General features: G+C 38.0%; 2 protein-coding genes across 2 annotated transcripts in view; both read right to left on the bottom strand.

Annotated features, from left to right (window-relative positions):
- The window catches only part of LOC117334593 (inactive polypeptide N-acetylgalactosaminyltransferase-like protein 5), an 11,652-nt gene extending 10,764 nt beyond the window's left edge, over positions 1 to 888 (bottom strand). The window contains exon 1 of the mRNA XM_033894287.1: positions 218 to 888. Within this exon, the coding sequence (XP_033750178.1) occupies positions 218 to 609 (392 nt within the window). The 5' untranslated portion in view covers positions 610 to 888. The remainder of the gene's footprint in view (positions 1 to 217) is intronic.
- Positions 889 to 17,117: 16,229 nt separating this feature from the next.
- Positions 17,118 to 69,454, bottom strand: LOC117333964 (polypeptide N-acetylgalactosaminyltransferase 13-like). The gene is made up of 12 exons (XM_033893384.1): positions 69,383 to 69,454; positions 60,466 to 60,903; positions 57,372 to 58,048; positions 49,347 to 49,513; positions 45,745 to 45,922; positions 43,970 to 44,170; positions 41,506 to 41,623; positions 32,267 to 32,455; positions 29,292 to 29,426; positions 28,145 to 28,249; positions 20,479 to 20,613; positions 17,118 to 17,243 (listed from the first exon to the last, which is right to left on the bottom strand). The coding sequence occupies exons 3-12, from the start codon at positions 57,869 to 57,871 to the stop codon at positions 17,118 to 17,120; spliced, it is 1,854 nt and encodes a 617-aa protein (XP_033749275.1). The 5' UTR covers positions 57,872 to 58,048; positions 60,466 to 60,903; positions 69,383 to 69,454.
- Positions 69,455 to 72,089: the final 2,635 nt, after the last annotated feature.

The following is a 72,089-nucleotide window of genomic DNA, read 5'->3' as shown; positions in this document are numbered from 1 at the left end:
AGGATTATGGAACCAGTTCAATTTGATTGACATAAGGTATACACGTGTATGCATCTGTAGATTATACAATATTACGCGTTACCATTTCCATGATTACTATTTGTATATTTAGATGAAAAGATTCCGCTCGACATCAGAAACGTATCAGTAATTCCCTGTTGACATTAAGTACAGAGACCTACAGCTGCGCCATAACCCGGATATATTCTGAACTTACCCCGGGGGTCTCGAGTCAGGTATCGCCCTGTTGATAGGAATAGAATCACTAAGATAGATGTTGATATTGTGCTTTTTACGTAGGTCGACCATCCACTGGTCTCCCGCCTCCTGAGGGTTAGGAGGGTGCATCCGGGAGTCGGACAGACTGGCTAGTGCAGATTTATTTCCAAAAGGGTTGTAGAATACGGCCCCTGGTCCCCAGTTACGGAGTCGGATAACCTCACTACTAGGGCTCCTTCTCCCATTATACTGTCTGTACACAATTAACACCACGAGAGCTAGAATAGCACAGGCGGCAATCACGTAACGGTATACAAGTCTCATCATGCCACTCCACTTTTCAATTTTTCTTCTTTCAAATTTGAAACAATAGTTTTGAGTTATTTGCATGACTTACACTACTGTTCCAATAAACCTCGTATCGAGCATAGCCCCAATCCGCTTAGTGTATATAATGTACACACACCTGGGCTACAATGGCGAGATCACAACAATGTTATGAATGACACAGGTAACTCATTCATGGCGGATTTAATTACCGCCGATGAAAAGTTTGTTCCTCGCACAAATTGCATATCCATCTGTTTACCAATATCGTCAACTAATCAATGCACAGGTGAGTGGCTGCATATGTACAGGTGTGCATTTTACCTGTACCGGATATTACTATTTTGGTGAAAGGGAAGTAACTCTCATTTACAACAACTTTTAACCTTAAACGATTTGACATTGAGTGCAATTCTTTTGCCATTAAGTAAAACGACATCTTTATTGTCACCTATAGTCAAGTGATTAGCCCCTAAGGGCAAAAAATGACTTTAAGGTAAAATCTTTTCCCCCTAAGTATCGTTTATTTAACACATTTGCATGTCATGCCTTCAATATTAGAGTGATCAATCATACAATGGAAAGAATAAACCAATATAATATAGTCCAACATGTATGTCAGTTACAGAATACAGGTAGCGATCTCATGTCAATAATAATGTATGTAATACATAAAATACAAGTGTGTGAACGTTTTTACCGGGAAACTGTAACAGGTATAACGGAAATATATAAAATATGTAAATATTGTGAACTTCTAAAGCCCACAAACTACACAAAAACATCAATAAAGACAAATGAAGAATAGGACGAAAAAGCAAAAAAAAAAAAAAAAAAATTGTTAAAGCCGAGACCAGGGGAGACAACGTAGGTTTATTTGAGATATCAACAATGTAGAGATGTAGAAGGTAATGTAAACTAGCCTAAAGATATAGAAAGGGAGGGATATGTCTCCGCTTTTCATACAAATTATGCAATTTGAACATTTTGGATGTTGGAGTGTAATTTTGGAACATTATAAATTATGAGTTTATATTTCAGTCCATACCAACAACCCATCAAAGTAGAAAAAATGTTCGGTATTGAAAAAAGTCTCTCACGGATAGTTTATGTAATAAAACACCCGCCACAGAATTTCCATATTATATCCTGTTTTACCTCTCCCTTTCCGAGTTGATTATGCTTGTCCTTCGCTAGTCCTAGATCTGTTGTCTTTCCTCCCAAACCGAATACAAAACGCAGTCATTATCTTTCAACAATTACCAAACAACAATTACCAAACAACAAATACCAAACAACAATTACCAAACAACAATTACCTGACCAAAAACCAAATACCAAACAACAATTACCAAACAACAATTACCAAACAAAAAATACCAAACAACAAATACATTTGTACCAAACAACAAATACCAAACAACAATTACCTGACCAAACAACAATTACCAAACAAAAAATACCAAACATCAATTACCAAACTAGTTATAACAATTGATAGTAAATCACTCTTGTTAGCCCGGATGGAAACACGTGTGTGGTCAGGCCGCTGACCCCATGCCGCGTCCAAACGGGGAATCGAACCCCTGAAAGACAAGTGTATAACCAATGTGTCACCTGACCACCCGTATACCACTATTTATGTTGTGTAGTTATGTTTGCACCAAAAATAATATCTTAACAGTTTAAACATTTGGTAGTTAAAGCTTGACACACAGGGCTTTTCTTATCTATATCATGATTAATTCAAACTCAATTCCTTCGTAACATCTCATTCGATAATGAATACTACCAAAAAACGTTCTCACAATGCAGCTTTAAAACGTAATTAATTTGGGACGTTTCGCTGGTCATAAAGTATATTTAGGTAGGTATATATTAGATATACATTGTACTTGGTGACACAGAGAACATCTTATACATGTGTGTGTGTATATATTAATTACCATTGTATAAATCTGGATGATGAATAAACATAATCCAAATGTCACAATGTGCACGACACTTTCGAAAAAAAGGAATCTTACTCCTTTAAGTTAGTGGGGGTAATATGAATAATCTCTAATTTCTACGGACTTACCGAAGATTAAAACCAAGAAGGAAATAGACCACAGAGCTTGCTATTGTATGAAACTGTTTTCCGAACAGGAGAACAACTTCAATTTAGCATATATTTTTAATGTCTGATAGCATGAATCATCTATACATTTCATATGCGATCCAAATGTATGCACAGAAGAATTTCAACTAAATTGGCTTTTTGACCTTGATGACGTCGACAATGGTACACAGACATCTTAAGAAACAAGATATATTTATGTATATTAAACAGGCTATTATGTTATGATACATATTGCTAGTCTTTAAAGCAGGCCATCATGTTAAAATACATATCGTCAGTCTTTTAAACAGAGCATAAGGTTAAAATACCTGTTGTCAGTCTTTAAAACAGACCCTTAGGTTGAAATACATATCGTCAGTCTTTAAAACAGGCACTAGTTAAAATACATATGAGAAACAGGACATATTTATGTATATTAAACAGACCATTAGGTTATAATAACTATCGCTAGTCTTTAAAGCAGGCCATTGGATTAAAATACCTGATTTCAGTCTTGAAAACATGCCATTATGTTATAATACCTATTGTCAACCTTTAAAACACAGACTTTGGCACGAGTATGACCTGAGAATTGCACGCCGTCCCGTCAATATCCAATAATTTTGATGTTTTCTTGAATAATAATCGGTTATTCACTATTATGAGCCTCTATGGACGGATACACTGATTTGTGGACAGGACGTTATAGGTTTATAGTACTATAGAGAAAACAAAACTCAAGTCGAACATGGTCATTTTTAATAACAATATCAACAGTTCAAAAATATTATTTCAAAGATTCATGCAATTATTATTTTACGTAATCACATTTTGTTTCTCATCACAAATACGACAATGCATATCATTTCCTAACTTATTCGTATTGATTTATGATTTCTATGTAAAGTCTGTATTACAGTACAGCTCACGACAGGGCGACGTCGTCTGTTATAACAACAAACCAAACAGCTCATTACATGGCGACGTCTGTAAACAGCTCACGACATGGTTTGGTTTGGTTTGGTTTGTTTAACATCCTATTAACAGCCAGGGTCACGAGGTGGCCACGCCTATAAACAGCTCATGACGTGACGACGCATGTAAACAGCTCACGACGTGGCCACGCCTGTAAACAGCTCACGACGTGGCCACGCCTGTAAACAGCTCACGACGTGGCCACGCCTGTAAACAGCTCACGACATGGCCACGCCTGTAAACAGATCACGACATGACCACGCCTGTAAACAGCTCAAGACATGACCACGCCTGTAAACAGCTCACGACATGACCACGCCTGTAAACAGATCACGCATGGCGACGCCTGTAAACAGCTCACGACATGTCGACGCCTGTAAACAGCTCATTACATGGCGACGCCTGTAAACAGCTCACGACATGGCCACGCCTGTAAACAGCTCACGACGTGACGACGTCTGTAAACAGCTCACGACATGACCACGCCTGTAAACAGCTCACGACATGACCACGCCTGTAAACAGATCACGACATGACCACGCCTGTAAACAGCTCACGACATGACGACGCCTGTAAACAGCTCATGATATGGCGACGTCTGTAAACAGCTCACGACGTGACGACGTCTGTTAAAAGCTCACGACATGACGACGCCTGTAAACAGCTCATGACATGACCACACCTGTAAACAGATCACGACATGACCACGCCTGTAAACAGCTCACGACATGACCACGCCTGTAAACAGCTCACGACATGGCCACGCCTGTAAACAGATCACGACATGACCACGCCTGTAAACAGCTCACGACATGACCACGCCTGTAAACAGCTCACGACATGGCCACGCCTGTAAACAGATCACGACATGACCACGCCTGTAAACAGCTCACGACATGACCACGCCTGTAAACAGATCACGACATGACCACGCCTGTAAACAGCTCACGACATGACCACGCCTGTAAACAGCTCACGACATGACCACGCCTGTAAACAGCTCACGACATGGCCACGCCTGTAAACAGATCACGACATGACCACGCCTGTAAACAGCTCACGACATGACCACGCCTGTAAACAGATCACGACATGACCACGCCTGTAAACAGCTCACGACATGGCCACGGCTGTAAACAGCTCACGACATGACGACGTCTGTAAACAGCTCACGACATGGCCACGCCTGTAAACAGCTCACGACGTGACCACGCCTGTAAACAGATCATGATATGGCGACGTCTGTTATAACAACGAACCAAACAGCTCATGACATGGCGACGCCTGTAAACAGCTCACGACATGGCGACGCCTGTAAACAGCTCACGACATGGCGACGTCTGTAAACAGCTCACGACATGGCCACGCCTGTAAACAGATCACGACATGACCACGCCTGTAAACAGCTCACGACATGACCACGCCTGTAAACAGATCACGACGTGGCGACGCCTGAAAACAGGTCACGACATGTCGACGCCTGTAAACAGCTCACGACATGACGACGCCTGTAAACAGCTCACGACATGTCGACGCCTGTAAAAAGCTCACGACATGACGACGCCTGGAAACAGCTCACGACATGACCACGTCTGTAAACAGCTCACGACGTGACGACGTCTGTAAACAGCTCACGACATGGCCACGCCTGTAAACAGCTCACGACATGGCCACGCCTGTAAACAGCTCACGACGTGACCACGCATGTAAACAGCTCACGACATGACCACGCCTGTAAACAGCTCACGACATGACCACGCCTGTAAACAGCTCACGACATGGCCACGCCTGTAAACAGATCACGACATGACCACGCCTGTAAACAGCTCACGACATGACCACGCCTGTAAACAGATCACGACATGACCACGCCTGTAAACAGCTCACGACATGGCCACGGCTGTAAACAGCTCACGACATGACGACGTCTGTAAACAGCTCACGACATGGCCACGCCTGTAAACAGCTCACGACGTGACCACGCCTGTAAACAGATCATGATATGGCGACGTCTGTTATAACAACGAACCAAACAGCTCATGACATGGCGACGCCTGTAAACAGCTCACGACATGGCGACGCCTGTAAACAGCTCACGACATGGCGACGTCTGTAAACAGCTCACGACATGGCCACGCCTGTAAACAGATCACGACATGACCACGCCTGTAAACAGCTCACGACATGACCACGCCTGTAAACAGATCACGACGTGGCGACGCCTGAAAACAGGTCACGACATGTCGACGCCTGTAAACAGCTCACGACATGACGACGCCTGTAAACAGCTCACGACATGTCGACGCCTGTAAAAAGCTCACGACATGACGACGCCTGTAAACAGCTCACGACATGACCACGTCTGTAAACAGCTCACGACGTGACGACGTCTGTAAACAGCTCACGACATGGCCACGCCTGTAAACAGCTCACGACATGGCCACGCCTGTAAACAGCTCACGACGTGACGACGTCTGTAAACAGCTCACGACGTGACGACGTCTGTAAACAGCTCATGACTTGACGACGCCTGTAATCAGCTCACGACATGACGACGTCTGTAAACAGCTCACGACATGGCCACGCCTGTAAACAGCTCACGACGTGACGACGTCTGTAAACAGCTCATGACTTGACGACGCCTGTAATCAGCTCACGACATGGCCACGCCTGTAAACAGCTCATGACGTGGCCACGCCTGTAAACAGATCACGACGTGACGACGCCTGTAAACAGCTCACGACGTGGCCACGCCTGTTACAACAGATCAGACGTCGACGCCATCACACACTTACACCAATGATAAAATTACTACATTGCATATTACATAAGCGTAACACCGATTTCATGTATTGCAATTAATTATGAAAAAACAATGTAGATGAACACAACATGAACAGTTCTTACAGAACAAGGGCACCGTCTAAAATATGGCACAAGCAAATGCATACGGACAAAAAATAGATTATTTTGAAATCAAAATAGAAATGCAAAATAAATCATGTTACATATATATCCTGATGTGGTCGAACAACGTGTATTATTAAACTCTCGTAATATATCTACCGAACATGATAGAAAAAACCTTCCTAAGTACCAAATGTCAGACATTCATGTTAAAATGTATTGAAAATATCGCCGTTTGATACCTAATAAAACATAGGCGTACCTTATAAAAACATGTCCATAGTGTCTACATATAACACTAAATATAATTTAATTTTATATCACTAAGTATGTATTTCTGCATTATTCAAAATCCACACAATTTAACTATCACTAAGTATGTATTTCTGCATTATTCAAAATCCACACAATTTAACTAAGTGGTCCTGAATCTTTCGACATATTGATATTTATCGATGATACAATACACGTCCGATAAACCAAGGGTGTATACCCATTAAGTCCATGTGTACAGTGACTATAGAGTTTTAGCGGTAATCATATTTTCGCGCTGAATGCCTTTCGCCGTTTCTTTCGCTGAAGATGACATTTTCTTTAAATCATTTTCTATGGCAAGCTTTTTAGGTGATCTAATCCCTCTTTATTCGGTTAAGCGCTGTTTTTTCTACCACAAAAAAAAATGATTTCACAAAAAAAAACATTGTAACTTTTTATAAAATACTCTAAATATAATTTGACCATTTTAGACTAAAGTGCATATCCAAAGGTTTACAAAATAAATAAGTGTCCTTGAAAACATGAGAAATTTTGTAAAATAATACAATAAAATATATTTCAATGTAGGTAACACTGGTTAGAAAACAATATTCAGTATCAATTTTCACATTCAGCTGTGACAGAACCATGTGATATACCACGTGATACACATGTGATATACCATGTGATATACCATACTCGGTATATAAAATAGATACAAGCATAAAGGTAAGGAAGACAGGTATGACGTCATTTTTGTTATGGAGCAGTTTTCATAGACAAAGGGAGGATCATTATTCAATTAAGAATTCAGAAAAAAAACTTACATTCACAGCAATATTATTTTACTATTTTAAAGCACCTTTTACAAATAGTCTATTTATAGCCACCAGTACCTAACGTTTTGATTAATTGTTATAGGCTTCATCGGAGAACAGTTACACTTTCAAATGACAAGTTTTTACATGTGTATACCTGTGGGTACAGCTCCCCATATAACCGACCATTTTGATTGTGATTACCTACCATATTACCAGTTATTCAATATGGACCCATGATTTCAATCAAAATTTAACTAACGCACAGTTTAACACCATACACACACAACACATTTGACATAATTAGGCGATACATACATTTCCTAACATGTTACGACATTACACTCGGTACGTATTGGGGAAAAAATCAAGATATTTATAAAATAGAACAAAACCCAGTTCTAAAACACTATCCTTACTATAGTTATATATATGTAACTACTGAAAAAACCCACCAAACACACGTGATAATACTGTACACGTAAATAAACAAAAATCAGGACATTGCTCACGGAAATGGAACTTTCGCTAAAAATTATATTATCACAATAATAAAAAAAACTGACAACATAATTATCGTGATGAATGACATTGTTACCGACATAACTGACATTAATTATCGTGATGAATGACATTTTAGTGATATAACTGACATCATAATTATCGAGATGAATGACAGTGTTACAGATATAACTGACATCATAATTATCGTGATGAATGATATTGTTACCGATATAATTGACAACATAATTATCGTGATGAATGACAGTGTTACTGATATAACTGACAACATAATTATCGTGATGAATGATATTGTTACCAATATAACTGACATCATAATTATCGTGATGAATGACATTTTAGTGATATAACTGACATCATAATTATCGTGATGAATGATATTGTTACAGATATAACTGACATCATAATTATCGTGATGAATGATATTTTAGTGATATAACTGACATCATAATTATCGTGATGAATGATATTTTAGTGATATAACTGACATCATAATTATCGTGATGAATGACATTTTAGTGATATAACTGACATCATAATTATCGTGATGAATGACAGTGTTACCAATATAACTGACAACATAATTATCGTGATGAATGACATTGTTACAGAGATAACTGACATCATAATTATCGTGATGAATGATATTGTTACTGATATAACTGACAGCATAATTATCGAGATGAATGACATTTTAGTGATATAACTGACATCATAATTATCGTGATGAATGTCAGTGTTACAGATATAACTGACATCATATAACTTTCTTGACAAAAAGGACATAACATAACTATAATTTCTGTCAACGATACAATAATTACCTGTACTTCTTTTCAGACTTTATTCGTACTTGTGCTTCAGACCAATTTATTAGAGTCCATACCAAAAATGAAAAAAAAATCCAACATCGTCTCTCATATTAAAAAGAAAAAAAATTCCGTACTTCTACACTAGCTATTAATTCGCTTTTGTAAAATCAATCAAATTAACAACGTAGATATAAATGAATCATGGTGAAAAATCTATTTGTAGATACAATTTCATAAAAAAATGATTACTTTTAAAAAGCACAATCCGTTAACTTTCCCACATTAAGTTGGCTAGTAACCTGTCACATTGCCCAGACATTGTACTATTGCCATGTCACATTTCCCAGTCATTGTACTATTGCCCTGTCACATTCCTCAGTCATTGTACTATTGCCCTGTCACATTCCTCAGCCATTGTACTATTGCCCTGTCACATTCCTCAGACATTGAACTACTGCCCGGTCACATTGCCCAGACATTGAACTATTGCCCTGTCACATATCCCAGTCATTGTACTATTTCCCCGTCACATTCCTCTGATATTGTACTATTGCCCTGTCACATTCCTCAGATATTGTACTATTGCCCTGTCACATTCCTCAGATATTGTACTATTGCCCTGTCACATTTCCCAGTCATTGTACTATTGCCCTGTCACATTCCTCTGATATTGTACTATTGCCCTATCACATTCCTCAGATATTGTACTAGTACCGTGTCACATTCCTCAACAATGTACTAGTAACCTGTCACATTCCTCAGACAAATGTATTTGCAAACGAAAATATATACATTTTTTTAGTTTCATCGAGCTTCATTATATAAGATGAAAAGAAAAAAAAGACATGTTACTTTGTTTAAATATAAAAGGGAGATAACTCTGGGTTGATACAATTTTCTCTAATTTAAAGTTTAACACTTCCCAGGGAAAAAACTAGATAGGAACCATTTACTTCAAATTTATTTAAAATGTGAAGCTTTAAAACATACGCAAAGTACACCAGTAACACGTGTCTGTTACACAGGATTATAAATGTATGACATAAATATGACCAACTTGACAAATCTAATCAAGGAACGTCAGCGTAGGTGAGATGACTAACGACCTACCTTGACATGCCTAACTAACAGTCTAATGATTTGATGATTTAATTAAAAATCCTATGTGAGTAATTTGCCACTTGCACGATGCAAGATGATATATAATTTTTTACAAAATGTAGGTCATAAATGAAACAATGCATTAATTGTGGGCAATTAAGCGGTTCTAACTGTTCATACAATGCATACATAAATGTAAATTGTGACACAATTATGGACAAAAATATACACATCGTCAGCATAGCATAGAAACACACGATGTCATTACAAAACAATGTAACTGAAATTGCTGTACTGCAGTATGGCTGTTGGTGTAGGAATCAGCAACAGAGGAAACTGCTCTAATAGAAAGGTTATTCTTCATTTCATCGCATCCCTTATAGTCGATCTTTTTTTTTATATCAAAGCATACTGGTTACAATGATATAACGAATAAAAGAAGTTTTATCAATACATTTAAATGTAACCCTTTTCACAGGAAAGTGTTCATAGTACACAAGAGTATAATAAGCATTGTATTCTCCTGTCGGTTGTTATCACAGAAAGTATACACGCGAATAGGAGTCCATGTTGACCAGGATATTGGGGGAAAAGCGCCAGAAAAATAGTGTCACAACCCCTCACTACAAACAGTGTCACAACCCTTCATCTATATTGACCAGGATATTGAGGGAAAAGCGCCAGAAAAACAGTGACACAACCCCTCATTACGAGTACATTATAAATTGTACATGTTGCCCACTCACCATAAAACAAGGAAAAACACAAGCAAAAGCTATTGCACCAAGGTGGGCCAAAAATCGCAAGAAAGACCTAATTTTGAATCATACCTTAAAGATAGTCTATATACTGCCCATCACAAAATGTACAAAACTGCAACCACGATATAATAAAAACTAATTAAAACCAACAGATGAAAAATCGAAATGATAATAGTGTCATACTTATGATGTATTTAAGACATAAAGTTATAATCTATCAGGGTGACCAGATGTGTTGACCTTTGATTGGCAGACGAATCGATATAACGAATTACCCCTTTTCCCGATTTTACATTCCATAACTGCCGTCATCCTTTCTGCCAAATGGATTACTTGAGTATCACTAAGACACCGTTTAACAAGATACCCAAGAACATTCGATTTTTTATAATGTTAATCAAAATATGTAAATATGCTTGAACATTTTAACATTTAACCAATTAATGATATATAACCACTACAAATGTACGTGTCTACATTTCAATGGATATCTGCTGGAGTATGTGACACACGGACCATGCTCAGTTAGCTTGATATTGTATAAAACAACATTAGTTCATCACGATATTTTTAAGACCCGCCAATGTTCGCTGGTGTCTTCCAAATGGGTTTTTATCATATGTTCTGGTACATGAGTACATATACCTTCCCACTAATGGGGTGGCTTATTTTGCTTACGGACGAGTCAATGTGAGAGGTTGGGCACGAGTCAATGTGAGAGGTTGGGCACGAGTCAATGTGAGAGGTTGAGCACGAGACAATGTGAGAGGTTGGGCACGAGTCAATGTGAGAGGTTGGGCACGAGTCAATGTGAGAGGTTGGGCACGAGTCAATGTGAGAGGTTGGGCACGAGTCAATTTTGAGAGGTTGGGCACGAGTCAATGTGAGAGTTGGGCACGAGTCAATGTGAGAGGTTGGGCACGAGTCAATGTGAGAGGTTGGGCACGAGACAATGTGGCACGGGACAATGTGAGAGGTTGGGCACGAGACAATGTGGCACGGGACAATGTGAGAGGTTGGGCACGAGTCAATGTGAGAGGTTGGGCACGAGTCAATGTGAGAGGTTGGGCACGGGACAATGTGAGAGGTTGGGCACGAGTCAATGTGAGAGGTTGGGCACGAGTCAATGTGAGAGGTTGAGCACGAGTCAATGTGGCACGAGTCAATGTGAGAGGTGGGCACGAGTCAATGTGGCACGAGTCAATGTGAGAGGTTGGGCACGAGACAATGTGGCACGAGTCAATGTGAGAGGTTGAGCACGAGTCAAGTGAGAGGTTGAGCACGAGTCAATGTGAGAGGTGGGCACGAGTCAATGTGAGAGGTTGGGCACGAGACAATGTGAGAGGTTGGGCACGAGACAATGTGAGAGGTTGGGCACGAGTCAATGTGAGAGGTTGGGCACGAGTCAATGTGAGAGGTTGAGCACGAGTCAATGTGGCACGAGTCAATGTGAGAGGTTGGGCACGAGTCAATGTGGCACGAGTCAATGTGAGAGGTTGGGCACGAGACAATGTGGCACGAGTCAATGTGAGAGGTTGAGCACGAGTCAATGTGAGAGGTTGAGCACGAGTCAATGTGAGAGGTTGGGCACGAGTCAATGTGAGAGGTTGGGCACGAGACAATGTGAGAGGTTGGGCACGAGACAATGTGAGAGGTTCAGATTCAAGTGAGAGGTTGGCACGAGTCAATGTGAGAGGTTGGGCACGAGTCAATGTGAGAGGTTGGGCACGAGTCAATGTGAGAGGTTGGGCACGAGTCAATGTGAGAGGTTGGGCACGAGTCAATGTGAGAGGTTGGGCACGAGACAATGTGGCACGGGACAATGTGAGAGGTTGGGCACGAGACAATGTGGCACGGGACAATGTGAGAGGTTGGGCACGAGTCAATGTGAGAGGTTGGGCACGAGTCAATGTGAGAGGTTGGGCACGGGACAATGTGAGAGGTTGGGCACGAGTCAATGTGAGAGGTTGGGCACGAGTCAATGTGAGAGGTTGAGCACGAGTCAATGTGGCACGAGTCAATGTGAGAGGTTGGGCACGAGTCAATGTGGCACGAGTCAATGTGAGAGGTTGGGCACGAGACAATGTGGCACGAGTCAATGTGAGAGGTTGAGCACGAGTCAATGTGAGAGGTTGAGCACGAGTCAATGTGAGAGGTTGGGCACGAGTCAATGTGAGAGGTTGGGCACGAGACAATGTGAGAGGTTGGGCACGAGACAATGTGAGAGGTTGGGCACGAGTCAATGTGAGAGGTTGGGCACGAGTCAATGTGAGAGGTTGAGCACGAGTCAATGTGGCACGAGTCAATGTGAGAGGTTGGGCACGAGTCAATGTGGCACGAGTCAATGTGAGAGGTTGGGCACGAGACAATGTGGCACGAGTCAATGTGAGAGGTTGAGCACGAGTCAATGTGAGAGGTTGAGCACGAGTCAATGTGAGAGGTTGGGCACGAGTCAATGTGAGAGGTTGGGCACGAGACAATGTGAGAGGTTGGGCACGAGACAATGTGAGAGGTTGGGCACGAGTCAATGTGAGAGGTTGGGCACGAGTCAATGTGAGAGGTTGGGCACGAGTCAATGTGAGAGGTTGAGCACGAGACAATGTGAGAGGTTGGGCACGAGACAATGTGAGAGGTTGAGCACGAGACAATGTGAGAGGTTGGGCACGAGACAATGTGAGAGGTTGAGCACGAGACAATGTGAGAGGTTGAGCACGAGACAATGTGAGAGGTTGGGCACGAGTCAATGTGAGAGGTTGGGCACGAGTCAATGTGGCACGAGTCAATGTGAGAGGTTGGGCACGAGACAATGTGGCACGAGTCAATGTGAGAGGTTGGGCACGAGTCAATGTGAGAGGTTGGGCACGAGTCAATGTGAGAGGTTGAGCACGAGTCAATGTGAGAGGTTGAGCACGAGACAATGTGAGAGGTTGGGCACGAGACAATGTGAGAGGTTGGGCACGAGTCAATGTGGCACGAGTCAATGTGAGAGGTTGGGCACGAGACAATGTGGCACGAGTCAATGTGAGAGGTTGGGCACGAGTCAATGTGAGAGGTTGGGCACGAGTCAATGTGGCACGAGTCAATGTGAGAGGTTGAGCACGAGACAATGTGAGAGGTTGGGCACGAGACAATGTGAGAGGTTGGGCACGAGTCAATGTGAGAGGTTGGGCACGAGTCAATGTGGCACGAGTCAATGTGAGAGGTTGGGCACGAGACAATGTGGCACGAGTCAATGTGAGAGGTTGGGCACGAGTCAATGTGAGAGGTTGGGCACGAGTCAATGTGAGAGGTTGAGCACGAGACAATGTGAGAGGTTGAGCACGAGACAATGTGAGAGGTTGGGCACGAGTCAATGTGAGAGGTTGGGCACGAGTCAATGTGGCACGAGTCAATGTGAGAGGTTGGGCACGAGTCAATGTGGCACGAGTCAATGTGAGAGGTTGGGCACGAGACAATGTGGCACGAGTCAATGTGAGAGGTTGGGCACGAGTCAATGTGAGAGGTTGGGCACGAGTCAATGTGAGAGGTTGAGCACGAGACAATGTGAGAGGTTGAGCACGAGACAATGTGAGAGGTTGAGCACGAGTCAATGTGAGAGGTTGAGCACGAGACAATGTGAGAGGTTGAGCACGAGACAATGTGAGAGGTTGGGCACGAGTCAATGTGAGAGGTTGAGCACGAGACAATGTGAGAGGTTGGGCACGAGTCAATGTGAGAGGTTGGGCACGAGTCAATGTGAGAGGTTGGGCACGAGTCAATGTGAGAGGTTGGGCACGAGTCAATGTGAGAGGTTGGGCACGAGACAATGTGAGAGGTTGAGCACGAGACAATGTGAGAGGTTGGGCACGAGTCAATGTGAGAGGTTGGGCACGAGTCAATGTGAGAGGTTGAGCACGAGTCAATGTGAGAGGTTGGGCACGAGACAATGTGAGAGGTTGAGCACGAGTCAATGTGAGAGGTTGGGCACGAGACAATGTGAGAGGTTGAGCACGAGACAATGTGAGAGGTTGGGCACGAGTCAATGTGAGAGGTTGAGCACGAGACAATGTGAGAGGTTGGGCACGAGTCAATGTGAGAGGTTGGGCACGAGACAATGTGAGAGGTTGAGCACGAGACAATGTGAGAGGTTGGGCACGAGACAATGTGAGAGGTTGAGCACGAGACAATGTGAGAGGTTGGGCACGAGACAATGTGAGAGGTTGAGCACGAGTCAATGTGAGAGGTTGGGCACGAGTCAATGTGAGAGGTTGGGCACGAGTCAATGTGGCACGAGTCAATGTGAGAGGTTGGGCACGAGACAATGTGGCACGAGTCAATGTGAGAGGTTGGGCACGAGTCAATGTGAGAGGTTGAGCACGAGTCAATGTGAGAGGTTGGGCACGAGTCAATGTGAGAGGTTGGGCACGAGTCAATGTGAGAGGTTGGGCACGAGTCAATGTGGCACGAGTCAATGTGAGAGGTTGGGCACGAGTCAATGTGGCACGAGTCAATGTGAGAGGTTGGGCACGAGACAATGTGAGAGGTTGAGCACGAGACAATGTGAGAGGTTGAGCACGAGACAATGTGAGAGGTTGAGCACGAGTCAATGTGAGAGGTTGAGCACGAGTCAATGTGGCACGAGTCAATGTGAGAGGTTGGGCACGAGACAATGTGAGAGGTTGAGCACGAGACAATGTGAGAGGTTGGGCACGAGTCAATGTGAGAGGTTGGGCACGAGTCAATGTGGCACGAGTCAATGTGAGAGGTTGGGCACGAGTCAATGTGGCACGAGTCAATGTGAGAGGTTGGGCACGAGTCAATGTGGCACGAGTCAATGTGAGAGGTTGGGCACGAGACAATGTGGCACGAGTCAATGTGAGAGGTTGGGCACGAGTCAATGTGGCACGAGTCAATGTGAGAGGTTGGGCACGAGACAATGTGGCACGAGTCAATGTGAGAGGTTGAGCACGAGTCAATGTGGCACGAGTCAATGTGAGAGGTTGGGCACGAGACAATGTGAGAGGTTGAGCACGAGACAATGTGAGAGGTTGGGCACGAGTCAATGTGAGAGGTTGGGCACGAGTCAATGTGGCACGAGTCAATGTGAGAGGTTGGGCACGAGTCAATGTGGCACGAGTCAATGTGAGAGGTTGGGCACGAGTCAATGTGGCACGAGTCAATGTGAGAGGTTGGGCACGAGACAATGTGGCACGAGTCAATGTGAGAGGTTGGGCACGAGTCAATGTGAGAGGTTGGGCACGAGTCAATGTGGCACGAGTCAATGTGAGAGGTTGGGCACGAGACAATGTGAGAGGTTGAGCACGAGACAATGTGAGAGGTTGGGCACGAGTCAATGTGAGAGGTTGGGCACGAGACAATGTGAGAGGTTGAGCACGAGACAATGTGAGAGGTTGAGCACGAGACAATGTGAGAGGTTGGGCACGAGACAATGTGAGAGGTTGGGCACGAGACAATGTGAGAGGTTGGGCACGAGTCAATGTGAGAGGTTGGGCACGAGTCAATGTGAGAGGTTGGGCACGAGTCAATGTGAGAGGTTGAGCACGAGACAATGTGAGAGGTTGGGCACGAGACAATGTGAGAGGTTGGGCACGAGTCAATGTGAGAGGTTGGGCACGAGTCAATGTGAGAGGTTGGGCACGAGTCAATGTGAGAGGTTGGGCACAGTAGGACTTCTTCAGGGTGCACTGAATAATTTCCCCAATTTGAATTTGAAAGATACAATTAAAATTAAAATTTGTAAGGGTGGTACATAAAGTATTGAAAGTTGTGTACGTACAAAATCATACAACAGTCTATTCCTGTTTCAAAACGATTCTATTTACTCTTTGTCTGCACTGTGACATTTTTAACTGTAATTTAAAACATGATAAAATTTTAAAACGGAAATATAGCGGAGAATACCTATTTTCGTTATACATGTAATGCTAAATCGTCTAGCGTAAGGAATTTATTTGGGAAAAGGTAGATAACTAAAGTTGCCTAACAAGCATTTGGAACTCTTTGTGAGGATAAAATGAATGATATCTATGCCAGTTAAATATCCGAAATACACAGAATCCAGTCGCTGTACTTCAGATCCATTGGTAAATACATGTAAGGAATAAAACCATTTTAACAACTTGGAGTAGAATAAACTGAACATTTTTTTAAATCATGTTCAAAATCAATTGTAAAAGCATTGAATCTTTCACAAAAGTTTTATAATTTTAATGCGTCTATACAAAAAACACGCATATACACGGATCTGTGATGGCCTTTCTATCGACTTAAATAACTACGAAGAAAAATAATAATAAATAATAACTATGCCGGACGATGGTCAATAGTTGTACTTATTGAACTGCCATTTTTGAGATATTGCGAGTGGCTGACAGGCCCTCATGACTGGGCCCTGTACATCCATGTCGAGACAGAGGCCACTCTTCTCGTGCTTTATAAATCCATTCTGAAAAGAGAAGACAAAAATATTGATAATAGAAAATAGAAAAACTTATCAAATAAGAATACATTGTAAGCGGTTGTATAGATTTGAATTTAAACATACACACATGTAACTGACAGTACGTTTTATCTTTCTCATAAAGTTTATGCGTTCTTTGTGGTATGTATGTCAGCGGTACACACCTGCACATATTAATCACCTGCTGAAGCATATTCTACATCCGAAACTTTATTATAACTAATATATACAATTTCAATTTTACAGTCCGCCCTTTTGTTAACACATCAGTAAACAAGGTTATATATTTACATCACATTAACACTTGATGATAGTAACAGGTCAGTAATGACATACTCAGGAAACAAATCACGGAAAGGTTAAAACAAATACGTACAGAGATAAACAATCTCCATTGTTTATATGGAGGAGTGTATTAATTAAGCATCCAGTAATCCGGAGTCACACATAATGAGAAACAATTAATTAACGGTTATTATCTCCAGCCTCACAACATTTACTAGGATGTGGAATTCGGCAATTATAGATATGAACTATACGTAATATGGTAATTTTTATATATACCTACATCAACTCCCGAAGTACGAACGGGAACTTGATGAAATTTGCCAATAACAAATTTAAACTATGGATGAATTATTCAGAGCCCACAGTTAAGAAACAAAATACTTCACCAAATGACCTTGGGTAAATAAGAAAAGTAAAAAGATGCAGCATGCTATGTGAGTAATACCTTCTGTCTACCTTCTCGTGTAGCAAAGTGTCCCGGGACCAACAATACTGCCTACTTTCTCGTGTAGCCAGGTGTCCCGGGTACTAACAATACTGCCTACCTTCTCGTGTAGCCAAGTGTCCCGGGGACCAATAATACTGCCTACCTTCTCGTGTAGCCAAGTATCCCGGGGACCAATAATACTGCCCACCTTCTCGTGTAGCCAGGTGTCCCGGGGACCAATAATACTGCCTACCTTCTCGTGTAGCCAAGTATCCCGGGGACCAATAATACTGCCCACCTTCTCGTGTAGCCAGGTGTCCCGGGGACCAATAATACTGCCTACCTTCTCGTGTAGCCAAGTGTCCCGGGGACCAATAATACTGCCTACCTTCTCGTGTAGCCAAGTGTCCCGGGGACCAATAATACTGCCTACCTCCTCGTGTAGCCAAGTGTCCCGGGGACCTATAATACTGCCTACCTTCTCGTGTAGCCAAGTGTCCCGGGGACCAATAATACTGCCTACCTTCTCGTGTAGCCAAGTACCCCCGGGGACCAATAATACTGCCTACCTTCTCGTGTAGCCAAGTGTCCCGGGGACCAATAATACTGCCTACCTTCTCGTGTAGCCAGGTGTCCCGGGGACCAATAATACTGCCTACCTTCTCGTGTAGCCAAGTGTCCCGGGGACCAATAATACTGCCTACCTCCTCGTGTAGCCAGGTGTCCCGGGTACTAACAATACTGCCTACCTTCTCGTGTAGCCAAGTATCCCGGGGACCAATAATATTGCCCACCTTCTCGTGTAGCCATGTGTCCCGGGGACCAATAATACTGCCTACCTTCTCGTGTAGCCAAGTATCCCGGGGGCCAATAATACTGCCTACCTTCTCGTGTAGCCAGGTGTCCCGGGGACCAACAATACTGCCTACCTTCTCGTGTAGCCAAGTGTCCCGGGGACCAATAATACTGCCTACCTTCTCGTGTAGCCAGGTGTCCCGGGGAACAATAATACTGCCTACCTTCTCGTGTAGCCATGTGTCCCGGGGACCAATAATACTGCCTACCTTCTCGTGTAGCCAAGTATCCCGGGGACCAATAATACTGCCTACCTCCTCGTGTAGCCAAGTATCCCGGGGACCAATAATACTGCCCACCTTCTCGTGTAGCCAAGTATCCCGGGGACTAACAATACTGCCTACCTTCTTGTGTAGCCAAGTGTCCCGGGGACCAATAATACTGCCTACCTTCTCGTGTAGCCAGGTGTCCCGGGGACCAATAATACTGCCTACCTTCTCGTGTAGCCAGGTGTCCCGGGGACCAATAATACTGCCTACCTCCTCGTGTAGCCAGGTGTCCCGGGTACTAACAATACTGCCTACCTTCTCGTGTAGCCAAGTATCCCGGGGACCAATAATACCGCCTACCTTCTCGTGTAGCCAAGTGCCCCCGGGGACCAATAATACTGCCTACCTTCTCGTGTAGCCAGGTGTCCCGGGGACCAATAATACTACTTACCTTCTCGTGTAGCCAAGTGTCCCGGGGACCAATAATACTGCCTACCTTCTCGTGTAGCCAAGTGTCCCGGGAACCAACAATACTGCCTACCTTCTCGTGTAGCCAGGTGTCCCGGGGACCAACAATACTGCCTACCTCCTCGTGTAGCCAAGTGTCCCGGGAACCAATAAAACTGTCTACCTTCTCGTGTAGCCATGTGTCCCGGGGACTAACAATACTGCCTACCTTCTCGTGTAGCCAAGTGTCCCGGGGACTAACAATACTGCCTACCTTCTCGTGTAGCCAAGTGTCCCGGGGACCAATAATACTGCCTACCTTCTCGTGTAGCCAAGTGTCCCGGGGACCAATAATACTGCCTACCTTCTCATGTAGCCATGTGTCCCGGGGACTAACAATACTGCCTACCTCCTCGTGTAGCCAAGTGTCCCGGGAACCAATAATACTGCCTACCTTCTCATGTAGCCATGTGTCCCGGGGACTAACAATACTGCCTACCTTCTCGTGTAGCCAAGTGTCCCGGGAACCAACAATACTGCCTACCTTCTCGTGTAGTCAGGTGTCCCGGGGACCAACAATACTGCCTACCTCCTCGTGTAGCCAAGTGTCCCGGGAACCAATAAAACTGTCTACCTTCTCGTGTAGCCATGTGTCCCGGGGACTAACAATACTGCCTACCTTCTCGTGTAGCCAAGTGTCCCGGGGACTAACAATACTGCCTACCTTCTCGTGTAGCCAAGTGTCCCGGGGACCAATAATACTGCCTACCTTCTCGTGTAGCCAAGTGTCCCGGGGACCAATAATACTGCCTACCTTCTCATGTAGCCATGTGTCCCGGGGACTAACAATACTGCCTACCTCCTCGTGTAGCCAAGTGTCCCGGGGACCAATAATACTGCCCACCTTCTCGTGTAGCCAAGTGTCCCGGGGACCAATAATACTGCCTACCTTCTCGTGTAGCCAAGTGTCCCGGGGACCAATAATACTGCCTACCTTCTCGTGTAGCCATGTGTCCCGGGGACCAATAATACAGTCTTCAAGCATTGGCCTCGCTCCGTCAAACAACTGTTTAAGTACCACACATTGGAGAGACGTCTGTAGCAGCTTGTCCTGTCTCCAGGAAAAACCCTGTTTCATAAATCAATTAAGACAATAAACTACACTCATCTGAAAGTGTACTGTTTTTCGTGATTTTGTGGAAAGGGATATGGCCACGAAATCTTTACCTAGAAAGTACGAACAGGCATCGTAGAGGAGCAAGGTAACATGGAATCAGTGAAAGAACGCATAACAGGGTACTGTGAAATCTAGAAACATCCCAGAATTCTCTTCTCGCCAAATGCCATTGACCTAGTAGGTCATGTTTTGTTAAAATTCACAATGGCCGCAAATGATTATCACGAACATATTTCGTACGTTGAATGAATATCTGGCAATGACACGTTTCCTCTGCAAAATTCATCGTGGTCGACGAATACGATACAAGAGCTTAATACAAGGATCAGTCAAGGCCACAATATCGCGAAGGTTACCATCATTTTCCCGACATATGGCCATATTGATATATAACAACTCTGCCCGGAAACATTATCGCTAACTTCTAGAGATAAATGCTTTTCGTACTGATAAAATATCACTTGAGGTCAAGCTATGATGAGTAAGGCCATTTTTGATGTTTCAGATTTTCGCGCCAGATGTTGCTGAAAATCAAAAGGCATCTTTCATAATGTAAACGGCGAGAATTACACTGTACACTTTGTAGAAAGCTGAACAATTGAAAATGTGTGAAGCGAGAAATTAAACAGCGGCTCAGATCAGATTTAAAAGTGCAGATCTCAGTATCATATGCCTTTAATTTTGACACTTATAAAAAAAAACATTTAGTTACACTGTACTTTCAAAAAGCCTTTCGATAAACGGTTTACGGATATACATACACATGTGAGTATGCGGATACGTATTTGAAAGGGAACAGCCCTTATTCATACATTTCAACACGTTACATTTTGTATTTCTAAATCCCTAGATTTCAACATAAGATTGTGTCTATAATTTATCTCCAAGCTCTCGTGTTTGATCGCTTGACTGAGCATAAAACGCGTGATTTCGTTACAGCTAAAGTTAACCTTGTGATCAAGCAATAAATATATTAGTAAACTGAAATCATACTTTGTGAATTAAAATCAACTTGAAAACAGGCAAGTGATGTTTTGTTTTTTTTTTATCTTCGGTGACCCGAAAACAGTTTAGCCCTTCTCTGTATCGTCGGATACCCACGGTTAATTGCACTACACTACACTTAATATATCACTCGTGGGTCAAATCTGAAAAATCCACGTTTGAAAAGAGAATACTTAAGTGATTGACACAACGTGAATATAAATATATTTGATTGGCTCCGTCACATTTTCCTATTGGAATTTCAACCAATCAAGTGAAGGTAGCATACGCTTTACAGAAGCTTTATTTCAACAACGGTAGCGGCGAGTGATCTTGAAATTGTGTTTCAGAAATTTGATATCAACGGGTTTAAATCATTGCAGCAGAATATTATTGATACTATTTTGTCTGACAGATATGTCTTCCTATCAATGGAAACAGGCCAAGGTGTTGGGAAAGCAGCTTATGAGGCATTACAGCCTTTTTAAACACCGCCATGTCGTTGTTCAATTTCGATACTCTTTTTTTTATCTTATTGACGCACCGATTACATGTATGGACACTACACATCTGGTCTGTTCTTAACGTCCCGAAAACATTGCCGTACGAAGTTGTTTTAAAAAAGAGATTTATCACAGAATCATCAGCCTTAATAGACACAGCCATATTATTACCAGATTTTTGATAATGTCCCCCTTTCAACTGAGGGGTTCTTATTTTGAAAGAGTTATGTTGATTGGTTTCTATTTATTGATTGACGTCATTGAAACGACGATTTTTCACCTGAGTTGACCCATGGGTGATGGGTGATGGGTGTAGCGTATACTAGTGCTATCAACCGTAAGTACCCGACGATGATCTCTGCGACACGCCAGCACAAACGTCCATCATTTGTAACCGCATGTTCTACATGTATTTCTTCATCCGTCTGTTTGTCATCCTTCAACCGCCCACCAGGGCTTTTCATCCTTCCAACCATGTTTGATGTCTTCTAATGCCATCAACACACCGTTTTCAGAAAATGAGTCGATGTCGGGGACGACATACATTTTAATAGGGTTCAAAGACTGACCACATAAAAGATGAAGAAAAGTCAAAACCGTGGAAAGACCTCAAAAAGGAAAGAAAACCAACTTTTATGATATCATGCAGAACAATAACACTTGTTTGACAGTCCGTTCATCAAGGACCCATTATCTATTGGAGAACCACTTTATAACAATGTTAGGTATTATTTATGAATTACTAAACATATCAAGGCATCCCATTAATGATTACCTATAACGTGTTTACCTGTCATCTAAGGTGTCCCATTATTGATTACCTATAACGTGTTTACCTGTCATCTAAGGCGTCCCATTAATGATTACCTATAACGTGTTTACCTGTCATCTAGGCGTCCCATTATTGATTACCTATAACGAGTTTGCCTGTCATCTAAGGCGTCCCATTAATGATTACCTATAACGTGTTTACCTGTCATCAAGGCGTCCCATTAATGATTACCTATAACGAGTTTACCTGTCATCTAAGGCGTCCCATTAATGATTACCTATAACGTGTTTACCTGTCATGTAGGCGTCTCATTATTGATTACCTATAACGTGTTTACCTGTCATCTAAGGCGTCTCATTATTGATTACCTATAACGTGTTTACCTGTCATCTAAGGCGTCTCATTATTGATTACCTATAACGTGTTTACCTGTCATCTAAGGCGTCCCATTATTGATTACCTATAACGTGTTTACCTGTCATCTAAGGCGTCCCATTAATGATTACCTATAACGTGTTTACCTGTCATCTAAGGCGTCCCATTATTGATTACCTATAACGTGTTTACCTGTCATCTAAGGCGTCCCATTAATGATTACCTATAACGTGTTTACCTGTCATCTAAGGCGTCCCATTAATGATTACCTATAACGTGTTTACCTGTCATCTAAGGCGTCCCATTAATGATTACCTATAACGTGTTTACCTGTCATCTAAGGCGTCCCATTAATGATTACCTATAACGTGTTTACCTGTCATCTAAGGCGTCCCATTAATGATTACCTATAACGTGTTTACCTGTCATCTAAGGCGTCCCATTATTGATTACCTATAACGTGTTTACCTGTCATCTAAGGCGTCTCATTATTGATTACCTATAACGTGTTTACCTGTCATCTAAGGCGTCCCATTAATGATTACCTATAACGTGTTTACCTGTCATCTAAGGCGTCCCATTATTGATTACCTATAACGTGTTTACCTGTCATCTAAGGCGTCCCATTAATGATTACCTATAACGTGTTTACCTGTCATCTAAGGCGTCCCATTATTGATTACCTATAACGTGTTTACCTGTCATCTAAGGCGTCCCATTAATGATTACCTATAACGTGTTTACCTGTCATCTAAGGCGTCCCATTAATGATTACCTATAACGTGTTTACCTGTCATCTAGGCGTCTCATTATTGATTACCTATAACGAGTTTACCTGTCATCTAGGCTTCTCATTATTGATTACCTATAACGAGTTTATCTGTCATCTAAGGCGTCCCATTATTGATTACCTATAACGTGTTTACCTGTCATCTAAGGCGTCTCATTATTGATTACCTATAACGAGTTTACCTGTCATCTAAGGCGTCTCATTATTGATTACCTATAACGAGTTTACCTGTCATCTAAGGCGTCCCATTAATGATTACCTATAACGTGTTTACCTGTCATCTAGGCGTCTCATTATTGATTACCTATAACGAGTTTACCTGTCATCTAGGCTTCTCATTATTGATTACCTATAACGAGTTTATCTGTCATCTAAGGCGTCCCATTATTGATTACCTATAACGTGTTTATCTGTCATCTAAGGCGTCTCATTATTGATTACCTATAACGAGTTTACCTGTCATCTAAGGCGTCCCATTAATGATTACCTATAACGTGTTTACCTGTCATCTAGGCGTCTCATTATTGATTACCTATAACGAGTTTACCTGTCATCTAGGCTTCTCATTATTGATTACCTATAACGAATTTATCTGTCATCTAAGGCGTCCCATTATTGATTACCTATAACGAGTCTACCTGTCATCTAAGGCGTCCTATTAATGATTACCTATAACGAGTTTACCTGTCATCTAAGGCGTCTCATTATTGATTACCTATAACGTGTTTACCTGTCATCTAAGGCGTCTCATTATTGATTACCTATAACGTGTTTACCTGTCATCTAAGGCGTCTCATTATTGATTACCTATAACGTGTTTACCTGTCATCTAAGGCGTCCCATTATTGATTACCTATAACGTGTTTACCTGTCATCTAAGGCGTCCCATTAATGATTACCTATAACGTGTTTACCTGTCATCTAAGGCGTCCCATTATTGATTACCTATAACGTGTTTACCTGTCATCTAAGGCGTCCCATTAATGATTACCTATAACGTGTTTACCTGTCATCTAAGGCGTCCCATTAATGATTACCTATAACGTGTTTACCTGTCATCTAAGGCGTCCCATTAATGATTACCTATAACGTGTTTACCTGTCATCTAAGGCGTCCCATTAATGATTACCTATAACGTGTTTACCTGTCATGTAGGCGTCTCATTATTGATTACCTATAACGTGTTTACCTGTCATCTAAGGCGTCTCATTATTGATTACCTATAACGTGTTTACCTGTCATCTAAGGCGTCTCATTATTGATTACCAATAACGTGTTTACCTGTCATCTAAGGCGTCCCATTAATGATTACCTATAACGTGTTTACCTGTCATCTAAGGCGTCCCATTATTGATTACCTATAACGTGTTTACCTGTCATCTAAGGCGTCCCATTAATGATTACCTATAACGTGTTTACCTGTCATCTAAGGCGTCCCATTATTGATTACCTATAACGTGTTTACCTGTCATCTAAGGCGTCCCATTAATGATTACCTATAACGTGTTTACCTGTCATCTAAGGCGTCCCATTAATGATTACCTATAACGTGTTTACCTGTCATCTAGGCGTCTCATTATTGATTACCTATAACGAGTTTACCTGTCATCTAGGCTTCTCATTATTGATTACCTATAACGAGTTTATCTGTCATCTAAGGCGTCCCATTATTGATTACCTATAACGTGTTTACCTGTCATCTAAGGCGTCTCATTATTGATTACCTATAACGAGTTTACCTGTCATCTAAGGCGTCTCATTATTGATTACCTATAACGAGTTTACCTGTCATCTAAGGCGTCCCATTAATGATTACCTATAACGAGTTTACCTGTCATCTAGGCGTCTCATTATTGATTACCTATAACGAGTTTACCTGTCATCTAGGCTTCTCATTATTGATTACCTATAACGAGTTTATCTGTCATCTAAGGCGTCCCATTATTGATTACCTATAACGTGTTTATCTGTCATCTAAGGCGTCTCATTATTGATTACCTATAACGAGTTTACCTGTCATCTAAGGCGTCCCATTAATGATTACCTATAACGTGTTTACCTGTCATCTAGGCGTCTCATTATTGATTACCTATAACGAGTTTACCTGTCATCTAGGCTTCTCATTATTGATTACCTATAACGAGTTTATCTGTCATCTAAGGCGTCCCATTATTGATTACCTATAACGAGTCTACCTGTCATCTAAGGCGTCCTATTAATGATTACCTATAACGAGTTTACCTGTCATCTAGGCGTCTCATTATTGATTACCTATAACGAGTTTAACTGTCATCTAGGCGTCTCATTATTGATTACCTATAACGAGTTTACCTGTCATCTAGGCGTCCCATTATTGATTACCTATAACGAGTTTACCTGTCATCTAGGCGTCTCATTATTGATTACCTATAACGAGTTTACCTGTCATCTAAGGCGTCCCATTAATGATTACCTATAACGAGTTTACCTGTCATCTTAGGCGTCTCATTATTGATTACCTATAACGAGTTTACCTGTCATCTAAGGCGTCCCATTATTGATTACCTATAACGAGTTAACCTGTCATCTAAGGCGTCTCATTATTGATTACCTATAACGAGTTTACCTGTCATCTAAGGCGTCCCATTATTGATTACCTATAACGAGTTTACCTGTCATCTAAGGCGTCCCATTAATGATTACCTATAACGTGTTTACCTGTTATCTAAGGCGTCCCATTATTGATTACCTATAACGAGTTTACCTGTCATCTAAGGCGTCCCATTAATGATTACCTATAACGTGTTTACCTGTCATCTAAGGCGTCCCATTATTGATTACCTATAACGAGTTTACCTGTCATCTACGGCGTCCCATTAATGATTACCTATAACGAGTTTACCTGTTATCTAGGCGTCTCATTATTGATTACCTATAACGTGTTTACCTGTCATCTAGGCGTCTCATTATTGATTACATATAACGTGTTTACCTGTCATCTAAGGCGTCCCATTAATGATTACCTATAACGTGTTTACCTGTCATCTAAGGCGTCCCATTATTGATTACCTATAACGAGTTTACCTGTCATCTAAGGCGTCTCATTATTGATTACCTATAACGAGTTTACCTGTCATCTACGGCGTCCCATTAATGATTACCTATAACGAGTTTACCTGTTATCTAGGCGTCTCATTATTGATTACCTATAACGTGTTTACCTGTCATCTAGGCGTCTCATTATTGATTACCTATAACGTGTTTACCTGTCATCTAAGGCGTCCAATTAATGATTACCTATAACGTGTTTACCTGTCATCTAGGTGTCCCGTTATTGATTACCTATAACGTGTTTACCTGTCATCTAAGGCGTCCAATTAATGATTACCTATAACGTGTTTACCTATCATCTAAGGCGTCCAATTAATGATTACCTATAACGTGTTTACCTGTCATCTAAGGCATCCCATTAATGATTACCTATAACGAGTTTACCTGTCATCTAGGTGTCTCATTATTGATTACCTATAACGTGTTTACCTGTCATCTAAGGCGTCTCATTATTGATTACCTTTAACGAGTTAACCTGTCATCTAAGGCGTCTCATTATTGATTACCTATAACGAGTTTACCTGTCATCTAAGGCGTCCCATTATTGATTACCTATAACGAGTTTACCTGTCATCTAGGGCGTCCCATTAATGATTACCTATAACGTGTTTACCTGTCATCTAGGGCGTCCCATTAATGATTACCTATAACGTGTTTACCTGTCATCTAAGGCGTCCCATTATTGATTACCTATAACGAGTTTACCTGTCATCTAGGTGTCTCATTATTGATTACCTATAACGTGTTTACCTGTCATCTAAGGCGTCTCATTATTGATTACCTATAACGTGTTTACCTGTCATCTAAGGCGTCTCATTATTGATTACCTATAACGAGTTTACCTGTCATCTAGGTGTCCCATTATTGATTACCTATAACGAGTTTACCTGTCATGTAGGTGTCCCATTATTGACTACCCATACCATGTTTTATAGCTATTGATTATCTATATTTTGAATATTTACTCACCTGTGATGCGAGCTGATAATGACATGTTTCTAAAAATAGGCTTTCCGGAGCCTGGAACAAGTATTGATGGTTGTCTAGGCAACGGTTATCTTGGAGATTTCTTGCCTACAAAATAAGATTGATTATATAATATGACGTGTACAAAAGCTTTAGATAAGATGTTACAATGTAGATAATGCTGAGATAGGCAAAGTCAGCTTTGATAATAATTAAAATTATTAATAAAAAAACTATAATCAAATATATATTAATAGATATTACACTGTGGTTATTTATAAAGATGGTGTCCTTTGGTGATAGTTTAGGAAAATGAAACGTTATAAACTTGTACCTGATTTTAATATAATAATACAGGAATCAATGTAATAATACTGGAATCAATGTGGGGTTTTAATGTAATAAAACAGGAATCAATGTGGGGTTTTAATGTAATAATACAGGAATCAATGTAATAATACAGGAATCAATGTGGGGTTTTAATGTAATAAAACAGGAATCAATGCGGGGTTTTAATGTAATAATACAGGAATCAATGTGGGGTTTTACTGTAATAATACAGGAATCAATGTAATAATACAGGAATCAATGTGGTGTTTTCATGTAATAATACAGGAATCAATGTTATAATACAGGAATCAATGTGGGGTTTTAATGTAATAATACAGGAATCAATGTAATAATACAGGAATCAATGTGGAGTTTTAATGTAATAATACAGGAATCAATGTAATAATACAGGAATCAATGTGGAGTTTTAATGTAATAATACAGGAATCAATGTAATAATACAGGAATCAATGTGGGGTTTTAATGTAATAATACCGGAATCAATGTGGGGTTTTAATGTAATAATACAGGAATCAATGTGGGGTTTTAATGTAATAATACAGGAATCAATGTAATAATACAGGAATCAATGTGGGGTTTTAATGTCATAATACAGGAATCAATGTGGGGTTTTAATGTAATAATACATGAATCAATGTGGGGTTTTCTCAAAATAGTAATGGTGACCATGACCTTACAACCCTGAGACTCAAACGAAAGTTGGTCATTAAAACAAGGTCTAACTTCTTATCACAATAAACACGATCAATGGCCGGCAATTCTCAGGTGTTTAGTGATATAAGGTGATCATTCTACTTACTGATCCCCAGGCGAACACATTCTTGTCAAAAACAGCTAGCTCGGGCCATATATTGTCCAAATACCACGTAAAATTTTTACAGTGTAACCTTTCCTTTAATTTCAGTCTTTCCGATAAATCACCAGAATCCATATTCTGAAAATAACAAGAATGAAAGAAAAATAACACTAGTATCACTGTTGTATCACCATGACATATGTTTCATCAGAATCGTCTACAAGAAGAGCATCACATTTCATCATTAATCTTTATGAGAGGTTAAATGGTAGGTATTATTTATCAATATCATCCTCATAGATATCCGTTTTTTGTTTGTTTGTTGTTGTTTTTATTATTATTATTATTTATATGTTCAAACGACTAATGCGTGAGGGCTTCGATTCGCGAAATATATACCAAGTAAATGTAACAATGTATGGTACTATAGCAAGTAAATGTAACAATGTATGGTACTATAGCAAGTAAATGTAACAATGTATGGTACTATAGCAAGTACAAAATATATACCAAGTAAATGTAACAATGTATGGTACTATAGCAAGTAAATGTAACAATGTATGGTACTATAGCAAGTAAATGTAACAATGTATGGTACTATACCAAGTAAATGTAACAATGTATGGTACTATAGCAAGTAAATGTAACAATGTATGGTACTATACCAAGTAAATGTAACAATGTATGGTACTATACCAAGTAAATGTAACAATGTATGGTACTATACCAAGTAAATGTAACAATGTATGGTACTATACCAAGTAAATGTAACAATGTATGGTACTATACCAAGTAAATGTAACAATGTATGGTACTATAGCAAGTAAATGTAACAATGTATGGTACTATACTAAGTAAATGTAACAATGTATGGTACATACCAAGTAAATGTAACAATGTATGGTACTATAGCAAGTAAATGTAACAATGTATGGTACTATAGCAAGTAGAAAATATATACCAAGTAAATGTAACAATGTATGGTACTATAGCAAGTAAATGTAACAATGTATGGTACTATAGCAAGTAAATGTAACAATGTATGGTACATAGCAAGTAGAAAATGCATGCTTTAACTAGTTATTTGAATAATATATACTTTGTTTTGTCTATAACGATCATTGCTTCCATAATCATTTGATGTCGTGGTGTATAACGTGTCAACCTTTCATTTGATACTGGAATTTATATATCGTTTGGAAATCGGATGTAAATGCTCTTCAACAACCAAAACATCACACATATGTAACAGAATACATGTATAAAATGACACATGTGTAACAGAACACATGTATAAAATGACACATGTGTAACAGAACACATGTATAAAATGACACATGTGTAACAGAGCACATATATAAAAGCACACGTGTGTAACAGAACACATGTATAGTTAACATGCAAACATGCAAACCACATTTCCCGGCGTTATGTCGTTTTCATGGTCCAATAGGCTCTTTGACAACATAACATGGACGATGATATATAGGCCGTGCTCAGACATTGATAGCCATGGGCAGTCTGGTCAGTCCTTGACCTTACAATGGAATATCTCTCTTTTATCTATAACTATAAACTCTCTGTCTCTCTCGTTTTTGCAAATCACTGGAATGTTACATTGAAACTAAAACGCATGATGCATAATGCAAAAATCTATCGTACACATGAGATCAAATTCTTAACTTAACTGGACAACTTCACAAACACGCATGCTCATATGTTTACACTGCTGATTGGGCAAATGTTGGTCATTTGAAAAAAATGAAATTTTGATAAAATATTCCATAGTTACAGCGTATGTTATTAGAAGCAGTTTGGACATTGTATGTTGAGGACCAATATCAAACTACCGCATAGTAAGGTCTGCTTCTTGACGATAAGTAAAATGTTGCCTACAACGTGCCGAAAGGTACAGGTGTGAACTAATCCAAAGATAGACAGTTTAACGTCCTTCCGAGCCCTCGTCCCAAAGACAGACATTTTAACGTCCTTCCGAGCCCTCGTCCCAAAGATAGACAGTTTAACGTGCTTCCGAGCCCTCGTCCCAAAGATAGACAGTTTAACGTCCTTCCGAGCCCTCGTCCAAAAGACAGACATTTTAACGTCCTTCCGAGCCCTCATCCCAAAGATAGACAGTTTAACGTCCTTCCGAGCCCTCGTCCCAAAGATAGACATTTTAACGTCCTTCCGAGCCCTCGTCCCAAAGATAGACAGTTTAACGTCCTTCCGAGCCCTCGTCCCAAAGATAGACAGTTTAACGTCCTTCCGAGCCCTCGTCACAAAGATAGACAGTTAAACGTCCTTCCGAGCCCTCGTCCCAAAGATAGACATTTTAACGTCCTTCCGAGCCCTCGTCCCAAAGAGGAACCATTTGTTATGCCATATTTATCAAATAAACATATCAAAATGCTTTATTTATTCTTCAAACAGTTAACTGAAAGCATAGACTATGGCAGCTTAACCCCTTCCAACTAACACAAAATATTACCACACAAAACATGTCCACGCAGAAAGGAGACTGAAAACATATACCTGTACCATTGTCAGTACCAAATCAACGTCATTCAGGTTTGGTAGTATTGTATGGTATTCGTATTTAGTAGTTCCAGAGAACATTTCGATTTTTTCGCGCGTCAAAGGAAGGCTGTTCGATCTAATATTCAATAACTACACCAACTCATTTCGATCAATTGTTTCCATTCATCCATTAGGGCTTGTTATCGGGAAAAAATATCTTATTTGGTGATTATACGCACATTCTGTAAAGCTATCTCTTTTGGCGAACTCAAGTTCTACATAGGGCAGAATAAAACTAAAACAGATTACAATGTAGCACGTTTACTATAGAAAACAATATGAAGAAATACAATCATCGTTATCATAATTTAGCGAAATGTTTCAAGTGCAAAACAAAAACCGCTAAAACATTATTTTAAACCGCTAAAATACGTATGTTAACAGTATGATAATACAGTTACCTTCATATCTGGAAAATGATCATAGATGACACTTTTATGGCGTGGCTCCATCCATACCTCCACTGCTCGTCTGTAGTTATATACCTCTATGTGGTGACGACCCCCCGGGAAACTGTAGGGCTGGGTTCGGGCGATATGTCCCAGGTGTGAACAGGGCAGGTGTATTAACCTCCCTCCGCACATCCAAACCTACCGAGAAAGTAAACAACTACATCAGAATAATTGATGAGTGCATTTACCTCCCTCCGCACATCCAAACCTATCGAGAAAGTAAACAAATACATCAGAATATTTATATTTTCCCTTCTAAAAATGATTAATGCATTAACCTCCTTACGTAAAAATGTTAACAAATCCTAAACAAATCAATTGGTAAAAACTATCTAACTATCAGCACATTATGTTAATACCCGAAAATGACGTCAGAATGTCAACTTCGCGCGAATATATAAAACAGGAGAATTGAGACTCCAATCTGAGACATTTCCTATATCAAACGGGGAATTTGGTTTGTTTTTGTTTAACGTCCTATCAACAGCCAGGGTCATTTAAGGACGTGCCAGGTTTTGGAGGTGGAGGAAAGCCGGAGTACCCGGAGAAAAACCACCGGCCTACGGTCAGTACCTGGCAACTGCCCCACGTAGGTTTCGAACTCGCAACCCAGTGGTGGAGGGCTAGTGTCAAACGGGGAAAGGACATGGAAACTTCATATAACACATAATATCGTCCTGTACAAACGTTAACTCTTCTATACTCAGCACGTATAAATGTCTAGAAACTAGAGATAGTCAGCCTGTATACATGTCTAGAAAACAGAGATAGTTTGGTTTGGTTTGGTTTGGTTTATTTTGTTTAACGTCCTATTAACAGCTAAGGTCATTTAAGGACGGCATCCCGTGCGTGCGACATGAATGCGTGTGGTGAGTGCGTATGTGTGTTTTGGGAGGCTGCGGTATGTTCGTGTTAAGTCTCCTTGTGATAGGCCGGAACTTTTGCCGATTTATAGTGCTACCTCACTGAAGCATACTGCCGAAGACACTCAGCAGCACACCCCACCCGGTCACATTATACTGACAACGGGCGAACCAGTCGTCCAACTCCTTGTATGCTGAGCGCTAAGCAGGAGCAGCAACTACCATTTTTAGAGACTCTGGTATGTCTCGGCCAGGGGACAGAACCCAAAGCCTTCCTCACAGCGGCGAACGCTCAACTAAAGGCCAAAAGTAAGGCATTGTCAAGGGAGACGTTAGGAAGAATAAAGTTGTTCAGAAAGAAGAGAAAAGATAAGATCCCAAATTTAGTCGCCTCTTACGATCATGCAATGGGGGCAGCAGGTGCAATTCTTACGCCCTACCTGCAGGGCAAAACAGAGATAGTCAAAATGTATAAATGTCTAGAAACTAGAGATAGTCAGCCTGTATAAATGTCTAGAAAACAGAGAGAGTCAGAATGTATAAATGTCTAGAAACTAGAGATAGTCAGAATGTATAAATGTCTAGAAACTAGAGATAGTCAGCCTGTATAAATGTCTAGAAAACAGAGAGAGTCAAAATGTATAAATGTCTAGAAAACAGAGATAGTCAGAATGTATAAATGTCTAGAAACTAGAGATAGTCAGAATGTATAAATGTCTAGAAACTAGAGATAGACAGCCTGTATAAATGTCTAGAAAATAGAGATAGTCAGAATGTATAAATGTCTAGAAAACAGAGATTAGTCAGCACGTATAAATGTCTAGAAAATAGAGATAGTCAGAATGCATAAATGTCTAGAAAATGGAGATAGACAGAATGTATTTTTACCACATTTTACCACATTTTAATCTAGCCCCCAAAACGTCTCAAAATATGCTATACATACTAGGGAAGGTCAAATTACATGTAGACTGTAACAAATTCTCAAGTCCCTGTGTTTTCAAAAATATCTTGGTGTCACATGACAGGGTCATAACGATATGGTCATGGAAGGTCACCACTTACAATATGTCTCGGTAACACATGACAGGGTCAGAACGATCAGGGAAGGTCACCACTTACAATATGTCTCGGTAACACATGACAGGGTCATAACGATATGGTTATGGAAGGTCACCACTTATAATATGTCTCGGTAACACATGACAGGGTCAGAACGATAAGGTCAGGGAAGGTCACCACTTACAATACATTGTATGTCTCGGTAACACATGACAGGGTCAGAACGATCAGGGAAGGTCACCACTTACAATATGTCTCGGTAACACATGACAGGGTCATAACGATATGGTTATGGAAGGTCACCACTTATAATATGTCTCGGTAACACAGGACAGGGTCAGAACGATATGGTCAGGGAAGGTCACCACTTACAATATGTCTCGGTAACACATGACAGGGTCATAACGATATGGTCAGGGAAGGTCACCACTTACAATATGTCTCGGTAACACATGACAGGGTCAGAACGATAAGGTCAGGGAAGGTCACCACTTACAATATGTCTCGGTAACACATGACAGGGTCAGAACGATATGGTCAGGGAAGGTCACCACTTACAATATGTCTCGGTAACACATGACAGGGTCATAACGATATGGTCATGGAAGGTCACCACTTACAATATGTCTCGGTAACACATGACAGGGTCAGAACGATCAGGGAAGGTCACCACTTACAATATGTCTCGGTAACACATGACAGGGTCAGAACGATCAGGGAAGGTCACCACTTACAATATGTCTCGGTAACACATGACAGGGTCATAACGATAAGGTCAGGGAAGGTCACCACTTACAATATGTCTCGGTAACACATGACAGGGTCAGAACGATATGGTCAGGGAAGGTCACCACTTACAACGTAGTAAGCTCCTGATGACAAAGTAAACAACACAAATGGCCAAATACGAACAACTGTTATCAAAAGCATTAACTGAAACTTCGTTTGTATTCATACTTAAAACTTAATGTTGATCGTAGTTGGTTTATCAAAATCAAATATAACTCTGGTAGGTATTCATTTCATGTGACATATGGCTGTAAAGGATAAGGTGCAATAAGGGCCATTTTTGGCCCCAAAATTTAGAGAAATTAAACTGTGACAATTAGTTTAAATGTATGCCTCAATAAGAAGTTGAATAAACGTAGTTCTAGGGGACAATTTTCGTTTTTTTAAATAATTGTCAAAATCTAACAAAAAATGAGTTTACTTGACGCCGATATGCGGGATTTAGGCATTTTGTTGGAAATTTCACTCAGAAAAACTGAAATTTGAGATTGGCCGCATGGATGTCCCAGCATCATATTTTGCCAATGGAATAATATTCTACAACAGCCACGATAATAGTGAGTTTATACGACTATGTTAAATTGATATGGAAACAGCCGTGGTGTGACAGGGTCTTAAGTATGACCAACATGTTACGTGTATTAGGGTACACAGGTGTCACCAGGTATGTATGTGGTTAATGTGTATTGGGGTACACAGGACACAGGTGATTAGGGTACACAGGTGTCACCAGGAGTGTAGGACAAAAGCCCCCCCCCCCCCCCCCCCCCCCCCCCCCCCCCCCCCCCCCCCCCCCCCCCCCCACCAATGTCCGGGGGGGGGGGGGGCTGATGTCCGGGGGGGATTTTGTCAGTACCTCGTCACCAGGTACATGTATGTATGTTGTTGGCACGACCAGTATACATTGGCCGCCTCACTCCTTTTTCACAGTTTATAAAAACATTACGGTAGTAATCTATTGTGTTGTAATTTGCGATCAATTCCCTAGGGATATACCTGAACGGTTCATATTCTCGTTATTTAATGATGTTTCCATATGCTCTGCAAGTTTGTTTTTCCCATTGATATTGCAATAATAGTATCGCCTTTCACTAAGGATAACGTGTTCTAGTATACAAGTTGTCAGAAGATACTATTATAACGACCAACTGGTGCTGGACTCAGGTTAGTGGTTTGACGTTTGTAATTTAAAACCAAAATTGCCCACAGGGAACGTTGAAACTGGTGCCATTGATTGGGTTTTAGTTTCCAAAAAATCAAACTAATACAATGATACACTGTTGAAATACATAAAACATGATGAACCAGGAACAGTTATTGATGGGTGGAGAAAGTTATTATATAATGACAACCGTGGTCATTCGAATTTGTGAAGCTCCGACTCCCTTTTATCACTTGGTACAATGATTGTGGCGTGTTTTTGTGTGTCGACCCTATTGCGTAGTAATGTACGATAAAATAACAAATAACAAACACCTTATAAATAATACATATGACGTCACAAAAATACGACTGCACAAAGCACACAAATGTGATTGCAACTTTTGAATTTGATTTAGTTATGTAGTAAACGCCACATGAATTGATGTAAGAGCCTCGCGTCCTTGCCCTCCTAGGACTGTCAGTGATGCGAGGAGCTTCAATGTTCAGGTGTAAAGAAAGCCAGAAGTAAGAAAAATCATAATCGGTCTACATCGATGTTTAAATATTTAAGGATTAACATCAATTATTTTTTCTGTTATACAGTCATAACAGAAAAAACTGGAGTGTATTCTAAATAAACCGCGAAGCGGTTTATGAAAAGAGTACACTCCAGTTTTTTATGTTATGACTGTATAACAGAAAAAATAATTAATGTTAATTCTTATAATTTAGTTTCGTCTTATACACACCAAGATATTTCACTTTCTTTGGCGAACTCTTTTCTGTGATAAATTATTACGCAACGTCATCAGCCAATCAAAAATGACGTTACATTTTGCAACGTCAAAAATTTTGTTATGGAGGTATAACAAAATTATTTCAGCCAATGAAAATGCGTGTTTCATACAAAATTAAATTATAGAAGACATATCGAGTGTGTCATTACATTTGAGTTGGTCAAATACATGTATAACGAATTGTGTGAAAAGATAAATTGGTTTTCCTTTTATTAAAAGTACCGGAAATAACAAAAAATATGCGAGCAAAAATGTTCGACTGATACATAGCCTTTCGACTTAGTTCATGTAATTAAATATGAGACCCGTGTCTCTTGTCTTTAAGTCCTACTATTAATGACAAGTTGTTGTGTAGATTGATAAATTATCTTACGATAGTTGTTGCATCTGGTCTACAGTGTATACTGAACATAACAGTGTATACTGAACATGTACAATTTATACTGAACATTACAATGTACATGTATACTGAACATGTACAGTGTATACTGAACATGTACAATGTATACTGAACATGTACAATGTATACTGAACATGAACAATGCATACTGAACATGTACAATATACACTGAAAATGAACAATACATTGTATATAAATTTATGGAGCAATAAATATATTTATATCACAATACACACTCCTTTACCGCATTACAAAAACTACTAATATAATTTCTTTTCTGATAGTGAAGCTACGCGAATTAAAAACAAAACAAAACTTTAGATATCTACATCTGTACTTCGGCCTGAGTTTACTGGGCGAGAGTCCGTGTTTGATCCTGACTCACTTAATGTTACATATTTGTACTGGGGTGTAGCTCCCAGTGCCTAGGTACACAGCTATGTGTCTCGTAATACTTCATAAAACACTTATTCAGCATTATGATGGATATTTAATGTCGTTGTGTATAATAACAGTGTCCCCTTGGTGAGCTGGCTTACCTTAACATCAACTGATGGCCAACATCAGGGCATTGATAACGGGCCAATACAGAGAGTTATTACATGTATATAACGTAGTATTAATAGCGAGGGGTATATTGCAGTGTTGCAAGGGAGCAGTTTACTATCGTATTGGAAGCGAGATGAATTGTAATATTCTTTAACATAATGACTGATTAGAAAATGCATGTATAATAACTTTTCATTACAAAAACGGTGAGAGAGAAGATTTGGTTTTGGTTTTTTTCATGACAGGACAAATATTGTGTCTCCACGTTCATAGTTTTAAAATATTTCATATTCATCAATATCATAGTGATACTTAATCTCTGGACAAGATGAATATTGAATGTGGACAAAGTAAATTTGACATAAATATAAAATAAAATACCTTTTCCAATAATGAACAGCATAGGGTAACCACTTACACGCCTAGCTACATATACATGTAAAATACATTCAATACATGACCTTATGAAAGAACGATAGCCAATGGTGTAACAGGGCATCTCAAGCGATACCAATTGGTTAACATGACGTGACTTTTGTTTTCTTAAACCACCATATTTGCTGGGCTAACGGAAATGTAAATTCAGGACCAGGTGCAATTTTCAGTTGTTAGTTTAATTCAAAACCTCCCCCAGAACCAGGATAGAAGTCAGAGATCCACTTTGTATTTGACCTTTGGTCCCAAATGACCTTGACCTTTAATCCAATGGCTATGATAGCTCAGTTTATTAGAGCGTCGGCCACATAATCTCAGGTGACTATCTGAGGTTAGCGGTTCAACAGTACTTACCACAGGTGATTTATGTTTTTCGAGAAGTTAAGAAACGGACACTTTTTAAAAAGAGACACTTTACCCAAATTGCTCTGGATGTCATGTGACGGACATCTGTTACGTTGTTCAGTGAGGCAGTCACTTGCTACACATGGCGATAAACCAAACAAATAAACTATAATCCAGTGACCTTGATCTTTGGTCACTTAAATTATCCCTTAATTCAGACTTATTTTCCTTCAGTATCATAACAAAATATTCCATCAATGGAAAAGTACTAAACCTGACGTTGACCTTGAATAATTGGACCCAATGACCTTGACCTTTGGTCTGTTGATTAATTGTTAAGTTCCCTCAAACTTTGTTTCATAATAACATAATAAAATGTTCATCGATAAAAAGATACATTTGTATGTAAGTTTACCAAGACCTTTGATTAAGAGACATTGACCTCTGGTCAGTTGACACTTTGTTTAATCTTGACTACCTTTGCTTCAAAGTGTCAAAACAAAATGTTCATCAGTGAAAATATACTAATTTGAGCTGTGACCCAGTGACCATGACCTTTATTCAGTTGTTTCCTTGAGTCAAACAAAAAGTTTTTTCATAGTGTCGTCACAATGTGTAAAAAGATATAAAATCTTACCATGACCTTTGATATTGTGACCTTGACCTTTCATCAGTGAAAAATACTAAATCTAAAATTGACATTGAACCTTTGGTTCCCATGACATTGACCTTGGATTAGTTGTCTGCTTGTTTGATTATGAACATCTGTGCTTCATCATGTCATAACAAAATATTCATCAGTGAAAAGTTTCAAAATTTGACATTGATCTTTGTACCTTATGACCTTGACCTTTTATCTTGAATTTGATGTGTATTTAAATAAACTGAATATCTTTAACATGTGTCATGTAATTCGGTCAATAAATACCAAGACAGAGTGATTGATATATTGCAACCTTATCTCCGATACTAGCCATAATTAATGAAGTCAGTAAAGAGGATAACAACAATTTATTTATAGTAACGGCGAGGTCGATTTTGACACCAGTAGATTGAAATCTAAAAGATGGTCGTTGTAAGTATATGGAGTTTCAGGTCTATGAGAATATTAACTGGGACGGTATAGCAAGGACATGGGACATCTATGTATAGTAACAGTGGCCTTAATTTTGCACCGATATGCAGATGTTATAAGTGAAACCGAAACTAGTACATGGAATGACGGTTGTGAGAAAGTGTATATTTGTAAGTGTATGGCTGTAAGTAAGCGTTATGTATTTGAGTAAGTGTATGGCTGTTAGTAAGTGTATGGCTGTAATTAAGTGTATGGCTGTAAGTAAGTATATGGCTGTTAGTAAGTGTATGGCTGTAAGTAAGCGTTATGTATTTGAGTAAGTGTATGGCTGTAAGTAAGTGTATGGCTGTAAGTAAGCGTTATGTATTTGAGTAAGTGTATGGCTGTAAGTAAGTGTATGGCTGTAAGTAAGCGTTATGTATTTGAGTAAGTGTATGGCTGTAAGTAAGTGTATGGCTGTAATTAAGCGTTATGTATTTGAAGTAAGCGTATGGCTGTAAGTAAGTGTATGGCTGTAAGTAAGCGTATGGCTGTAAGTAAAGTGTATGGCTGTAAGTAAGTGTATGGCTGTAAGTAAGTGTATGGCTGTTAGTAAGTGTATGGCTGTTAGTAAGTGTATGGCTGTGATTAAGTGTATGGCTGTAAGTAAGCGTATGTCTGTAAGTAAGTGTATGACTGAAAGTAAGTGTATGACTGTTAGTAAATGTATGGCTGTAAGAAAGCGTATGCATGTGAGTAAGTGTTATGTATTTAAGTACGTGTATGACTGTAAGTAAGTGTATAGCTGTAAGTAAGTGTATAGCTGTAAGTAAGTGTATGGCTGTAAGTAAATGTATAGCTGTAAGTAAATGTATTGCTGTAAGTAAGTGTATAGCTGTAAGTAAATGTATGGCTGTAAGTAAGTGTTATGTATTTAAGTAAGTGTATGGCTGTTAGTAAGTGTTATGTATTTAAGTAAGTGTATGGCTGTTAGTAAGTGTATGGCTGTAAGTAAGTGTATGGCTGTAAGTAAGTGTATGGCTGTTAGTAAGTGTTATGTATTTAAGTAAGTGTATGGCTGTAAGTAAGTGTATGGCTGTAAGTAAGTGTATGGCTGTAAGTAAGTGTATGGCTGTTAGTAAGTGTATGGCTGTTAGTAAGTGTTATGTATTTAAGTAAGTGTATGGCTGTAAGTAAGTGTATGGCTGTAAGTAAGTGTTATGTATTTAAGTAAGTGTATGGCTGTTAGTAAGTGTTATGTATTTAAGTAAGTGTATGGCTGTAAGTAAGTGTATGGCTGTAAGTAAGTGTATGGCTGTTAGTAAGTGTTATGTATTTAAGTAAGTGTATGGCTGTAAGTAAGTGTATGGCTGTAAGTAAGTGTATGGCTGTAAGTAAGTGTTATGTATTTAAGTAAGTGTATGAAGTTTAGGACAATTGCAATATAAGTGTCCGACAATCAGTGAAGATTTTAATGGAAAAAAGAACAAAGGCTAATAAACATTGCAAAATTACAATTATTCTTTATCATCTAGGATTTTAGAAAAGTCATATCCGCGAGCAGGTATAAAATCCCTATGCTTTATATCTTCGTGAGTTTTATGAGAAATAATATGGAGAGAGGCGAGTGATACCTGGTATATTTTTATCTGGTCATAAACTGTTTGACTTTAAACACCACCAGGGACATTTTTGTACTTACGGTATGGTAGTTATAGGGAAGGTTGACAACTCGTTCAATATATACTTACCCTCCAAGCCATTTCGAGATTTTCTCCTCCCCACACTTTCATTCCCTCGTCGTATGTTCCAATTTCACCAAAATATTTGCTATCGATGGCGTAGGCCGCTCCAACCATCACCGCACCCCTGAAAATGACCATGTACCTAGTTACAAATGACCATACCTAGTTACAAATTACCATACCTAGTGACAAATGACCATACTTAGTTACAAATGACAATACTTAGTTACAAATGACCATACTTAGTTACAAATGACCATACCTAGTTATAAATGACAATACTTAGTTACAAATGACCATACCTAGTTACAAATGACAATACTTAGTTACAAATGACCATACCTAGTTACAAATGACCATACCTAGTTACAAATGACCATACCTAGTTACAAATGACCATACCTAGTTATAAATGACAATACTTAGTTACAAATGACCATACCTAGTTACAAATGACAATACTTAGTTACAAATGACCATACCTAGTTACAAATGACCATACTTAGTTACAAATGACCATACCTAGTTACAAATGACCATACCTAGTTACAAATGACCATACCTAGTTACAAATTACCATACCTAGTTACAAATTACCATACCTAGTTACAAATGACCATACCTAGTAACAAATGACCATACCTAGTTACAAATGACCATACCTAGTTACAAATTACCATACTAAGTTACAAATTACCATACCTAGTTACAAATGACCATACCTAGTAACAAATGACCATACCTAGTTACAAATGAGCATACCTAGTTACAAATTACCATACTTAGTTACAAATGACCATACCTAGTTACAAATGACCATACTTAGTTACAAATGACCATACCTAGTTACAAATGACCATACCTAGTTACAAATTACCATACCTAGTTACAAATTACCATACTTAGTTACAAATGACCATACCTAGTTACAAATGAGCATACCTAGTTACAAATGACCATACCTAGTTACAAATGACCATACCTAGTTACAAATTACCATACCTAGTTACAAATTACCATACCTAGTTACAAATTACCATACTTAGTTACAAATGACCATACTTAGTTACAAATGACCATACTTAGTGACAAATGACCATACCTAGTTATAAATGACCATACCTAGTTACAAATGACCATACCTAGTAACAAATGACCATACTTAGTTACAAATGACCATACTAAGTTACAAATGACCATACCTAGTTACAAATTACCATACCTAGTTACAAATTACCATACCTAGTAACAAATGACCATACTTAGTTACAAATGACCATACCTAGTTACAACGTAGTTGCAATGCAAAACTAAACGGAAGACAACATGTTGTGATATTGTACAGTGTATAAGAAGTGATACTGGATCGATTTCCTATTAACAATTGTGACAACGAGAATCTTTCATACCAGACTATTGTCTGAAACGCTAAACTTCCAACAACTTTATAAGGTAAATGGTTTATTATAGAGGTATATATAGGGTAAATGGTTTATTATAGAGATATATATAGGGTAAATGGTTTATTATAGAGGTATATATAGGGTAAATGGTTTATTATAGAGGTATATATGGGGTAAATGGTTTATTATAGAGGTATATATGGGGTAAATGGTTTATTATAGAGGTATATATAGGGTATATGGTTTATCATAGAGGTATTTTATAGGGTAAATGGTTTATTATAGAGGTGTATATGGGGTAAATGGTTTATTATAGAGGTATATATAGGGTAAATGGTTTATTATATAGGTATATATGGGGTAAATGGTTTATTATAGAGGTAAATATGGGGTAAATGGTTTATTATATAGGTATATATGGGGTAAATGGTTTATTATAGAGGTAAATATGGGGTAAATGGTTTATTATAGAGGTATATATAGGGTAAATGGTTTATTATAGAGGTATATATAGGGTAAATGGTTTATTATATAGGTATATATATGGGGTATATGGTTTATTATAGAAGTATATATGGGGTAAATGGTTATTATAGAGATATATACGGTAGATTGTTAGCCATTACCGATTTGATTGAATCATAAACATTGCTGATCAAGTAATTAAACACGACATATTTATTCTTTTTAAAAGTGTCCGATTCTGGACAGTTCACGCGCTATAGATTGCAATCTGATCGCTTCGTCATCAACTTGAGACTTATTGATTGAAACATTCCGACAGCGGGAGTTAACTGTACCTGTCAACACATTAACCCCATAGGGACTCCTTATTTCTCATTCGCTTCTTGTCCGGGAGAAAACGGAACGAAATGTTGTTTGGTTTGGTTTGGTTTATTTAGTTTAACGTCCTATTAACAGCTAAGGTCATTTAAGGACGGCCTCCCGTGCGTGCGACATGCATGTGTGTGGTGAGTGCGTATGTGTGTTTTAGGGAGCCTGCGGTATGTTGGTGTTAAGTCTCCGTGTGATAGGACGAAATGCTGTTGTCTTTCAAAGTTACTTACGGCCGAGGTGCGTCCTCTGTGGTTCCCACTTGGTCCTGTCGGAAGAATGTTTCAAAAAAGACCAGTCTCCAATCGAACCCGTACCGTGTTAAATAACCCTCATTGAAGCGGTATTCGAATGTCTCACTGTTTATGTAGTCCAGAACACCCATAGCCACCGTCTTCCTATTTTGTTTTATCTCCGTAAGAAGTGGCTGAACCCTGAAAGTGAGAATCATAACTTCCGGTCACATTAACTTTATAATAAAGTGATAATCATAACTTCCGGTCACATTAACTTTATAATAAAATGAGAATCATAACTTCCGGTCACATTAACTTTATAATGCAATGATAATCTTAAATTCTGGTCACATTAATTTTATTATAGTGTGTGAAATCTAACTTTAACTTTTTAAAAGTGTGAGAATAGTTTCTTCTTGTCACATTAATTGTATAATTAAGTGATAATAATTACCTCCGGTTACAGTAATTAATAATAAAGTAAGAATCATAACTTCCGGTCACATCATTATTATGAAGTCAGAATCATAATTTGCGGTCACATTAACGTAATAATAATGTGAGAATCATAAATTCCGGTCATATTAACTTGATAATAAAGTGATAATCATAACTTCCGGTTACATGAACTTTATAATAACGTGAGAATCATAACTTCCGGTCACATTAACGTTATAATAAAGTGAGAATCATAACTTCCGGTCACATTAACGTTATAATAAAGTGAGAATCATAACTTCCGGTCATATTAACTTTATAATAAAGTGATAATCATAACTTCCGGTTACATGAACTTTATAATAAAGTGAGAATCATAACTTCCGGTCACATTAACGTTATAATAAAGTGAGAATCATAACTTCCGGTCACATTAACGTTATAATAAAGTGAGAATCATAACTTCCGGTCATATTAACTTTATAATAAAGTGATAATCATAACTTCCGGTTACATTAACTTTATAATAAAGTGAGAATCATAACTTCCGGTCACATTAACTTTATAATAAAATGAGAATCACATTAACTTGATAATAAAGTGGTGAGAATCATAACTTCCGGTCACATTAACTTTATAATAAAGTGAGAATCATAACTTCCGGTCACATTAACTATATGATAAAGCAGGATATGTATTACAGGTAAATTTGGTGAAAACAACAAATAAATTGACAAATTGTAACTCGAAAACATCATAGTGATTTTGGATAACTTGTGTGGCCAAAATAACTTGAAAATTAAAAAAGGCGGAAGACAATTCTTGTTCATAAAAGCATGAGCGAATTGATCGTTAATGTCGTTAGGACAAAGGCAAATCAGATATACCCTGGTTTCTTATTTCTTTACTGTTCTAACTTCCTTCTTGTTTCTGTTAGCCTTATTCTATATCCATTCAACATTGACGGTCCCCTTCCTATCCACTCCCTTACTTCCTACTCATTCTCCGGGTAATTATTTAGTCGTTCTGTAGCAATGTATCGTCACAACTGTTGAGTACGTGTATTACAGACTGTCAAACAGGCGTGCGTGTATGGTATAGAAAGACAATTACATATGTGCTAACAATATGATAGGTTGTTTAAAGGTCAAAGAGGCGAAGGACGCACATTACTACGGAGATCAAATGCCATATGTACTGGTGATATGATGAGTTATCTAAAGGTCAAGTAATCATGAAAGGGCGCATTCGTATACATCCAAAATCATAAAAAAAAAAGATTTAATGAAATAGGTTACATTAGCCACGTGGACAATGTGTAATTCCCGACATACCAGTCGATGTTCACCTCCATGTGACTGTCAAAAAAGACAACCACCTTTCCTTTCGAGATTTTCCAACCTTGTATCCGGGCTTTTATTAGGCCCACCCGGACCGGAAGTCGAATAAGTTTCACCAAGCCTGACGGAAAGTTGCTTTTTATGTAATCCGCAAGAGGCTTCCTTAGTTCTTCTGTAAAACACAAACATTAAACGAATGAACTTACAACATAAACATTCCCTATGACAGACACTACACTACTTACTATACCCTGTTTAAAACCTATGGTCAGTTGGTGTATTTTTATTGACAATTTAACTAATTTTGGGTTAACAATTTTTTTTTGTTAAATGGTTTGCAGGTTGTTCACCGAACGGAGTGAAGGGTAGAGCATACAATCTTGACGAAAACTTATTTTCGTCTTAAATGTGTTCATGGAACCATTTTTATTGATGATGTCGAATTTTCTGTTGAAAAGGCTTCCATGTTGTACCTGTTACACAACTTAATTTGAAGTACTTTTGAAATATGACTCAGACATATTTATCAATTGATCATATACACCGTGTACGGTGATATTTGGCGGTTTTGCCGACCTGGTCTTTAAAAAGCATTTGACAGGTGCACCGACCGTAGTAACGCATGCATTTTCAGCACTACCAGGCGTTTTGTTGCAAACCCTTACAGTTGTTTTAAACACTTCGAACACAATGTCTAAAATTGATAAATGTCTGCTAAAAATGTATTTTCTCTTCTTGTACCATGCAATCTCACATGAATGTTTGTTACGTATAGCACACATGGAATAACAAATCCACGTTGTTGTCAATGTGAGGTTTACACTGTAACGACAAACGAGTATGAGAGAGTATGAGAGAATATATATCTACATACGAAAAAAAAACAAAAAAAAAACAGAAAGACGTTGGACGTCGTGACCTTGAAACGTGACGCTTCACAAGACGTGCCATTTTGAACGATTGGTCAATGCGATTTAAGCGTTTTCTGATAAAAAGCATTGTATTAAAAGATGAATATTACATTACGTGCGCCATTTACGCGCCAATAAATATTTCTGCGCATGTTACGCATGATTTTCCGTGTTAATTCGCGCCATTTCTCTTGATTGTTTTCGCGCCAAGTCTTTATCCATGAAAGTTTGCTTTGAAGCATTTCACATCAAAGCTGTAAAAACATTTTTTAAATGATTTATGTAACAATTTCGAGTAATGTTGACATAAAATTGTTATCGGCATTACTATACATTTACCTATTTTCGGACCATCGGGCCTTCGTATTATCGGGCATTCGGACTAAAGGGCATTCGGAATATAAGGGTGTCACTACCCTCCCCTCTGCCTTTCAGACCCCGGAGTGTACACGGTGATATGGAGGAGATTCGTGTCAATGCGATAACGTTTGTGGTTACGGTACATAACCTTACGCCTGGATGGTACAAAGGTAGCATTGTTACATAATCCAGGACAAAAAATACAACCTATACAAGAGATCCCAGAGGGATCTTGGCGCCCACCATTGAATGATCTTCATAGGTTCCATGTCAGATTGATCTTTTCTCTACTTTTCCCTTCATTTTACTAATCTGTGCAAATTGAGACATCCATCCAGTACTTTTCAAACAAGGGAATCCTAGCTATATAAGAAATCTGAGATTGAATGATAATGGCTGTTTGTTTGCCAGGTTGTTTTCAGGACAGACTGGTCCAAAAATGCAATACAAGGGACCAAGGGGAACCTACTTATGAAATTTGAGAAAGATCCATTCAGTACTTTGAGAAATAGAGATAACAAACTTCAATTGTCAAAATTCAAGATGGCGGTCTGTCGGCCATATTGTTTTCCAATTGATCTCAAAATACAATAAGCATAATGAGGCACCAAGGGGAACCTCAAAATGAAATTTGAGAAAGATCCCTTCAGTATTTTATCAGAAATAGCGATAACAAACTTCAATTGTCAAAATCCAAGATGGCTGCCTGTCGGTCATGTTATTTTCAGATTGGTCTCAAAATGCAATATGCATAACTAGGCACCAAGGGAAACTTACATATGAAGTTTCAGAAAGATCCATTAAGTACTTTCTCAGAAATAGTGATAACAAACTTCAATTGTCAAAATCCAAGATGGCTGCCTGTCGGCCATGTTGTTTTCAGATTGGTCTCAAAACGCAATATGCATAACAAGGCACCAAGGGAAACCTACATATGAAATTTCAGAAAGATCCATTTAGTACTTTCTCAGAAATAGCGATAACAAACTTCAATTGTCAAAATCCAAGATGGCTGCCTGTCGGCCATGTTATTTTCAGATTGGTCTCAAAATGCAATATGCATAACTAGGCACCAAGGGAAACCTACATATGAAATTTCAGAAAGATCCATTCAGTACTTTCTCAGAAATAGTGATAACAAACTTCAATTGTCAAAATCCAAGATGGCTGCCTGTCAGCCATGTTGTTTTCAGATTGGTCTCAAAACGCAATATGCATAACTAGGCACCAAGGGGAACCTGCATATGAAATTTGAGAAAGATCCCTTCAGTACTTTTTCAGAAATAGCGATAACAAACTTCAATTGTCAAAATCCAAGATGGCTGCCTGTCGGCCATGTTGTTTTCAGATTGGTCTCAAAACGCAATATGCATAACTAGGCACCAAGGGAAATCTACATATGAAATTTCAGAAAGATCCATTAAGTACTTTCTCAGAAATAGTGATAACAAACTTCAATTGTCAAAATCCAAGATGGCTGCCTGTCGGCCATGTTGTTTTCAGATTGGTCTCAAAACGCAATATGCATAACAAGGCACCAAGGGGAACCTACATATGAAATTTGAGAAAGATCCCTTCAGTACTTTCTGAGAAATAGCGATAACAAGAATTGTTTACGGACGGAGGGACGGACGGACGGACGGAGGGACGGACGGACGACGGACCACGGACACAGGGCAATTTGAACAGCCCACCATCTGATGATGGTGGGCTAAAAATCAGACTACACACTCGAATGATCACATTTACACTTATAAAGGTTAAAATATCAACATGACCCGCATTTATGGTCACCCAACCTTCTCATTTAATGTTAATTTTAAATCAAATGCTTTATGAACAGCGAGAGAAGTTCAACAGGTATGTGTCTGGCGTGTGTATGATCTATCGAACCTGAGCATAGGCGTGCACAATGATTGATAACGACGTCGTATGATGCATGTCTGTGATAATCACTTGTAGGATCTGTCAGGTCCTAAAAAATCAAATACCGTAGCTACGTCGATGAACATATTGTCAAACTTGGCTAAAGTTGTCTTAACATATGAAATAGTTGAGAGGGTAACTTAATATACGCGTGTATAATCTACCATTTCCTCGTTTGTGTCACGTTAAACACTGTTTAGAAAATATCGTATTAATATTTCCTCAATAAATTCTATATCGATTCAAAACATATCGCCATTTGTGTTTTGGTTCTATGTTATGCAAATCCTTGTTAACAAAAATAAAATCAGAATTATACTAGAATTATGCTCTCCGGAAACAACCTCTTAACGAGAAAGCATCGTGGCTTCAGGTTGAAAAGTACACGCTGTGACCTACCCATCTCACTTCCGTCGTCCACAAGAATTACTTCCTGTAGAATATGACGTGGAGTCCTGTTGACGATGCTGTAGACAGTTCGGAGCAAGATGGAAGGCCATTCGTCAAAAAACGGTACGATTACGCTGGTGGTGGGCAGATCATGGTCATACGTCCTGGACGCGCAACTACAAACAAAACACGTGCAACCATTAGGATACTATACATATAGCAGAATAAATATGATATATCGAACATTTCATTATACACCGAAAGACCATTACGATATATGTATTATAGATAATTATGTACCAGATCTACTGGTAGATATATGTGTGCATGATACTTCGGAAGTCCCTTGTAATATCATATTTACTTGTTTTAGGTTTTAGGTTTTTGTTATACCTAAACGCCACATGCATTGATTGTATATGTACATATTAATGTAAGATACACCGGAAGTACCTTGTACTATTTTAAAGAAGTAAGTATGATAAACCGGAAGATCTTAGTGATAGTATACCTAATTGTGTTTGATACACCGGAAGACCTTTGTAATATAATAATTATAAAGTTGTGTTGTGCCTCATTCACAGGAAACTCTTCACAATTTTATGCAAGCATTTATTGGGGAATAACAGTAGTTCGGGAAAAACATGATTCACGTGACGCCAAACATTTGATTTCAAAGGTTTATACAAAGACAAACACGTGAGAAATGTTTCAATTATTTCATCAATCGATCAATAGAAGTTGACAGCGTAAAGTGCGTGTCTATCGCCCATATCAAAAGGCCAAAACCTTACATATTCTTATAAATGTTGATGTTGGTGTAAACGTTAGTGTAACACATCCATTACACCAAGACCTGATAGAAAACACCCCATACCATGCAGTGTGTGGTGAACTAGAGTTGGTTACCTCAGCGACAGGTCAACTTCGTGTCACCCCTTAAGAGGTTCGTAAACACATGTAGCTTGTGACATTTGTTTTTAAGATTTGTTTAGATAAGAGGAACACAAACGGGATGGTTAAATAACAAAGTCTGACAACTGACTAAAGACAACATATCTAGCATCCTGTCCTACTCCATCAGGGATTTCTCAGCAGGTTTTTAAAAAGACTAAGTTAGTGTACATGTGATATGCATGAGAGGAGCGAGTATTTCTACCATGACATACCTGGTACATGTGCGATCATTCATGCATCACACTTGTATAAGCATTTTATGAAACTCTTTGATATATCAAATATATAAATAAAAGGGGGGAAAACGAAACCGTTATTCATTCTAAATCGATAACACGAAGACAAACCGTGAAAAAAACTATAGATTTACATGGAGAATATTAAAACAGTAGAGGGAGAATTAGACCACGTGGTCCGTTGTTTTATTTCTCGATTTCATTGTTCGATTTTTATGAGATTAAAATATATCTGAAACTGAAAACTTTAAGTAAGCTTGCCAGGTGATTTCGTTTATATTATAGTTACACGGAAACCGTCCATCATTATGCATCAAAGCTATAGTCTTGTGAAGCGTGTTTAAAACTCTCAATAAAGAACAGAAATGAAAACAAACGCCTATTGTTTTTTCTCGTCTATACAACACCATATTCTACGGGTCTGCACACGATATCCTTGAATATATTTCCATCACGTGACAATGTCTTTCATTAATAAGATCGGGAAGCACGGAGAAAGGTGAAACATGTTATATTGTACGTGTTCGTTGTATCCAAATCCCGATTTGAATGGGATTTTTCCCGTCTTCGTGGTGATCAACGACGGCGTTTAACCGGTCTCCATTACTGTACTAATATTGCGTACATTTATATCTATGTATATGTAGAGACAAGTCAACTCTTCGGACTGTTAACATAGCGATCTGACAGGCGAAGAAGAGGAGGCCGACATTCCCAAATTATCCCAGGCAGCAGTCCCAGGGGGACAGGAGAACTTAGTCATTAAATAGGTTTGTTTGGACTGAGCCAGATCACACGAGAACTTAGTTATTAAATAGGTTTGTTTGGACTGAGCCAGATCACACGAGAACTTAGTCATTAAATAGGTTTGTTTGGACTGAGCCAGATCACACGAGAACTTAGTCATTAAATAGGTTTGTTTGGACTGAGCCAGATCACACGAGAACTTAGTCATTAAATAGGTTTGTTTGGACTGAGCCAGATCACACGAGAACTTAGTCATAAATAGGTTTGTTTGGACTGAGCCAGATCACACGAGAACTTAGTCATTAAATAGGTTTGTTTGGACTGAGCCAGATCACACGAGAACTAATTCATTAAATAGGTTTGTTTGGACTGAGCCAGATCACACGAGAACTTAGTCATAAATAGGTTTGTTTGGACTGAGCCAGATCACACGAGAACTTAGTCATTAAATAGGTTTGTTTGGAGTGAGCCAGATCACACGAGAACTTAGTCATTAAATAGGTTTGTTTGGACTGAGCCAGATCACACGAGAACTTAGTCATTAAATAGGTTTGTTTGGACTGAGCCAGATCACACGAGAACTTAGTCATTAAATAGGTTTGTTTGGACTGATCCTGATCACAGAGACACGATAATTCCTTGCGTGATGTCTGTTCATACATCCTGAGCTATCCTAAACACAAGGGGAACGACGTATCTATTATTCCGGGCGAGTTCTACATGTATGATAGTTATCAAGTCATGCTGTATAAATCCTAACTTAAGACTAGTCTTAATATCCAGGCATTTTTGTAATACAATTTAACATATAGGACTAACATCAGATCTTCAGAAAGGTTAGACCCACTGATGGAATATTTCACTTCCGATGTCAGAATAGGAACCCATAAAGGAAACAGGATACTTATAGTTATTAATTCAAATCGAAGTATACTGATACACTCTATACACTTTTAAGTCCAAAATTAATAAAAAGCATCGCACACTTACAATGGAATGGTCTATTGTTCAAAAGAAATAATTCCTCCATACGCTCGTCAGGAAATCCTAATCCAGGAGGACTGATCCAAGGTTTTCCTGATCTCATCTTACACTTAAATCCCCAGTACAATAGAGAAATATTGTCTAATGTTTCAACACATAAAAACAAAAGTTGTGAAGTAAATATGGGTACAAAACAGATACAAGCGGAAATATTAAACAGCCATACAGCCTCAGGTGTCGCATCGTACAAAACCACAACATGGTTCGCCATGATACCACTTTCATGATGAAAGTTGTCCCAATGTACTGTTAAAAAACAACATGACAAGAAAGATTTCCATATCCTGGATTAACACTGAAGTCTTAACCTTTAAGTCAGGTTTAAATGGCTTTCCCGTAAATATTCATCATCTCACTGAGCAAACTAGTGACTCAATTTGTCAAGAGATGTCAATGCCACATGTCCATTTTAATGGTACCTCGGGCTAATTAAAACTTCTTATCCATGCTTCGTCATAAAACATTTTTTTTTTTCATTTTTTTGTTCGATAAACAATGCAAAGAATACAGGAATACATTTTGACGTCAGAATTCAAAGGACACGTTGCATAATTCAAGTTTATGACATATTAAAAACTCAATAAGATTTGAACGTTACTTTTTACTTATGGACATTATTTTTGATTTAATTCGAGAAAAATTTGACACACGTCAGACCAAAACTTCATCGAACAATAGGTGTGCCTCCAGTCGGTCTAAGTTTCCAGCCGGCGCGCCACAGACGTGACCAAAGGTCAAGTGAGAGGGAACACTACCATGCGCTCGGGACCAACATATTGTAAATTTCATGAAGGTTAAAAAGAGGGCGCCATCTAAATTTCAATTTTTAAACAAATTCGATTTTCACGAAAAAAAGACATACCCTGAATCGATGTTCATTAAGATTTCAAAATTGAAGAGCATTCAACATAGAATAACGATTTGCAGATAACAGATTTTAATTGAATTCTTTTTTATTGGTGGTTATTGCTGAGAAGCAAACAAAATGATTTCCAAATAAGTTTGAAATTAATTTTATGTTAAGATGCCAAACATTGTGACGTTGCATGTTTGTACAGCAAGGATGGGTTTCAGAAGTTGTTATCTAATGGTTAGCCAATGGAAACACTTCAAACTTGCGTGAAATCACAAGGTTACTATCGCCATTTTCCAAGTTTATTCGATGGCTTGAGTTCAGTGGATAGTTTACAAGAAAATTAAATTTCCCTTGTTATTTTTTTTTCTGCCGATTATTATAGCCGGTCAGATTTGGATATAGTGTCCAAATAACCAGTCTCGATAACATAGGTCAGAATAATATGGCATTTCGAAATACAAACATAAATAATAATAAGTTAAACACAACAGCAATATAAACCGCAAGTGCTTAACTGGATACTAAACCTTGTACAAAGTTTCTGCTGTATTTCATCACTGTTTGCTTGTTCATTCAAATACATATACATTTTGTAGGTCGTTTCAAACTTTCTCTCCGTCAAACCATTAACACTTCCTTTCCTGTAACTCTGTTTTGTTCTAGTTTTGGGAGGAAAACATGACACATTAATTCTCGGATATATTGTTACCTACTTAAATATCCTTTATTTTTGTGGAGTTCAAATTTCTTTGCAAGTTTTTCAAAGCGACCATTTCGTGGGTACTTTATAATCCAATATTATGCTACAATATATAAAATTTCCAATAAATAATTCATGGAAGTTTAAAATGAGATCTTCCGGTTGAATAATTGAAATAAATTCAATTACATATATAAATATTTGAAAGAAATGAAAACGTAGCACTGTATAAATATTAAGTGTTCCTAGCACATTAAAGGAGCATGAATTATCAGCATTATAAACGTAAAACCTTAGGCATAGTATTTTTTTATCATTATTATTATCCGGAAGGCCAAAATTGAAAACAATTAGGCTTCAATGCCTCTAACGCCTTTTATTGTAAAATTAATTTTCCAAGATCTGGTGCCAAATCTGTTGTTATTTTTCGTGTATCCCTTAATTATTGATATATCTTATTATTCATAACCGAATTCTACATATCCTGAGGTTAAAATCTAAGGTAATAGTCCCTTTAAATATTGTGGATATTAACTATTATAAATGTTGAAAGCATGATTTAGGCGAAGTTGGCGAACTCGTTGTTCTACAATGAGTATGTCTGGTTTCTTCAAATCAGTGACGTTCTTTTAACAAGGTTAAGAACGAAGCGGACCATTTTGTTCTGGGTAATTTGAAGCTTGTTTTTTTTATATTTTTGTAAGTCCTTCACACCAGGAGAAACAAGCATAATCAAAGTGACACTGAATTAGTGCGGAACATAAAATTTTAGAGATTTTAAAGGCAGACATTTAGTATTTCCGTATAAATGTCTGAGTCTTTGATTGATTTTCGGATAATGCTGGAGACAATTTTTTTCTCCAGATAGAACTTTTTCTATCATGACCACGAGGTATTTTACAGATGATTTCGAAACAATGCTGTGTCCGTTACAGGAAATTTAGAATCCATCTACAGGTACCTTTCCTACTTTTCTTTTTTGACCAAATAAAATGACCTAAACCAGTTGCAGGACTTGACACCAATGATTATTAATTTGTCACATAAGATGGAATGGTTCACAGTGTCAAACGTTTTTTTTGGTAAATCCAGTAGGGTCATACCGGTGTATAGACTTTTGGTTGTTTGAGATTTGATGTGGTCGATTAGATACAGGAATCTGTAGAGTATGACTTCCTAAAGCCGGACGGATGCTCGGGGGGTGGGGGATCCATTAGTTACAAACATACTTATATCTGCTATTAACAGGCTGGCATTCATACACAATGTATTTAATAATCCACTGGGGATCACACCCGGCAATGCCCCTTAGTTTTAACATCTAAAAAGCAGAAATATCAACCCGGTGCCAATAACGTTCCTGAATATACATGTAACTTAAGAAAATCCATTAACTTAAAATTTTCCATAGGAAAGTAGTATTAGATAAGAAAAAAATATCTTAGATAAGTAACTCCCCTTAAACTCATCTTAGTTAAGGAACTTCCCTTAAACTCTGTAACGTCTCCCTATTGAAAATTTTAAGGTAAGGGAAAGTAATGAAAGTTTCCGGCCAGGTTTTTGTAATATATGTCAGATAAAAAAATGTTTTCATTACTGATCAAACTTGAAACCAAAATCAAGTCCTCTCTTTCAAATGGTTCATCCTCTACATAAATTGACGAGATTGTCAGTCTTTAACTTCCCATATTCATGGCATTTCTAGCTGTCTTATTATAGGTTATACATGTCAATATAATATATCATTTGTCGTCGTAGATCTGTGGTCAGTCGATCCCACCTGAGGCAGACATCGAGCGGGAAATGCACGATTCGTATTTCTGTAAAACGTTAAGAATGAGCTATAGACGCAAATGTCTTTTTGACTAGACAAACTGTATGTAAATTTTCAGACTTTGAAAATGCACGTTACAGGACAAGTTATGTTCAGATAGCGCTCACAGTGGTATTTACTAGATTTCAGGAATCGAGTGTGTGTATGCGGGGGGTCCGGTGAATTAAGAGATACATCAGAACTTTGATACATTTTTGTTATAAAAATATAAGCGCGTTGAAATGACTTGTCAACACACCTGCTGTTCTTAAAATATAAGCAGAAATGAACCGTATCTTATAACTCAAAAATATATACATGTTCCTCTTTTTACGTTATTCTCCAATTACCAGAAAGCACCATTATCAATGCCTTGGTACGTTGATAGTGTGATAGTTGTACATTTGTGTCGTGTTTTTAAGAGTGTCATCATAATGCGTTTGTGACTGTATCCCTGTAGAGAGTACTTATTCTCTCTGTATTCATCGATTAGTCAGTCAGTGATCAAATCGGACACTATCGATAAGTCACTCAGTGATCAAATCGGACACTATCGATAAGTCAGTCAGTGATCAAATCGGACACTATCGATTAATCAGTGATCAAATCGGACACTATCGATTAGTCAGTGATCAAATCGGACACTATCGATAAGTCAGTCAGTGATCAAATCGAACACTATCGATTAGTCAGTCAGTGATCAAATCGGACACTATCGATTAGTCAGTGATCAAATCGGACACTATCGATAAGTCAGTCAGTGATCAAATCGGACACTATCGATTAGTCAGTGATCAAATCGAACACTATCGATAAGTCAGTCAGTGATCAAATCGAACACTATCGATAAGTCAGTCAGTGATCAAATCGGACACTATCGATTAGTCAGTGATCAAATAGAACACTATCGAGTAGTCAGTGATCAAATCGAACACTATCGATAAGTCAGTCAGTGATCAAATCGAACACTATCGATTAGTCAGTCAGTGATCAAATCGAACACTATCGATAAGTCAGTCAGTGATCAAATCGAACACTATCGATTAGTCAGTCAGTGATCAAATCGAACACTATCGATTAGTCAGTCAGTGATCAAATCGAACACTATCGATAAGTCAGTCAGTGATCAAATCGAAGACTTTCGATTAATCAGTCAGTGACCACTCGTATCATTTGGATTGATACCAACTTTCTCTGTACCTACGGATATACATGTATGTATATCGCGAGCGGATGTCGATTGTTCTATGTGTTATCCCCGTGAACAGTCAGGGTACTTTTGAAGCGGAGTCTCCTTGTAGTAGCCGGTGGCTAGCTCACTTTACAAAATAAAGTATACCAGAGTAAATGGAAATGGGGCTAAGTATTTTCTCCAATGACACAGCTTGACTCTATGGGAGCAGGATTATGTTCTGGAGTGTCGACTCGGTGATTTTCTATTATATCATTGATTCTCTTGGTTATTTTTAGACTTTATACATCGATGGTACTGGTACCCGTATTATACACAGGGACCGTGTATGTGTATTTTGACTTGCCCTGTGTGTATGCCACATTTTTAGACGTTTAAGGGGGTGAGATTTAACAGTCGGTAAAATGGTCATTAATCCTGATGTACATTATAAAGGTAATGAGGACACTGGGTGTTCTATATATGTAGCGGAAGTATTGTTATAGTTACCTCGTCATTCTTGAGTCCGGAACCATCCTATTAAGCGGAATTAAATCACTAGCGATCACATTCAGGTGATATTTCTCGATAGCTTCTGCCACATTTTTCTTTTCCGTACCAACAAACGTCACACCTCGGCCCATCTCTCCTGTACGGTGTAAGTCGTTCGAACCATAATTATCTATGAGAGGATTCCCAGTTCTCAAATCCACGCTTTTTCTAAATTCGTCTGCTGCTATGGCCACTAGCCTCTGACCGCTGGTGTTAAGGGACAGAGGTGGTGGGTGTTGTTCAGCAGTGTACTTTACGGTATCCTCCCGTCTCACCTTCACCCTCCGGCGGATTCCCCTCCCCCCGTGCAGGAAATCCCCGTCGTCATGTTGGAAATGTTCCCCCGAGACGGACCGCATGAGATCCCTAGCGGTCCCAGAATTGACATAAAGTTCATACGTACAGACCAGGAAGAAAATCCCACAGCAGGAGACGACGTATCGTGTCCTTAATCTCATACTGGGGAGGATTCGGACATCGGGTGGACACACAGAATTCACATTCAAACTGTCCTAAAACTCTTAACAGGCGATGTTTATACACACGTGTGTACAGTCATAGTATATGTGGTGTTCCGGATGAAAGACTCTGGATACACAGTCGACAATACAGGTGAAAATCGGATTGTGTAGTACCTGTAACAACAAAATGAGCATTTGTTATATGTTAGGAGCAACGGTAAAGCTCGATGACACTAAACCCGATTCAAAATAAATAATCTGATACAGTTTTCATATTTCAAATAGCACTGTTACCACTCTTGTCGTGCAGGATATTACTATCACAATAAATCAAATACAATCCAAAGACTGACTTAAGTGTTGCGCGACATATACCATGACGTTTATGTCACCAACCACCTATATACTATCAAATCTACACTAAACAAGTGTCCAGCCCTACCATGTGTGTATAGCCTGATGTGTAGTATATTTTGGATTTGTATAGTTTTAACTATGCAGGACGTTGACTTTCCGAGCTACACATGTACATGTAATGAGTAACCGTGCGGGTTTCGTGTGTCTGATTAGGGCCATATATAGCATATCTATGGCATATGTGTATACAAAGTCTGGTCTTAGATATACATGTATATTTTAAAGTTTTTAAATGACGATGGTTTAAAGAAGTTATCAGAAACTCCCAAATACAATATCACTACCCACCAGACCCTATAATCTAGAGATACATATGTCAACTCGCCCTGAAATAATGAACCATATATGTTGCCATAGGACATCTTAGCTGATGATCAGTCGAGGAGATTGTCTAATTTGGCTTTGCTCCCTTTTGATGGAAGGAACCGCTTACCAATGGCCTATTACAAAATGTTAAATACTTCTGTGGGTCAATATGTATAATATATTTCTGTAGTAAAACATTTCATAAACTTGGTATAGTACACGGGACCTGGCACGCACACTTAGTTAATATATATTACATACACAACATATATCTAGTAATATATATTACATACACAACATATATCTAGTAATATATATTACATACACAACATATATCTAGTAATATATATTACATACACAACATATATCTAGTAATATGTTACATACACAACATATATCTAGTAATATATATTACATACACAACATATATCTAGTAATATGTTACATACACAACATATATCTAGTAATATATATTACATACACAACATATATCTAGTAATATATATTACATACACAACATATATCTAGTAATATGTTACATACACAACATATATCTAGTAATATATATTACATACACAACATATATCTAGTAATATATATTACATACACAACATATATATAGTAATACATATTACATACACAACATATATATAGTAATACATATTACATACACAACATTTATCTAGTAATATATATTACATACACAACATATATCTAGTAATATATATTACATACACAACATATATCTAGTAATATATATTACATACACAACATATATCTAGTAATACATATTACATACACAACATATATCTAGTAATATATATTACATACACAACATATATCTAGTAATATATATTACATACATAATATATATCTAGTAATATATATTACATACACAACATATATCTAGTAATATATATTACATACATAATATATATCTAGTAATATATATTACATACACAACATATATCTAGTAATATGTTACATACACAACATATATCTAGTAATATATATTACATACATAATATATATCTAGTAATATGCTACATACACAACATATATGTATTACTTTATAATACACACAACATATATCTAGTAAGATACACACAACATATATCTAGTAATATATATTACATACATAATATATATCTAGTAATATATATTACATACATAATATATATCTAGTAATATATATTACATACACAACATATTTCTAGTAAGATATATTACATACACAACATATATCTAGTAATATATATTACATACACAACATATATCTAGTAATACATATTACATACACAACATATATCTAGTAATATATATTACATACATAATATATATCTAGTAATATAAATTACATACACAACATATATCTAGTAATACATATTACATACACAACATATATTTAGTAATATATATTACATACATAATATATATCTAGTAATATATATTACATACATAATATATATCTAGTAATATGTTACATACACAACATATATGTATTACTTTATAATACACACAACATATATCTAGTAAGATACACACAACATGTATTTAGTAATTTGTATTACATTCACTTAAGATATTTCGTAACTATACTGAAAATGTATTCTATGTTTCCGTAACCACAATATCTATAAATTAAATTACAAGATTAATCTACAATGTAAAACTTTAGAATTTTTTAAATGTTAAAAAAGCTCGTTAGTCTACTTATTAACGACAGGTTTGTACAGCAAACGTTATCTATGTTTACAGCTCTTTATACGTAAGTTAAACCTGCTTTACCTGTATTAATTCCTAATGCAATGAACACCTTAGCTTGGTGCATATACATTACATACCTGTGCGTGTGTCTTAATACTTACGTCTATTTCCGGTCCAATGGGAATGTTTTACTAACAAATCGATGTTGTAACTCCTCCTATTTCACACGCGGGTTGAGAGACAAAATCGGCCCTCTAAGTCCGGGACATGGCCTGGGAACATTCACCTGTTTACAACCTGTATACGCACACGTGTTGCGTTCACATCCAAATCGTCCAGTTGTCCGATTCCATTACACAACCTATTGGAACCGGCCGTGTTGCCAACCGTTTGCAAATTTTATTTTCGGCGTCCAATATAAGATGTACATCTCAGTAAATCCAATATAAACAGCACTTGTCCAGTAAATATTCTGTTGTTAGTCCGAATGTTACGGTCGCCCTTTAACTTGGACAGGTAAAGCTGAATGAGATAACGAAGTATCTTGGTGTGTCATCCCGTCGTAAGACATACATAGGTCAGGCGCTCCAGGTGTACACCTATGTACAAACACCAAAACTATGTTAATGCTGTACTGCTATCATTTATAGCTACCGACATATACTTCTTATACATTGACATTCCTGTTCAATATACATTGTACACGGTCATCTTCATAGCATGATAATACATGCAAGATGCATATTAATATATATCATATAACAGTTTTTTTTCGTAAATCTCTAAGTGATAGGCGCGGGATTAGATTAGACCGGGCTGTATAAAGCTATCAGCTAAACGAGCCGGATTCGACACAGAAATGCTACAACGAAAGACAATGGTTAAATGCATAACTTCGATTGAACAAATCATAGATAGGATTATAGAGAGCATGTACATATATGTTCTTATGCACGTGTACACCAACAGGGATGTTCTTATGCACGTGTACGCCAACAGGGATGTTCTTATGCACGTGTAAGCCAACAGGGATGTTCTTATGCACGTGTAAGCCAACAGGGATGTTCTTATGCACGTGTAAGCCAACAGGGATGTTCTTATGCACGTGTAAGCCAACAGGGATGTTCTTATGCACGTGTACGCCAACATGGATGTTCTTATGCACGTGTACGCCAACAGGGATGTTCTTATGCACGTGTACGCCAACAGGGATGTTTGATGAGGCATGCTATAGCCAACCACCTATAAATTCAGACTCTTTATTTAATCGTAACAGTGACATATATCACGCTGGTTAATATAATAAATTATCATGATAGCAGAGTACTGGATGTTGGAATGGTACAAAATTTTACATTGTGAATCACCAGGTATTTTAACAAACATGTTTTCTTATGTAAAAAATGTGAATGGCAGAACAACTAGATCTTCTATATCAAACAAATTGTATGTTCCAACAGCCAGAACAAACTATTTCAAACGTTCATTTGTATATACATGTTCAATTTTATGGAACGAAGCTAATGATACTACTAAGTATTAGAGACTCAGTTAGTATTGGGATTTTTAAAACTAGATACCTGCAGCTTTACTTCTCAAAATCTTAGCTATATATATATATACCGCAATATTTTATAAATTACTTCAACTAGTCTAGTTTTAATTTCTAAATATTTCTTTTGTGATTATTAATAGAATATACAGTTATATCTGTGATTAATTCCCTTACACTGATATTTTAGTATAGTAATATTCAATCTCATTCCATAATCTTCCTTTGTAAATTTAATTTTAGATCACCTACTTCATTGTCCCATTTTAATTCACACTATATTAGTGTATATTCTGTCAATTTTTACATTTTGCTATATTAGCATTGTATGTATATTCGACTCCTAGTGCTTTAATCATGCCCTTCAGCAACACTTGTGTGATATACAAGCGTTCATTTTTAAACCATATTTAAGCTGTGATGATAATTATATATTTATTACATTGTTATATTATATCGTTATTTTAAATTATGCCATGCTTGTGTAAATATATTTGATGCAGGGCCATGTTATAAACTAGACATTGTCTAAATATGTTACCCTGGTTAATAAAAGATATCATTATTATTACATCATCAACAACTTTGCAATGCATACTTATCATTGACCTTCCAACTACATCGTAGTAAATCTTCCGTGGTGAATGAACTTGTCTGGAATAATTGATTCTAAGTAATGACTAGAATATATTAATAAGAAATGACCTTATTGGACGAATTACAATACCTAAGTAAGAGACAAACACAACTAAGGCACGTACAGTCTATTACAGGTAGATAATGACTACTCTCGCACGCGATCTAGTCCTCTATAGACAATCATTAATTAGTATGCAGATCGTATGGATGTTGACTAAATGGACACTTACCAATAGCGAAGACCTGGACATCTGGACGTTGACCAATAACGTACAGGACTAATATGGACAGCCATGTGATGACCAATGACAGTTTACAATGTCGCCATGTGGACAGAGACAAATTGTCCCAGGGACCATACCCTGTGCTAGACAAACTGGTCAGTCTCGGCCCATAGGTGAAGAGAAACTGTATATACATGTATATATATTGTTTATGAACTCATTATCCGAGTCGTTTGGTAGCCGTCGGAGAACATTCCAAGGCCAGTGACGCCTCCGGATAGATACTACATGGATGGATTAATATCTACGCGTCATGTTGTACATTTGTATTGGCAGAAATAAGTAAATCTATGTGTATAGAATCCCTCAGTCTCTTCCTACTGAGCCATTTTAATTAATATACACACGAAGGTTTTGAAGTAAAGGATTTGATTGGAGATGTTTTATAAGACTTAGTAAGAGTTTTCCTTTTTTTCGTATGGTGTACTTCTCTTAATAAGTTAATTATACCATTCAGTTAATCTGTGTTGATGAGTCATAATTTCCACACGGACTCATCATGTCACATTTTTACTTACCTAATAATTACCTGGTATGACGTTTATTAGATTTGATGTGGTTTATGGTCCCACCATATCGTAATGATGTTAATTTCACCTTGACACGTGTAAGATTACAAGCGGAGTGAAGAACTAACACGTTAATCCTCCGAGAGTGACTAGATTCCTACAAAGATAGGTCATTTATCCTCCGAGAGTGACTAGATTCCTACAAACACAAGTCATTTATCCTCTGAGAGTGACTAGATTCCTACAAAGACAAGTCATTTATCCCCCGAGAGTGACTAGATTCCTACAAACACAAGTCATTTATCCTCCGAGAGTGACTAGATTCCTACAAAGACAAGTCATTTATCCTCTGAGAGTGACTAGATTCCTACAAAGATAAGTCATTTATCCTCCGAGAGTGACTAGATTCCTACAAAGATAAGTCATTTATCCTCCGAGAGTGACTAGATTCCTACAAACACAAGTCATTTATCCTCCGAGAGTGACTAGATTCCTACAAAGATAAGTAATCTATCGCACCCTCCAATATAAACTAACCTGTGTATCACATTGTACCATTACTTCCCGACAGATAGACTAATCATTGTTAAGACTTACACGTGTACCATGTCTGGCCCGGTTTCATCAATGTTCCGTTAATGTAAAACAATTCCTTAACTAAACAAATTTCGGCATAAAAAGCATTACATGTGTTTTAGTAAGGACAGTTTTAAATTAAGGAACTTTCCTTAATTATGTTATATTTTCCTTCGGAAAAGTTTAAGTTCAGGGATTTCCATAAGTTGCGGAGTATAAATGGGACCAGATCTGCAGTCGTTTCCATTAATTGCTATTAATTAAGTTTGGAAAGCTAACAAGACTGCAGACATTGTTAACGGACACACAGGTAAGACTCCGCATATAAAGCCAACAGGTAGCACTAACCAACTGTCCAATCTCTCCCCAAAACGAACAAGTTATATAGATTACATAAGAGACCCTGAAAATGTACAAGGATAATAAAAACAGGCGGTCCGGTGGATAAGCGTCTTCTACTCTAGTCCGGGTCAGGTCTCGCCCTCCAAATGGGAACCAAGGTGGTGACAACAGAACCACCACACATATCTACATATGTAGGTGGTGACAACAGAACCACCACGCATATCTACATATGTAGGTGGTGACAACAGAACCACCACACATATCTAGGTGGTGACAACAGAACCATCAGACATATCGAGATGGTGACAACAGAACCACCACACATATCGAGGTGGTGACAACAGAACCACCACACACATCGAGGTGGTGACAACAGAACCATCCCACATATCGAGGTGGTGACAACAGAACCATCACACATATCGAAGTGGTGACAACAGAACCATCACACATATCGAGGTGGTGACAACAGAACCATCACACATATCGAGGTGGTGACAACAGAACCATCACACATATCGAGGTGGTGACAACAGAACCACCACACATATCGAGGTGGTGACAACAGAACCACCAGGCACAAATTAATAAACATTGTCCCTCTGACTCTTGGATTTTGTTTTGAGACCACATTCTCGTGTCAACTTACGTGATAATAAAATATTCGATATGTTCATGTTCTTAATACAATTATGATTTACTGCCAATTTGTCATCAAAATTACCATTTTTAAAGTAATCACGACTGTCTTCAAATGATGCTTGCGTAAACATTGGCGTTGGGGGTATACAAAATGCTATTCAGTTATACGAATGAAAATTATTTTGAGTTGAATGCTTAGAAAACAAATACGGCGAATACATTCTATTTTCAGCATCCATCTCAATTCCTTCATCAAATTTTCAGTGTGTTGACAAGTACAAAACGCTATTATTGGAGAATATTCCCTTGAGATCGTCGACAAACATCATATGATACATTTTTGGTTTTGCTGTATATTCGTCATATTACTGACCAGACATGTCTCGATGTCATTGTCCTCGGGCTGTGTACACAGATCTACCGCGAGACATTGCTAACACATGTGACTTTAGTGTTCTTCACGATTACGGTTAAACAATTACTTTGTAAGTAGGATATGTTCCTTGTATATTGAATACAATAACTTCAATTAATTATTTCAATTGTTTCAAGTTCTTCCAGTTACAGAAATCATTTAATGGACAGTCATTTTCAGAAGAACATTTTGTGTCCGCTCGCGAAATACATTATTGTACCTTCATGTTAAAAAACTGTCAAAGCAGAAAATTTCACATTTTTTCATAGGGTACAGTTTGAAATATTTTAATTAACACAATATTCAGTGCGATGCCATTATTTTGCTCAAGTTGACAATGCTTCTTGAAACCCGTTAACCAACAATTGTGCTGTATGAAGTCAGGCGTGTTCAGTGTACATTAATGTGGCCATAGGTTCCGTTGTTATCACCCTAGCTCTCTATCGAAAATGTAACTAATACGGATTTGACTTAGATTTGTATGGCGGGTGTCGCCGTGACCTATATTGGTATGGCGGGTGTCGCCGTGACCTATATTGGTATGGCGGGTGTCGCCGTGACCTATATTGGTATGGCGGGTGTCGCTGATGAAGCAGAAGACGCTTCCTCTCAGGAACACCTAGACTTAATATAATTACATTTTGTCAAGGATCTCCATACAAATATATGTTTTGTTACTATTTTGCCGTCGCTTTATCGCTTTTGAGAATTGCGGTTCAGTTAGGATTCTGTTGTTTTTGCTGTAACACATTCTTAGTGTAAGACATTCATCTTGATCAAACTGACCAAGCTTTCTTTCACCATTAATCAATATCTTAGACCACTGAAATGAAAGTATTTCCTTGGGGGTATGTTTTCCGGACTCTACCAGCGTGTAAAGTGGATGGCAGAAAGCTTGTACTTAACTAGAATTTTCGTAGTCGGCCATGACTATAAACATTAGAATGAAATCATCGTTTTAGTAAAATTGAACTGTTAGCTGACATAGACAATATGACATGAAACATAAATCTGAAAAATGGCAAATGGCAGTGTGAATTTTATCTTACAACCTTTTTATGTGACATCAATTATAAATAGATGACATAACAAGGTTTATTTTTACCTCCACACTGAGTCAAGTCTATATCGACTACCTTTTTATTTACATTTAGTCGAGATACTGAAAGTAAAAGAACTATTAATTCAATCTTATTTGATTCAACGCAACATTAGGACTATTTATAGCAACAGGTAACCCAATCTGTCCAGATCAGTCCACTTGACATGTCCAAATTGGCCTTTACAGAGGATTATCAGCCGTCAATAGACCCGCGGTAATTGTCCGAACGGTCACTTCTAATCATCATCAAGTCTCGAGCAAATAATGATTCCTAAACCTTCCACAGTATAACCGAACTTATACTGTCACGTGACCATCCTATATCACGTGCTATTGACCAGCGATAAACCTGACTAGACCGAGTAATTAGGTTGATATATCATAAGTCAATCTTTACACAGTAGTTTTATGACCAGAAACCTGTCAGTTATCGTCATCAGATTACCAACAAACCGATAACCAAAATCTTTATTAAACAAGAGATCCCAGAGTGATCTTGGCGCCCACCATCGAATGATCTTTATCAGTCAGACGAAAGACTGATCTTTTCTCTACTTTTTTCTTCTTTTCCCTCTTACTATATATCAATTGATCACATGGGGAAACTTCCTTGGAAGTCTAAGAAAGGTCGAAGGAAATGTATCCATGGTGGCTGCCTTTAAGCCATTTTGTTTTCCTGATCATACTCAAAGATAAATAGGCACAAGCAGGTACCAAGGGGAACCTACATGTTAGGTAGTACAGAATGTACTTTTCAAGAAATAGGGATTAAAAGGTATTGTTTATGGACAGACAACAGACGATGATTCATCTAATATGGGATGGCTTAAATGGATATGACCTTGAGCTTTGACCTTGAGAATGTATCAGAGTGACACTATTGGGATCAAAGAGGAACCCGTGAACAAAATTTGACAAAAACCTATCCAGTACTTTCTAAGAGATGACATCAAACTTTTAAATCCTGGGTTAATTGTTATACATTGTACATACATATTGTTTCATTATTATATAATATATATAACCTAGATTGAATTGCTTGTCAACAGACAAAATCAATAGTAGTATGTACCAGGGTATTAATTAATGTTAATTGTTGAGGGATTTAGGATGGTGGCATTTCAAAATGTATTCTAAAAAAATATCTGTTTATTTAAATCAAAATGTCAAGCTGGTTTATGAGGCATTTAATATGTTTTAAATATATACAGTATGAAGAAGTGATAATTTTAAATGCAGCATATTAATATAATTGTTTTAAGATAAGTATCATCTATGTTCTTTGTTACAGTAATTATCACATCATCACAGGAAAATAGCATGCCAGGGATGCATACTCTGTGTCCCCTGAACAACATGCATGCTTTTATATATATGAATATGTGTAGCGAAGAGATATATTTTGAAATGAGATACATGCATAAAAGATATATACAAAGTATCTTTCTTATAAGAAAACAAAACTAACTAAATATAGTAATCACACCCAGAACACTATTTTAGGACAAACAGAATATCTGATGAGTAGGTTTAGTCATATATATCTTTTATGAGGACCTACAATCAATATGACAGCTGGGTTAGACCTAAGCTACAGTATTTGGTTCGGTGGTGCAAATGGAACGATGGCTTATGGTAAGATTGACGGGTGTCACGTGATAAGCTTCATTCGAGTTATCACCCCTTATAATTACAAGATATATGTTGGCTTGTGCAATGGTCTATTTTCAAAAACCAAGATGAGCAGCTGTCGGCCATAATGTTTTGTAATCGGTCCTAAAATAAAGTCAGCACAACTAGGGACAAAAGGAAGTTATATATGTAATTTGAGAAAGGTCCCTTCCGTGCATTTTGAAAAAAATATTGTCAACAAACTTCAATTGTCAAAATTCAAGATGGCCGCCTATCGGCCCAAGACTTTTCTTATAATTATCTATATATTCTAGTAATATGCATTTTTGTACATATCTTACGTATTTTTATCTATATATAACATACATTTTATATATAACATACATTTTGTACATATCTTCATCTATACATAACATACATTTTGTATACAGTATATCTTTATATATAACACATATTTATTTTGTACGTATCTTTATCTATATATAACATATTTTGTACATATCTTTATCTTTGTATAACATATAATTTGGTCCAAATCTTTATCTATATATTCACATAATACAATATGTTAATTAAGAAACACATCAGTAATATTTAGTACCATTATCATTCATTGAAAGTTCCTGTAGTATACATTGTACATACCATGTTATATGAAACAGATAATCTGTATTTAAATTAAACATCCTTATCCGCGTTGTTTGTTTACAAAACACATTACAGTGTCCCTCCAACCCGTCTCCAGCTGTCTACTGACCGGTTCTGTAGCAGTGTACCTAGACACCTGCCCACACCAGAGCTGGAAAGCTAACAAGGAAACGGATATGTAACCATGGTTACATATAGCCATGTGTGGCAGGCACCGTATGATGCAATTCTACCGAAAATCCTGATTTCAGAATGCCATCATTTAAAACCAAATAAAAAACCTCTTAACTGGTACCGAATACTACCTAAACAAGTCTATGCTTTCCTGAAACCAAAATTAGAACGTAAGGTATGGTGCCCTGCCTCCTGTATAAAGGTTAAAGTGAGGCTTAGATACTAGTGTCGTATTCGCCAGTCCTAGTGTGAATATCAGACCAGTTTAAAGTATCAATTTATAGCTATATCAGAAACATTTCTACACATAAACATTCCTGATTTCCGTCACGCATCGCATTCTGACTAGACCTCCGGAAGTACATGATAATATGACGATAGCGGAGGTTCTCACTCAAGTGCTTTGGGTGTCTGCAGAACAACAACGTGTTGGTATAAAACAAACTTTACACAAACATATCCTCGTTCTTAATCCATTCTTCGTGTTTTGTACAAGAAAATAAATACCACTCAACTATCGATAGCTTATCTACCCATCTGCACTGGTACTAGGAACTTACCGAACTGAAATACCACAGGTCCGTCAACAAGCGTTACTGCCAGCCACGATGGAGTACACACACACACTGGCGAGGTCTATGTATATGTATACACACGTTCCCGACACTACCTATTATCCAGTTTCAGCAACGCTCACCCCAACCTGCCCGAGGCTGCATAAAGTCAATTCTCAATCACATAACTGCTACTTCTTTCCTCTAGCGTGCCACGGGGCTTACACTGAAAACAACAAGATATTGATTTCCAACACAAACACATTAATCAAAAGGAATAAAATTTATAATAAATAAAAAAGAAACATTATATTTGAGAATATCATTACTTGAAAATGACAGAAGCGTCACTTGTTTTATAGAGCCTTCCTTATCTCCCCTGGATGCCTACTGATGTTACATACCATTACAATGTACTAAATCAACCATTTAAACGGCTAGGCGTTTGCATTGATCATAGGATAAGTGTTCATGCTCTAAAGCAGAATCGAATTGATATAACGCCCAATGACTTCGATATTGCTATCGATTTAGTATGATAGTAACGCCTTTCTATGTACAGTGGAAATCCCGTATAATACCCAACAACACATGTTAGTTTGATACAGGTAAACACATAAAGAGACCGATTATTTCAAAACATTAAACACATTCTCCTAATACACCAATTAGTCTAATACAGGTAAACACATAAAGAGACCGATTATTTCAAAACATTAAACACATCCTCCTAATACACCAATTAGTCTAATACAGGTAAACACATTCGCCTAATACACCAATTAGTCTAATACAGGTAAACACATTCTCCTAATACACCAATTAGTCTAATACAGGTAAACACATTCTCCTAATACACCAATTAGTCTAATACAGGTAAACACATTCGCCTAATACACCAATTAGTCTAATACAGGTAAACACATTCTCCTAATACACCAATTAGTCTAATACAGGTAAACACATTCTCCTAATACACCAATTAGTCTAATACAGGTAAACACATTCTCCTAATACACCAATTAGTCTAATACACGTAAACGCATTCTCCTAATACACCAATTAGTCTAATACACGTAAACGCATTCTCCTAATACACCAATTATTTTAATGCAGGTAAACACATTCGCCTAAGACACCAATCATTTTAATAATTCAATTCTTTATTAATCGTAAACTGATACAGTTCGTGGATATAAGATTTCCAGGGTCAATCATACAAAATCTAATTTTCTGCTAAATAATTTCCTCGTAATATGTTTGCATGATGAACAGATTTTCCTAAATTACACAATCCTTTTGTATTACTAGACGATAGAAATATAACTAATTTGAAGACGGGGGGATTTATTCGAAAATAGGGCTTAATATATTTGATTCTCAGCTCACTGTACAAGGGACATTTAAAAGTGAAGTGATATTCATCCTCGATGTCAGTAAGACAAACATGGCAGGTTCTAAGATGCCAAGGTACGTTTCTATGTCTACATGATTCGTTAAGAAGACAATGGGAAGATAAACGTAATCTAATAATAGCTTTTTTGTTATTAGCAGGAACTGGTTTTAAAACATATGTTTGCAACGTTAAATTATCTACAACATGCCTGAATAAAACATATTTCGGCGATGACACAAAAAATAATGTAATACAGGTAAACAAATTCGCCTAAGGGATCGGTTATTCTAATACAGGTAAACAAATTCGCCTAAGGGATCGGTTATTCTAATACATGTTTCTTTCAGTTTCTTTTATTAGCTTAAGTTTTACAACTTATCACTAAAATGCAACAACCATATATAATAAGCACCCTAGCGGCTAGCACACCCTCATCCGCTCACACCCACACGCTCTCCCTCTCTCAAACACCTACCCAAAAAACATAAAAAAAAATACATAGCATTATTTTAAGCATTTCATGTGTACATACATTCCATGTATTACAATACAACCTAATATTAATCGTAACTGATTTTCCATATATAAAGTATACAGGAGAGTGTCGAATGACCTATACAATACTAGATATATATATATATATATTATATTTTTTCTAAATTCCTATCCGTTCTTTTCTCCTTTTAGATGCTGACACTAAATATTTACCTAGATTATTTAGATCTTTGATTTTTTCAACATTTAGAAACTTAATAAACTTGAACATACTGGGATTATTGATAAAAATTGGCTTAAGGTATTTTGAACGAATGTCCGCATATAATGGACACTTAACTACAAAATGAAACTCATCTTCTATGTCATTACTATCACATAACATGCATACTCTTTGATTCCTATTTACATTTCTATATCTACCCCTTTCAATCTCCAAATCATGTGCTGATAATCTTAGTTTAGCTATTGCCTTTAAATATTTAACATCTATAGGTTTTTCAGATATGTCTGTAAAGATAGTGTTTCTACAAGATGCTGGTACAGGTGAAGACGTTTTAATAGTATCTAAACATTCTTGCTGGAAAATATCAATAAGCCTAGATTTAAACAGTTTACAGTGTGAATCATTTACTATAGTTAAATTGAATATATATCCTAAACCAGCTTGGTTTAAATCTTGTCGCAAATTTGTGATCCATGGATCATTTCGTTCCACCATATCATCATCGCAGGATTTTAATATACAATTATTTGTATTACGTAATTTTGACCAATATTTGAATATTTTTATTTTTCTATCTATGTATAACGGTAACCTAC

The sequence above is a fragment of the Pecten maximus genome, chromosome 9, assembly GCF_902652985.1.
Source record: "Pecten maximus chromosome 9, xPecMax1.1, whole genome shotgun sequence".
In the NCBI taxonomy this organism is placed as follows: domain Eukaryota; kingdom Metazoa; phylum Mollusca; class Bivalvia; order Pectinida; family Pectinidae; genus Pecten; species Pecten maximus.
This window is presented reverse-complemented; position numbering and strand designations above follow the sequence as displayed.

What these genes read in the sequence shown, in the direction of transcription:
- LOC117333964 (XM_033893384.1), bottom strand. Translation starts at nt 57,871, where the DNA reads ATGAGATTAAGGACACGATACGTCGTCTCCTGCTGTGGGATTTTCTTC. An exon ending in ATCTCGAAATGGCTTGGAGG is followed by an intron (nt 32,456 to 41,505) that starts GTAAGTATATAT and finishes CTTTCTCGGTAG; the next exon opens with GTTTGGATGTGCGGAGGGAG. An exon ending in ACACATGGCTACACGAGAAG is followed by an intron (nt 17,244 to 20,478) that starts GTAGGCAGTATT and finishes TTCTCTTTTCAG; the next exon opens with AATGGATTTATAAAGCACGA.